Below are 72,089 nucleotides of genomic sequence, written 5' to 3' on the forward strand. Positions count from 1 at the left end.
AGATGCCTGAATATTTTTTTGTAGTATTTTTTTTGTTGCTTCCGCATAGCTGGATAGAATGTCATCGCCTGATCGGCACTATCGACTCCTCCCATGGTGTTGTTATAGTCGATCACAAGTTGTGGCTTTATGACATCTTTCCCACCTCTTGTGTGGACCGTGGTAGTGGAGGTGTTATGTACTGTACTCATTAGGCACACGTCTTTTTTGTCACGCCAACGCATTGCCATCATCTTTCCTTTCTGCCAGGCCACCATTTCTCCTGTTTTCAGTTTTTTCTTGGAAAACATACATGGCAGGCCACGTCGGTTGGCCCTAACGGTTCCATATCCGCCAGTCTTGTTTTTTAGTAGAAACTCGTACAGCTCAGGCGACGTGTAAAAGTTGTCTGTTGTAACACAATACCCCTGATTGAGCAATGGTTCAAGCAGTGAAAGGACTGATGACGTTGCCATCCCATAGTCGCTGTACCTGGGGTTGAATTGTGTTCCTTTGCCGGTGTATATGATGGAATTCCATATATAGCCAGTTGTAGACTCGCAGAGCAAATAAGATTTTATTCCAAACCGCGCTCTCTTGGATGCGATGTATTGAATCCAGCTGAGGCGTCCTTTGTAAGCCATCAGACTTTCATCAATGCTGATGTCTCTGTCTGGCACATAGGCCTGCTGGAAATTGGTTAGGATCATTTGGAATACTTCCCAGATCTTCTTCAGTTTTGGCGCTGGATGTGTGGCTTCGTCAAATTCCTCATTGTTGGTGAAGTGTAAATTCTTCATTATGAGGGAAAATCGGTACTCGGACATGATGGTGCCAAAAAATGGGGTTGCCAGCAATTTATTGGTAGTCCAGTACCATTTCTGCAGGGGTTTCCCCACCACCCCCTGAAGAAGTATTAGCCCCAGAAATTTCCATATGTCCTCCTTACTCACTGGTTCCCATTTTCTGGTTCTGGAAAACTTGCTGTGCAGAGTAGTGGATTGCTGCTCTTTGTAGCGGTTTGTCTCCGTGACAATCTTTTCAATGACGTCATCAGTCAGAAATAATTTTAGGTACGCCAAAGGATCATTGTGATCAACGTCTACCTTCATCCCAGGCGATCCTGTAAACGGGAATCTTGGCGGTGGTACTGCATCCATACCGCAATCAATAGGGCACCAAGAGCGCACCTCACTGAGCTCAAGTGCAGATTCGTCGCTGTCGCCACTTCTCTGGTCAGTGTCAGAGTCGGATGATGAATCTTTCCACGAATCGCTATTGCTGTCGCTCAATTCTGCGAGGGGCTCTGTGTCGCTGTCGCTGTCACTTATCTGATCCAAACCCGCTTTGGTGATGCTAAAGTGACGCTTTGATGCCATGGTAAAAAATATATTTTTTTTATATATTTTTTTTTTTGCTTAGAAAAAACAGCCAGGGCAGTCAGGGCAGTGTAGAATGATCAGATCAAATCTGAGGTGATATTGTAATCTGACAGGATTGTATCACCTAACTTTATGTGTGTGTGTTTGACTTTTATATACAATGTATTTTTTTTGAATCTCCCGCCCAGTTCCGCCTCTGTGACGTGCTGCGGCTCACAGAGGCGGAACCAGGAAGAGAGATGAGACATCCGCCGGGGCTCTCACCGGCGATCACAGCGGGGAACATCGCCGGATCGCCGGGATTACGTAAGGACACCCGCGGTTCCCTCTGCAATCTACCCCGAGCGTGACTCGGGGTTACCGCTTCTGGCAGCGAAAATTAACCCCGAGTCACGCTCGGGAATACCGTCAGGGAGGTTAAGACAAGGAGAACCGGAGCAGGAGAAAAAATATCAGGCTTAAAGGTTGCCAGAAACCGTAGAAGCAACTGAATTACAAGCCATTGCCTCACAGCTTTTCACAGACATACTTGGAGAAGTTAAAAAGCGCAAAATATTACAATTGAAAGGATCCAGAGATCCCTACGTCCAGGTCCCAAAGAAGGGCGAACCACCACGGGATGTAATATGCGTTTTACTCAGCTTCAGAAATACCGTGGCCCTACTATAATCGATGAGGGAGAAAAAAGAGCTACGCTTCGAAGGTACTAAAATACATATGTACCAAGATATTGCCCCGTCCATGCTGAATAAAAGAAGAATGCTAAAGCCCTTAACTGACTATCTAAGAGACTAAAGAATACTATACCGCTGGCTTTTCCCTTTCAGTCTCAATTTCTGCAAATATGGCAGACGCAGCACCATCCGAACCCCATCGGACTAACCAGAAGCCTGGAAGCATCTAGGGACTTATCCCATACCAGTGGACTCCTAGCTACCTTTGGACAGCTCCACTAAACAGCTACCACCACTACCACGACTGGAACCTTGGTCAGTGTCCACAAAGAGCAAGCCTTCAAGATCCAACAGAAGATGAGATCAAGGCCAGTTCCTGAAGGGAAATATCCAACTTTTAACACCAAAAAGAACTGCCAGCTACTTCAAATAATGTGAAGTTACTCTCTCTCATTTTATGCCTCTGATTTCCCCCCCCTCCCCTCCCCCTTATCTGTAACACTAAAAACTCACTTCTTATATTCCATCTTCTCGTCCTTGTCCCTCTCTTTCTCTTCTTTATCACTCCTCTATTTTCCAATCCACTTTCCTTCTAGCCAATACTACTGTCTTTGCTTTGTCATATAGTCTTTTCAAATAATTCCCTGATATGCCATATACTTGCTCCCTCCAACTTTGCCATTAACAAGACACAACCCTATAGCAATAAGCTAGGAGTTATAACTGCACCTCGTGGATACTGACTGGGATTTACCGACTGCAGACTCCACAAGTGTCTTTAACAGCAAACCTCCGGGTGTCCTTATATGTTCCAAGATATGTTAATCATGTCACGTTCTCATGCTATTATGTTTTTATACTATACTATGCATATTCTCATTAAGTATAAGCAACTGTCATGCAAAATAGTAAACCTCTGTCCTAATAAGAACCCCCCCCCCCCCCCCTTCGCATCCACCTCCCTCCCTTCTTTCCTCCACTAACGTCCCCATCAAGGAAACTGACTATTGCTTGCAGACAGGCCCTGAACCAATGCGGAAATACTCATGGCAGACATAACTGATAACATGTCTTATACGCTTGAAGCATAGGTCTGTGGTGCCAGATCAGGAATCACCTTTGATTCTCTGCCCCCGGATACTCACTCTGTATGGAGAAAAACAGCCAACATAGTGGCTGCTTTCAACAATACAGAGAAATATGGTCCCTCTTACAGTTGATCTCAAGATCCCATCTAATAGGACCTAATCTTGTTGATTTGTTAGACTGTTCTGACATTTTTCTTGTTCTTATGATCCATACCACTTCGCAGGTCATTCCCCGGATGTATGACTCTAGCAAACACACATCTCCAAATACCACAGTCATGGCAACTATAACCACCACTTCCTTCAACGTTAGAGGCTTCAACTCGCCTCAAAAGAGGTCTCAGGTAATTGCTCTCTTGAAGAAGTGCAAATCAGACATTTGCTTTCTACAAGAGACCCACTTGAAAACTAATAGAATACCTAACTTACCACGCACACACTATAATAATTGGTTTCATTCCACATATAAGAAAGCAGCTAGAGGAGTTAGCATAGATATAGCAAAACATATATCCTTCGAACCCATACTAACACTTACAGACACAGAAGGCAGTTACATATTTGTAAAAGGGAAGATAGGTCACACTATAGTTTCGCTAGCTAGCATCTATGCCCCGAATAATAATCAATAATAATGGATTAAGAATACACTAGATAGATTCCAGACTTTCGCTGAAGTTATCAAATTAATAGGAGGGGACCTACATGTATCCCTAAACCCAATTTTGGACACCTCTAAAGGCCTATCAGCTCTCTCACAAAAAGCAATAGGGAATATTCAAAAAATACTGACCAAGAATCACTTAGTGGACACTTGAATGCTTCCGCCAAGGATTATTCATACTTCTCACAAGTGCATCACTCTTTTCAGAGACTAGACTATATACTTATTTCAGACAACCATTTAAATACACTTAGGAAATCAGAAATAGGATCCATAACGATCTCAGATCATGCTCCAGTTTCAACATCTATATCTTTCCCCTCCCTACCAGCAAAGGACTTGGAGGCTGAACGAGACCTTTTTAGACTCAGACCAAACCCTGAAAAGTATATCTCATAAATTATCCCTATACTTTCAGGAAAATAACCCATCAGACACCTCCCAGACCATAGTCTGGGAGGCACATAAAGCCTTTATCAGAGGAAAGCTTGTGGCAATCTCGCTGCTATCTCAAATTGCAGCTCTGGAATCTATTGTCACAACCAGACAGCTGAGAAGCTCTGACAGAGGCCTTTCAGAACCTCCTCCTTGAGTTCTCTTTGTTGTGCTGTTCAGTTCCTCATCTCGTTAGCCTCTCTCAGCTGTCATTGAGTTGGACTAATTGATTCCCTTTAAATTCCTCCCCAGAATGCATTGCTGGGCGGCTTATACTTCCTCTTGGAGTGTGTGTGCATGCTGATCTTGTTTTCCTGTCTGCTACAAAGTTAAGTGCTGAACTTTTATCTGTTATTTTCTGTTTGCTGGATCCCAGGTGACCCTGACTCCCTCCGTGTCTGGAGTAGGGAGCCGGTGGTCGTGTCCCCTCACTATTGTAGGGTGTTCAGGGGTTATATAGTCGAGGTACGTGGATATGCAAACCTCCACCTTTCGGATCTTTGCATAGGCTGAGCAGCCAGGGATAGTCTCAGGTCTTGTGCAGGGGTCTCCCTTTTGGTTCCTTAGCTTTGGATCCACTCAGTCATATATGCATGTTGTTTTGTCTTGTTTCCTGTACACCGTCCGTGACATCTATCCAGAAGCAATCCAAGGCGAAAGTTATGCAGGATGACTTGGTTGCCCTCCATCACAAACTAAAGGAACTGCTTAACATCAAATGTGCCAAAGCATATCAATATGCAAAATGTAGGCACTACGCCGTCGCCAACGGATATAAGGGCAGCAAATTAATGACCCATTTAATTCAAAATAGGAAAGATGCCCAGTTTATTAAAAGTATTAAAACCCACACAGGAACTTTTACCAGTGAGACTAAAGCCATAGCAACCAAATTTAGCCACTTTTACAGCCAGCTGTACAATATTTCACCACACCCACCAAAGGAATCAGATCAACAAAAAAATGCCAATTTCCTCTCTAAACTTAAACTACCCACCCTCTCCAAGGAGGATAGTTCATCTTTGTTATCCCCTATTACCTCAGATGAACTCTCAGATATTATCAAATCCCTACCCAATGGTAAAGCCCCAGGCCCAGATGGGTTACCAGCTGGATACTACAAAAAATTACTACTACCTGTCCTGCTTCCCCACATTACAGCTTGGTGCCAAGCTTTGATGATAGGCACTCACCTCCCAAAACAAACTCTAGAGGCTACTATTAAAGCAAAAGAGGGTAAAGTTGAAACAGAATGTGACAGTTATGGACAAATTTCCCTTCTTAACATAGATGTTAAAATCTGGGCAAAATTTTTAGCAAATAGATTAAATAAAATAATCCCAAAAATAATTCACCCTGATCAAGCCGGGTTTGTGGCAGGTAGAGAAGGCAATTTCCACTCTTGTAGAGTATTGCATGCAATCAAGCTGGCAAAAGACAAAAAAACGCCCTCTTATTCTCCTCAGCACAGATGTCGAAAAGGCGTTCGATCTAGTCAACTGGCTATATATGATGCGTGCTCTGCAAAGGTTTGGAATACCTCCCCCCTTCATCACTGCAATTATGTCCCTCTACCATCACACCAGTGCAAGAGTGAGGGTCAATGGCACATTATCTACAGCTTTTAACATAAGCAACGGTACACGCCAAGGCTGCCCATTGTCTCCCACTCTTTTAATCATTACTATGGAAACTTTATTACAAGCGATTAGAGAAAATCCAATGATTAAAGGCCTAAAAACTAGTCATACGGAACATAAATTTGCCGCTTTCGCGGACGACCTTCTGCTCCTGATCACAAACCCCACCCAGGCATTCCACCCACTCATGGAACTATTTGAACAATTTGGATCACTATCTATTTTTAAAATTAATTACTCCAAGTTAGTGTTGATCACGAATATTCGAATTTCGAATTTTTATCGCGAATATAGGTACTTCAAAAATGCAAATTTTTTTTTTGTTAGATTATTATTTTTTTTTTTATCAGTACACATGATCCCTCCCTGCTTCTAGCTTGTGGGCCAATAAGAAGGCTGCAATATACTTGACTTTAGGAGTAGTAGTGTTTGCGAATTTTGCTATATATTCGTTTTTTTTTCGAATATTCGCTATATTGCTATATATTCTTGTTTTAGAATATTATGAATATTCGAAAAAACGAAGTTATAGCAATATAGCGAATATTCGGAAAAAATGAATATAAAGCAATTTAGCTAATATAGTATTATAATCTTCTTTGTCTAATAGTTGTAAGTTTTTTTTCTCATCAGAAGTTCAGATTGAAAAAAAATGACAACTATAAAAAAAAAGATTATAGCACTATATTAGCTAAATTGCTCTATATTCATTTTTTTTAATATTCGCTATATTGCTATATATACTTGTTTTAGAATATTCCGAAAATTCGAAAAAACTAAGTTATAGCAATATAGCGAATATTCGAAAAAAAATGGAATATAGAGAAATTTAGCTAATATAGTGCTATAATCTTCTTTGCCTAATAGTTGTAAGTTGAAAAATTCACAATACAAAATTAGAATCGGAAAATTTTAATTCCGAAAATTCGCATATTACACAATCATTACCTTGCCGATTTTTCGAGTAAAAAAATCGTAGAATATAATGAATATTCAAATTTGCGAATATTCGATGAATAGTCTACAAAATATTCGCAAAATATCACGAATTCGAATACGACCCCTGCCGCTCATCACTACTCCAAGTCAGAAGCACTTAATATTACTGTCCCACCACCCCAAACCCCAAAACTACGAGCTTTCTTTCCTTTCACATGGTAGCAGGAAAAAATCTAATATCTAGGAATTTTCCTAACCAACACTCCTTCAAATTTATACTCTTTAAACTACTTACCCTTGCGGAAATGAAATAGAGACCAGTTAAACTCCTTAGCTCTACCATTTGTCTCGTGGCTAGGCAGGAAAAACCTCTTACAAACTTATATTATGCCTAAGTTCCTCTATCTCCTCCAAATGGTTCCTATACACCTACCCCAATCCTTTTTTGCGTCCACTCGCTCTCTGTTCACAACCTTCTTATGGAAGGGTAAAAGACCATGATTAGCATATGACAAATTGACCCGAGACCGCTCACAAGGAGGTATGGGCCTCCCAGACAACAAGACCTACTTCCAGGCAATTCAACTCAAAAGATGGTTACAGTTATGCATTCCCCACTTCAGGATTCTAGGTTCAGATATAGAACTATCTAATTTAACTAATAGTCAGTTAGCAGGATTATGGGGTATTGAAGGACATAGGGTGTGACTGTGAACTAGATTTTGCGTATATGTTCGAAGAATATGTTTAACTGCCTGAATATACGCTTAAAAACAATTTTATTGGTAGTATATTAAAACTCGTGGCGAATCTGCCACATAAAGAATTCGTCAGGCTAAACCTGGACAGGTGGCTCACCCCACAATTGTATGGGTATAGCCACTCACTCCACGTTTTCAAAACGTGCAAGGCTGGAATTATCAGTATAATCTGCTTTGTATGCGTATCCTGATAATGAACCAGATGCACTAAACAATTACTCACTACGTGTGCTGGAATTATCAATGATTTGTCAAATATACCAGCTATAACATTAGTGGCAGCTAGAACAGTAGGCTGCAACAATGTTTCACACTTAGTGAGTAGAGGGCATAGTGAATGGGATAGAGATGTAGTGGGTGAGAGCTTTATATTTGAGCTCTACTTACAACCCTATTGTTTTTGATCTCTCTTCTCCCATCACTAGCTAAAGAAAGACCGTCTCTGCCTATTACAGCGTCTGCTCGACGCGTTTCTATGTCACTATGTAAGTAGTGACATGTCTTCAGGAGCAGATTTTCAGTGGCATTAGTGTAGTATTCTTATATCTTAGGTAACATACACTATGGCCACTGATAGAGAGAATGCTGCACGCGTCTGTTTGCGCGCGTGCAGCTCAGAAGAGATACAGCCTCCGGCACTCTTGTTTGCAGCCGTCTCGCGGCCGCTCAGCCGCCAAACTCATATCAAATTCGCCACTCCCACTGGGCGGAGCTTCATCGGCAGGCGGTGACGTCACCCTGAAGAGGTGAGACGTTCAGCTAGTCCGCTCTAACCAATCTCCTCTGCTAGTCGCTGTTGTGGGTATGTGTTATCATGGGCACACATTGCTTACTATCGATGGACAACACTGAATGTTGGTGACATATCAGGGGTGATGATTGGACAATAAAGAACAGCACCTGAATAAATATATATATATAAATATGTTACTATTAGTCCCATATATAAGATCCTAGGACAGTTAGTACATACAGAGATTTCATAGCCACCAGATCATATATATAAAATCCCATATACGATGATGCAATAAATATATGGGATGGTTTACTAGGTATCTCATATGTCCTGGTAACCATGTGATGTGGTGACTTCCACTGTCATATATTTCCCATAGCACTGATTGTGTACCTGGAAATTAGAAGGGGTGGCGGGGGGAATTGCATCAAATGAAACAGGTATATGATATATGGTCATTAAGACCAAATGGTTTCACTGTGCGTAATGTAAAGGTCCATTGAGCCTCTTTTCTCAGTAGCAAATTATCTATATCTCCACCTCTTGGAGATGCTCTGACATGTTCTATGCCCTGGAAGGAGATACACTGTTTCGCTCCTGGGTGGCATTCCGCCACATGCTGGGCAATAGGCGTATCATCTTCATTTGCGATGTACAGCAAATGCTCGCCAATACGTCTCCTGAACTCCCTCTTCGTTTTGCCTACATACTGTTTGAGGCAGATACATGTGGCCACATAGATCACTCCTACCGTCTTGCAATTTATGAAAGATCTGATTGTGAACTCTCGGCCTGTGGTAGTGCATTTAACCACGTTGCCCTTTTTAATGGCTTTACAGGCAATGCACTTGCCACATTTGAATGTGCCGGGTGGTCTATTTGGAAGCCACGTAGATTGTATTGAGGGACTGTACAGGCTGTGCACCAATTGATCTCGCAGGTTGCTTCCTCTTCTATAAGTGATCAGTGGAGAATCACTTATAAGATGCCCGACTATCGGGTCAGATTTGAGGATACTCCAGTTCTCCCTGATGATGTTTCTCACCTCTTTGTTGGCCTGATCATAGGTGCCTATAATTCTTATTTTATTATCTACAGTTATTTTTTTGGGGGCCAGGAGATCATCTCTGTTACTGGCTGAGGCATGCTGATATGCCTCAGCGAGACAGGGGCCGGGGTATCCTCTCTGACTAAACCATTTTTGTAGGTCAGAGGAAGCTCTCTTGAAGTCAATCCATTCTGAGCAATTTCGTCGGGCTCTCAGATATTGCCCCTTGGGTATTCCAGATTTTAGTTTGGTGGGGTGTGCACTCTCACATCTAAGTAGGGTGTTTGTGGACGTTGGTTTCCGAAACATTTTCGTTACAATTTTTCTGGATTTGTCAATACTGATACATAGGTCCAGGAACGTTAGTTGCATGTTATTAATCTCGCTCGTGAAGAATAGACCCAGATCATTTTGATTAAGTTCGCTCACGAAGTTATTAAAGGCCGTACTGGTACCGTTCCACAGAATAAACACGTCATCTATGAATCTTATCCATAGGATAATAGACGACGTCCATTGTTCCATTGCCTCACTGAAAACGCATTCCCTCTCCCACCAGCCCAGGTAGAGATTGGCATAAGTCGGAGCACACGGACTTCCCATGGCCACTCCCGTGAGCTGGTGGTAGAACTTGCGGTCGAAGGTGAATACGTTGTGTTTCAAAATGAAATCCAGTAGCTCAATCACAAAGCCATTGTGATTGGTCAAATGTGATCCTCCTTCTGTAAGGAAAGCGCTCACTGCCTGGCAACCCCTCTCATGGGGTATTGAACTATACAAAGCCTCAACATCGAGGCTTGCCAGTAGTGTGTCTGGATCACAGTAGATGTCATTCAGTCGTCTCAGGACATCCATAGACTCTCTGACGTATGATGGAAGGTTCAGGACAAAGGTTCTCAACACCTCATCCACATATAGACTGATTTTTTCCGTCAAGCCATTAATCCCAGACACAATGGGCCTGCCCTTCAGCGGGCACAGCCCCTTGTGAACCTTGGGCAGGCTATAGAATGCTGCTGTAACCGGGTATTCTGGTAGCAGAAAAACAAATTCATTCTTGTCTATGAGGTGTTTTTACATAGCTTTATTGAGAATGCCCCTTAGTTCATTTTTGAACACTTCCATCGGATTGTGCTCTAGTCGCCTGTAACAGGCCTTATCATCTAAGATCCGCATGCACATCTCTACATATTTACAGTCATCAAGGACCACCACATTGCCCCCTTTATCAGAGGGCTTGATGACTATGGTGGTGTCTTTTTTTAGGATGTCTAATGCAGTTTTTTCTTCTGCTGTCATATTAGATATGTGAGAATTGTGCATGTGAAGTGATCTAAATTTTTCTGTGGTAACAGTAAGGAATGCATCCAGTGGGGAGTATTCATTTACGGGTGGAGGCCTACGTGATGGTAGGCGAAGATTTGTGAACGGACCCTCACCAATTTCTCTCTCACCCTCCTCAATAAGGCCTGCTAGGAGTCTTACATCCTGTAGTTCATCTGGGTCAATGTCCAATTTCAAGCATTGCTCTTTGTCATTGGTGAGGAAAAATTTTCGCCATTTTAACCTCCGTATGAATAAATTTAGGTCCTTCACCCAGTTGAATGGGTTGTAGTGGCGGTCAGGGACGAAAGATAAACCTTTACACAGGACGTTCATTTCTGCGTCCGATAAGAGGCGTTTGGAGATGTTAATAACTTGTAGTTTATCGGGCTCTTTTTGTTCTAGTTGCCCCTTCTGTTCCTCAATGGGTATTCTGAGGCCATTGGCATAGGCCCTAAAAAACCACCTCTATTCCCCCTTTCACTGCCTCCACGACCACGGCCACGACTTCCTGTAGCCCCCTCTCTTTCTCCCTCTGTTTCCGAAGTTGTTTTTGGATTGACTGTCGGACTCAATGTCACAGTCCGAGGAGGACTGTTCAGCCTCACTTTCACTTATGGCTTTTCTGTCCGTTTTAATGAAGTCAAATATTTTACCTTCTTTGAAATCTTTTGTGTCCCTTATAAATTGAAAATGTTTCTTTTCTTTTAGGAACCGAGTGAATCTTTCGACAGATTGTTGAAGAACTAGTTCTCTTTTCTCAAAGTCTGTGACAGCAGCCAATTTCTTTGCTGACTCGATACATTCCTGTAGCTCAGATGTATTTTTAGTTAATAACTCCCTTTCTTCTTCTAAGAGTAGTTTCATAAGTCTGAGGGATGACTCAATGGACTCTTTCTCCCATTTCTTCATAAATGATTCTGATCTAATTCTCCCATTAGGTAGAATCGGGTTTCTCAACCCCCGTGGAACTATTTTATTTTTCAGATAGGTTTCTAAAGTTTGTACCTCCCACCACGAACGCACCTGATTTTTATAGACTCTAGTAAGGTTTTTAAACACAGAGTTTACACTCAGTGTTTTGGATTGTGCTGGTAATTCTTTGTCCGAGAACACCTCTTTAGGATTTCCCAACCATTTTTCAGTGTTGAAGTCCCCCGATAGGAAGCCTGCCATATTCTGTCAGAAACAACTTGTATAGGGTGTGACTGTGAACTAGATTTTGCGTATATGTACGAAGAATATGTTTAACTGCCTGAATATACGCTTAAAAACAATTTTATTGGTAGTATATTAAAACTCGTGGCGAATCTGCCACATAAAGAATTCGTCAGGCTAAACCTGGACAGGTGGCTCACCCCACAATTGTATGGGTATAGCCACTCACTCCACGTTTTCAAAATGTGCAAGGCTGGAATTATCAGTATAATCTGCTTTGTATGCGTATCCTGATAATGAACCAGATGCACTAAACAATTACTCACTACGTGTGCTGGAATTATTAATGATTTGTCAAATATACCAGCTATAACATTAGTGGCAGCTAAATCAGTAGGCTGCAACAATGTATCACAGTTAGTGAGTAGGGATGAGCGAACTCGAACTGTATAGTTCGGGTTCGTACCGAATTTTGGGGTGTCCGTGACACGGACCCGAACCCGGACATTTTCGTAAAAGTCCGGGTTCGGGTTCGGTGTTCGTCGCTTTCTTCGCGCTTTTGTGACGCTTTCTTGGCGCTTTTTGAAAGGCTGCAAAGCAGCCAATCAACAAGCGTCATACTACTTGCCCCAAGAGGCCATCACAGCCATGCCTACTATTGGCATGGCTGTGATTGGCCAGAGCACCATGTGACCCAGCCTCTATTTAAGCTGGAGTCACATAGCGCCGCCCGTCACTCTGCTCTGATTAGCGTAGGGAGAGGTTGCGGCTGCGACAGTAGGGCGAGATTAGGCAGATTAACTCCTCCAAAGGACTTGATTAACTGATCGATCTGCAGCTGTGGATCATTGAGCTGCTGATCCTCAATTGCTCACTGTTTTTAGGCTGCCCAGACCGTTTGTCAGTCACATTTTTCTGGGGTGATCGGCGGCCATTTTGTGTCTTGTGGTGCGCCAGCACAAGCTGCGACCAAGTGCATTTAACCCTCAATGGTGTGGTTGTTTTTTGGCTAAAGCCTACATCAGGGTGAAGCTGTCACACCAAGTGCATTTAACCAGCAATAGTCTGTTCATTTTTTGGCCATATACAAAATCAGGGGCAAGCTGCGCCTGTCACCAAGTGCATTTAACCCTCAATGGTGTGGTTGTTTTTTGGCTAAAGCCTACATCAGGGTGAAGCTGTCACACCAAGTGCATTTAACCAGCAATAGTCTGTTCATTTTTTGGCCATATACAAAATCAGGGGCAAGCTGCGCCTGTCACCAAGTGCATTTAACCCTCAATGGTGTGGTTGTTTTTTGGCTAAAGCCTACATCAGGGTGAAGCTGTCACACCAAGTGCATTTAACCAGCAATAGTCTGTTCATTTTTTGGCCATATACAAAATCAGGGGCAAGCTGCGCCTGTCACCAAGTGCATTTAACCCTCAATGGTGTGGTTGTTTTTTGGCTAAAGCCTACATCAGGGTGAAGCTGTCACACCAAGTGCATTTAACCAGCAATAGTCTGTTCATTTTTTGGCCATATACAAAATCAGGGGCAAGCTGCGCCTGTCACCAAGTGCATTTAACCCTCAATGGTGTGGTTGTTTTCTGGCTAAAGCCTACATCAGGGTGAAGCTGTCACACCAAGTGCATTTAACCAGCAATAGTCTGTTTATTTTTTGGCCATATACTACATCAGGGGCAAGCTGCGCCCGTCACCAAGTGCATTTAACCCTCAGTAGTGTGGTTGGTCAAGCTGTGACACCAAGTGCATTTAACCAGCAATAGTCTGTTCATTTTTTGGCCATATACTACATCAGGGGCAAGCTGCGCCCGTCACCAAGTGCATTTAACCAGCAATAGTGTGGTTATTTTTTGGCCATATCCCAGTCTAATTCTGTCACTAAATCCATACCGGTCACCCAGCGCCTAAATACTAGGCCTCAAATTTATATCCCGCTAAATCTCTCGTTACCGCTGTCCTGTTGTAGCTGGGAAAGTTATTTAGTGTCCGTCAAAGCACATTTTTTGTTCTGGGTTGAAGTACAATTCCCAATTTAGCAATTTCATAATTTAGTGGTTTCTGCTATATCAGAGCTATTTGAAATCTATCCCTAAAAGGGTATATAATATTCAAGGTGCACATTGGGTCATTCAGAATAACTTCACACACACGCTTCTGTGCATTTCCAAGTCTAATTCTGTCACTAAATCCATACCGGTGACCCAGCGCCTAAATACTAGGCCTCAAATTTATATCCTGCTAAATCTCTCGTTACCGCTGTCCTGTTGTAGCTGGGAAAGTTATTTAGTGTCCGTCAAAGCACATTTTTTGTTCTGGGTTGAAGTACAATTCCCAATTTAGCAATTTCATAATTTAGTGGTTTCTGCTATATCAGAGCTATTTGAAATCAATCCCTAAAAGGGTATATAATATTCAAGGTGCACATTGGGTCATTCAGAATAACTTCACACACACCCGCTACTGTGTATTTTCAAGTCTAATTCTGTCACTAAACCCATACCTGTCACCCAGCGCCTAAATACTAGGCCTCAAATTTATATCCTGCTAAATCTCTCGTTACCGCTGTCCTGTTGTAGCTGGGAAAGTTATTTAGTGTCCGTCAAAGCACATTTTTTGTTCTGGGTTGAAGTACAATTCCCAATTTAGCAATTTCATAATTTAGTGGTTTCTGCTATATCAGAGCTATTTGAAATCTATCCCTAAAAGGGTATATAATATTCAAGGTGCACATTGGGTCATTCAGAATAACTTCACACACACCCGCTACTGTGTATTTCCAAGTCTAATTCTGTCACTAAACCCATACCTGTCACCCAGCGCCTAAATACTAGGCCTCAAATTTATATCCTGCTAAATCTCTCGTTACCGCTGTACTGTTGTTGCTTGGAAAGATATTTAGTGTCCGTCAAAGCACATTTTTTGTTCTGGGTTGAAGTACAATTCCCAATTTAGCAATTTCATAATTTAGTGGTTTCTGCTATATCAGAGCTATTTGAAATCTATCCCTAAAAGGGTATATAATATTCAAGGTGCACATTGGGTCATTCAGAATAACTTCACACACACCCGCTACTGTGTATTTCAAGTCTAATTCTGTCACTAAACCCATACCTGTCACCCAGCGCCTAAATACTAGGCCTCAAATTTATATCCTGCTAAATCTCTCGTTACCGCTGTCCTGTTGTAGCTGGGAAAGTTATTTAGTGTCCGTCAAAGCACATTTTTTCTTCTGGGTTGAAATACAATTCCCAATTTAGCAATTTCATAATTTAGTGGTTTCTGCTATATCAGAGCTATTTGAAATCTATCCCTAAAAGGGTAGATCATATTGAAGGTGCACATAGGGTCATTCAGAATAACTTCACACACACCCGCTACTGTGTATTTCCAAGTCTAATTCTGTCACTAAACCCATACCTGTCACCCAGCGCCTAAATACTAGGCCTCAAATTTATATCCCGCTAAATCTCTCGTTACCGCTGTCCTGTTGTAGCTGGGAAAGTTATTTAGTGTCCGTCAAAGCACATTTTTTGTTCTGGGTTGAAATACAATTCCCAATTTAGCAATTTCATAATTTAGTGGTTTCTGCTATATCAGAGCTATTTGAAATCTATCCCTAAAAGGGTATATAATATTCAAGGTGCACATTGGGTCATTCAGAATAACTTCACACACACCCGCTACTGTGTATTTCCAAGTCTAATTCTGGCACTAAACCCATACCTGTCACCCAGCGCCTAAATACTAGGCCTCAAATTTATATCCCGCTAAATCTGTCCTTAGTGCTGTAGCTGGGCGAGTTATTTAGTGTCCGTTCAAGCACATTTCTTGTTCTGGGTTGAAATACAATTCCCAATTTAGCAATTTCATAATTTAGTGGTTTCTGCTATATCAGAGCTATTTGAAATCTATCCCTAAAAGGGTATATAATATTCAAGGTGCACATAGGGTCATTCAGAATAACTTCACACACACGCTTCTGTGAATTTCCAAGTCTAATTCTGTCACTAAATCCATACCGGTCACCCAGCGCCTAAATACTAGGCCTCAAATTTATATCCAGCTAAATCTGTCCCTAGTGCTGTAGCTGGGCGAGTTATTTAGTGTCCGTTCAAGCACATTTCTTGTTCTGGGTTGAAATACAATTCCCAATTTAGCAATTTCATAATTTAGTGGTTTCTGCTATATCAGAGCTATTTGAAATCTATCCCTAAAAGGGTATATAATATTCAAGGTGCACATAGGGTCATTCAGAATAACTTCACACACCCGCTACTGTGCATTTCCAAATCTAATTCTGTCACTAAACCCATACCTGTCACCCAGCGCCTAAATACTAGGCCTCAAATTTATATCCCGCTAAATCTCTCGTTACCGCTGTCCTGTTGTGGCTGGGAAAGTTATTTAGTGTCCGTCAAAGCACATTTTTTGTTCTGGGTTGAAATACAATTCCCAATTTAGCAATTTCATAATTTAGTGGTTTCTGCTGTATCAGAGCTATTTGAAATCTATCCCTAAAAGGGTAGATCATATTGAAGGTGCACATAGGGTCATTCAGAATAACTTCACACACACGCTTCTGTGCATTTCCAAGTCTAATTCTGTCACTAAATCCATACCGGTCACCCAGCGCCTAAATACTAGGCCTCAAATTTATATCCCGCTGAATTTGAATACAATACATTGGGCCAAATAATATATTTGTTGTTGTGGTGAACCATAACAATGAGAAAAACATCTAGTAAGGGACGCGGACGTGGACATGGTCGTGGTGGTGTTAGTGGACCCTCTGGTGCTGGGAGAGGACGTGGCCGTTCTGCCACATCCACACGTCCTAGTGTACCAACTACCTCAGGTCCCAGTAGCCGCCAGAATTTACAGCGATATATGGTGGGGCCCAATGCCGTTCTAAGGATGGTAAGGCCTGAGCAGGTACAGGCATTAGTCAATTGGGTGGCCGACAGTGGATCCAGCACGTTCACATTATCTCCCACCCAGTCTTCTGCAGAAAGCGCACAGATGGCGCCTGAAAACCAACCCCATCAGTCTGTCACATCACCCCCATGCATACCAGGGAAACTGTCTCAGCCTCAAGTTATGCAGCAGTCTCTTATGCTGTTTGAAGACTCCGCTGGCAGGGTTTCCCAAGGGCATCCACCTAGCCCTTCCCCAGCGGTGAAAGACATAGAATGCACTGACGCACAACCACTTATGTTTCCTGATGATGAGGACATGGGAATACCACCTCAGCATGTCTCTGATGATGACGAAACACAGGTGCCAACTGCTGCGTCTTTCTGCAGTGTGCAGACTGAACAGGAGGTCAGGGATCAAGACTGGGTGGAAGACGATGCAGGGGACGATGAGGTCCTAGACCCCACATGGAATGAAGGTCGTGCCACTGACTTTCACAGTTCGGAGGAAGAGGCAGTGGTGAGACCGAGCCAACAGCGTAGCAAAAGAGGGAGCAGTGGGCAAAAGCAGAACACCCGCCGCCAAGAGACTCCGCCTGCTACTGACCGCCGCCATCTGGGACCGAGCACCCCAAAGGCAGCTTCAAGGAGTTCCCTGGCATGGCACTTCTTCAAACAATGTGCTGACGACAAGACCCGAGTGGTTTGCACGCTGTGCCATCAGAGCCTGAAGCGAGGCATTAACGTTCTGAACCTGAGCACAACCTGCATGACCAGGCACCTGCATGCAAAGCATGAACTGCAGTGGAGTAAACACCTTAAAACCAAGGAAGTCACTCAGGCTCCCCCTGCTACCTCTTCTGCTGCTGCCGCCTCGGCCTATTCTGCTGCTGCCGCCTCGGCCTCTTCCTCCGCCTCTGGAGGAACGTTGGCACCTGCCGCCCAGCAAACAGGGGATGTACCACCAACACCACCACCACCACCTCCGTCACCAAGCGTCTCAACCATGTCACACGCCAGCGTTCAGCTCTCCATCTCACAAACATTTGATAGAAAGCGTAAATTCCCACCTAGCCACCCTCGATCCCTGGCCCTGAATGCCAGCATTTCTAAACTACTGGCCTATGAAATGCTGTCATTTAGGCTGGTGGACACAGACAGCTTCAAACAGCTCATGTCGCTTGCTGTCCCACAGTATGTTGTTCCCAGCCGGCACTACTTCTCCAAGAGAGCCGTGCCTTCCCTGCACAACCAAGTATCCGATAAAATCAAGTGTGCACTGCGCAACGCCATCTGTGGCAAGGTCCACCTAACCACAGATACGTGGACCAGTAAGCACGGCCAGGGACGCTATATCTCCCTAACTGCACACTGGGTAAATGTAGTGGCAGCTGGGCCCCAGGCGGAGAGCTGTTTGGCGCACGTCCTTCCGCCGCCAAGGATCGCAGGGCAACATTCTTTGCCTCCTGTTGCCACCTCCTCCTTCTCGGCTTCCTCCTCCTCTTCTTCCACCTGCTCATCCAGTCAGCCACACACCTTCACCACCAACTTCAGCACAGCCCGGGGTAAACGTCAGCAGGCCATTCTGAAACTCATATGTTTGGGGGACAGGCCCCACACCGCACAGGAGTTGTGGCGGGGTATAGAACAACAGACCGACGAGTGGTTGCTGCCGGTGAGCCTCAAGCCCGGCCTGGTGGTGTGTGATAATGGGCGAAATCTCGTTGCAGCTCTGGGACTAGCCAATTTGACGCACATCCCTTGCTTGGCGCATGTGCTGAATTTGGTGGTGCAGAAGTTCATTCACAACTACCCCGACATGTCAGAGCTGCTGCATAAAGTGCGGGCCGTCTGTTCGCGCTTCCGGCGTTCACATCCTGCTGCTGCTCGCCTGTCTGCGCTACAGCGTAACTTCGGCCTTCCCGCTCACCGCCTCATATGCGACGTGCCCACCAGGTGGAACTCCACCTTGCACATGCTGGACAGACTGTGCGAGCAGCAGCAGGCCATAGTGGAGTTTCAGCTGCAGCACGCACGGGTCAGTCGCACTACAGAACAGCACCACTTCACCACCAATGACTGGGCCTCCATGCGAGACCTGTGTGCCCTGTTGCGCTGTTTCGAGTACTCCACCAACATGGCCAGTGGCGATGACACCGTTATCAGCGTTACAATACCACTTCTATGTCTCCTTGAGAAAACACTTAGGGCGATGATGGAAGAGGAGGTGGCCCAGGAGGAGGAGGAGGAGGAGGAGGAAGAGGGGTCATTTTTAGCACTTTCAGGCCAGTCTCTTCGAAGTGACTCAGAGGGAGGTTTTTGGCAACAGCAGAGGCCAGGTACAAATGTGGCCAGCCAGGGCCCACTACTGGAGGACGAGGAGGACGAGGATGAGGAGGAGGTGGAGGAGGATGAGGATGAAGCATGGTCACAGCGGGGTGGCACCCAACGCAGCTCGGGTCCATCACTGGTGCGTGGCTGGGGGGAAAGGCAGGACGATGACGATACGCCTCCCACAGAGGACAGCTTGTCCTTATCCCTGGGCAGCCTGGCACACATGAGCGACTACATGCTGCAGTGCCTGCGCAACGACAGCAGAGTTGCCCACATTTTAACCTGTGCGGACTACTGGGTTGCCACCCTGCTGGATCCACGCTACAAAGACAATGTGCCCACCTTACTTCCTGCACTGGAGCGTGATAGGAAGATGCGCGAGTACAAGCGCACGTTGGTAGACGCGCTACTGAGAGCATTCCCAAATGTCACAGGGGAACAAGTGGAAGCCCAAGGCCAAGGCAGAGGAGGAGCAAGAGGTCGCCAAGGCAGCTGTGTCACGGCCAGCTCCTCTGAGGGCAGGGTTAGCATGGCAGAGATGTGGAAAACTTTTGTCAACACGCCACAGCTAACTGCACCACCACCTGATACGCAACGTGTTAGCAGGAGGCAACATTTCACTAACATGGTGGAACAGTACGTGTGCACACCCCTCCACGTACTGACTGATGGTTCGGCCCCATTCAACTTCTGGGTCTCTAAATTGTCCACGTGGCCAGAGCTAGCCTTTTATGCCTTGGAGGTGCTGGCCTGCCCGGCAGCCAGCGTTTTGTCTGAACGTGTATTCAGCACGGCAGGGGGCGTCATTACAGACAAACGCAGCCGCCTGTCTACAGCCAATGTGGACAAGCTGACGTTCATAAAAATGAACCAGGCATGGATCCCACAGGACCTGTCCGTCCCTTGTCCAGATTAGACATTAACTACCTCCCCATAACCATATATTATTGGACTCCAGGGCACTTCCTCATTCAATCCTATTTTTATTTTCATTTTACCATTATATTGCGATGCTACCCAAAGTTGAATGAACCTCTCCTCTGCCTGTGTGCTAGGCCTAAATATATGCCAATGGACTGTTGCAGTGGTGGCTGACATGAAGCCTGATTCTCTGCTATGACATGCAGACTAATTCTCTGCTGACATGAAGCCAGATTGTCTGTTACGGGACCTCTCTCCTCTGCCTGGGTGCTGGGCCTAAATTTATGACAATGGACTGTTGCAGTGGTGGCTGACGTGAAGCCTCATTCTCTGCTATGACATGCAGACTGATTCTCTGCTGACATGAAGCCAGATTGTCTGTTACGGGACCTCTCTCCTCTGCCTGTGTGCTAGGCCTAAATATATGCCAATGGACTGTTGCAGTGGTGGCTGACGTGAAGCCTGATTCTCTGCTATGACATGCAGACTGATTCTCTGCTGTCATGAAGCCAGATTGTCTGTTACGGGACCTCTCTGCTCTGCCTGTGTGCTAGGCCTAAATATATGCCAATGGACTGTTGCAGTGGTGGGTGACGTGAAGCCTCATTCTCTGCTATGACATGCAGACTGATTCTCTGCTGACATGAAGCCAGATCCTCTTTTACGGGACCTCTCTCCTCTGCCTGGGTGCTGGGCCTAAATTTATGACAATGGACTGTTGCAGTGGTGGCTGACGTGAAGCCTCATTCTCTGCTATGACATGCAGACTGATTCTCTGCTGACATGAAGCCAGATCCTCTGTTACGGGACCTCTCTCCTCTGCCTGGGTGCTGGGCCTAAATTTATGACAATGGACTGTTGCAGTGGTGGCTGACGTGAAGCCTGATTCTCTGCTATGACATGCAGACTGATTCTCTGCTGTCATGAAGCCAGATTGTCTGTTACGGGACCTCTCTGCTCTGCCTGTGTGCTAGGCCTAAATATATGCCAATGGACTGTTGCAGTGGTGGGTGACGTGAAGCCTGATTCTCTGCTATGATATGAAGACTGATTCTCTGCTGACATGAAGCCAGATTGTCTGTTACGGGACCTTTCTCCTCTGCCTGGGTTCTGGGCCTAAATTTATGAAAATTGACTCTTACAGTGGTGGGTGACGTGAAGCCTGATTCTCTGCTATGATATGAAGACTGATTCTCTGCTGACATGAAGCCAGATTGTCTGTTACGGGACCTTTCTCCTCTGCCTGGGTTCTGGGCCTAAATTTATGAAAATTGACTCTTACAGTGGTGGGTGACGTGAAGCCTGATTCTCTGCTATGATATGAAGATTGATTCTCTGCTGACATGAAGCCAGATTCTCTGTTACGGGACCTCTCTCCTCTGCCTGGGTGCTGGGCCTAAATTTATGACAATGGACTGTTGCAGTGGTGGCTGACGTGAAGCCTCATTCTCTGCTATGACATGCAGACTAATTCTCTGCTGACATGAAGACAGATTCTCTGTTACGGGACCTCTCTCCTCTGCCTGTGTGTGTGCTGGGCCTAAATATATGCCAATGGACTGTTGCAGTGGTGGCTGACGTGAAGCCTCATTCTCTGCTATGACATGCAGACTAATTCTCTGCTGACATGAAGACAGATTCTCTGTTACGGGACCTCCCTCCTCTGCCTGGGTGCTGGGCCTAAATATATGCCAATGGACTGTTGCAGTGGTGGGTGACGTGAAGCCTGATTCTCTGCTATGACATGCAGACTAATTCTCTGCTGACATGAAGACAGATTCTCTGTTACGGGACCTCTCTCCTCTGCCTGTGTGTGTGCTGGGCCTAAATATATGCCAATGGACTGTTGCAGTGGTGGCTGACGTGAAGCCTCATTCTCTGCTATGGCGTGCAGACTAATTCTCTGCTGACATGAAGCCAGATTGTCTGTTACGGGACCTCTCTCCTCTGCCTGTGTGTGTGCTGGGCCTAAATATATGCCAATGGACTGTTGCAGTGGTGGCTGACGTGAAGCCTCATTCTCTGCTATGACATGCAGACTAATTCTCTGCTGACATGAAGACAGATTCTCTGTTACGGGACCTCCCTCCTCTGCCTGGGTGCTGGGCCTAAATTTATGCCAATGGACTGTTGCAGTGGTGGCTGACGTGAAGCCTGATTCTCTGCTATGACATGCAGACTGATTCTCTGCTGACATGAAGCCAGATCGTCTGTTACGGGACCTCTCTGCTCTGCCTGTGTGCTAGGCCTAAATATATGCCAATGGACTGTTGCAGTGGTGGGTGACGTGAAGCCTCATTCTCTGCTATGACATGCAGACTGATTCTCTGCTGTCATGAAGCCAGATTGTCTGTTACGGGACCTCTCTGCTCTGCCTGTGTGCTAGGCCTAAATATATGCCAATGGACTGTTGCAGTGGTGGGTGACGTGAAGCCTCATTCTCTGCTATGACATGCAGACTGATTCTCTGCTGACATGAAGCCAGATTGTCTGTTACGGGACCTCTCTCCTCTGCCTGTGTGCTAGGCCTAAATATATGCCAATGGACTGTTGCAGTGGTGGCTGACGTGAAGCCTCATTCTCTGCTATGACATGCAGACTAATTCTCTGCTGACATGAAGCCAGATTGTCTGTTACGGGACCTCTCTCCTCTGCCTGGGTGCTGGGCCTAAATTTATGCCAATGGACTGTTGCAGTGGTGGCTGACGTGAAGCCTGATTCTCTGCTATGACATGCAGACTGATTCTCTGCTGACATGAAGCCAGATCGTCTGTTACGGGACCTCTCTGCTCTGCCTGTGTGCTAGGCCTAAATATATGCCAATGGACTGTTGCAGTGGTGGGTGACGTGAAGCCTCATTCTCTGCTATGACATGCAGACTGATTCTCTGCTGTCATGAAGCCAGATTGTCTGTTACGGGACCTCTCTGCTCTGCCTGTGTGCTAGGCCTAAATATATGCCAATGGACTGTTGCAGTGGTGGGTGACGTGAAGCCTCATTCTCTGCTATGACATGCAGACTGATTCTCTGCTGACATGAAGCCAGATTGTCTGTTACGGGACCTCTCTCCTCTGCCTGTGTGCTAGGCCTAAATATATGCCAATGGACTGTTGCAGTGGTGGCTGACGTGAAGCCTCATTCTCTGCTATGACATGCAGACTAATTCTCTGCTGACATGAAGCCAGATTGTCTGTTACGGGACCTCTCTCCTCTGCCTGGGTGCTGGGCCTAAATTTATGACAATGGACTGTTGCAGTGGTGGCTGACGTGAAGCCTGATTCTCTGCTATGACATGCAGACTGATTCTCTGCTGACATGAAGCCAGATCCTCTGTTACGGGACCTCTCTCCTCTGCCTGTGTGTGTGCTGGGCCTAAATATATGCCAATGGACTGTTGCAGTGGTGGCTGACGTGAAGCCTCATTCTCTGCTATGACATGCAGACTGATTCTCTGCTGACATGAAGCCAGATTCTCTGTTACGGGACCTCTCTCCTCTGCCTGTGTGTGTGCTGGGCCTAAATATATGCCAATGGACTGTTGCAGTGGTGGCTGACGTGAAGCCTCATTCTCTGCTATGACATGCAGACTAATTCTCTGCTGACATGAAGACAGATTCTCTGTTACGGGACCTCCCTCCTCTGCCTGGGTGCTGGGCCTAAATATATGCCAATGGACTGTTGCAGTGGTGGCTGACGTGAAGCCTCATTCTCTGCTATGACATGCAGACTAATTCTCTGCTGACATGAAGACAGATTCTCTGTTACGGGACCTCTCTCCTCTGCCTGGGTGCCGGGGCCTAAATATCTGAGAATGGACTGTTCCAGTGGTGGGTGACGGGAAGCCAGATTCTCTGCTATGGAACCTCTCTCCAATTGATTTTGGTTAATTTTTATTTATTTAATTTTTATTTTAATTCATTTCCCTATCCACATTTGTTTGCAGGGGATTTACCTACATGTTGCTGCCTTTTGCAGCCCTCTAGCTCTTTCCTGGGCTGTTTTACAGCCTTTTTAGTGCCGAAAAGTTCGGGTCCCCATTGACTTCAATGGGGTTCGGGTTCGGGACGAAGTTCGGATCGGGTTCGGATCCCGAACCCGAACATTTCCGGGATGTTCGGCCGAACTTCTCGAACCCGAACATCCAGGTGTTCGCTCAACTCTATTAGTGAGTAGAGAGCATAGTGAATGGGATAGAGAAGTTGCGGGGGAGAGCTTTATATTTGAGCTCTACTTACAACCCTACTGCTTTTAATCTCTATTATCCCATCACTAGCTTATAGAAAGACCGTCTCTGCCTAGTACAGCGTCTGCTCGACGCGTTTCTATGTCACTATATAGATAGTGACATGTCCTCAGGAGCAGAGTTTCAGTGGCATTAGTGCAGTTTTATTTAATCTCTGATAACATGCGCTATGTCCACTGGTAGAGAGAACGCTGCATGCGTCTGTTTGCGCGCGTGCAGCTCAGAAGAGATACAGCCTCCGGCACTCTGTTTGCAGCCGTCTCGCGGCCGCTCAGCCTCCAATCTCATATCAAAAACGCCACTCCCACTGGGCGGAGCTTCATCGGCAGGCGGTGACGTCACCACATCACATGGTTACCAGGACATATGAGATACCTAGTAAACCATCCCATATATTTATTGCATCATCGTATATGGGATTTTATATATATGATCTGGTGGCTATGAAATCTCTGTATGTACTAACTGTCCTAGGATCTTATATATGGGACTAATAGTAACATATTTATATATATATATTTATTCAGGTGCTGTTCTTTATTGTCCAATCATCACCCCTGATATGTCACCAACATTCAGTGTTGTCCATCGATAGTAAGCAATGTGTGCCCATGATAACACATACCCACAACAGCGACTAGCAGAGGAGATCGGTCAGAGCGGATCAGCAGAACGTTTCACCTCTTCAGGGTGACGTCACCGCCTGCCAATGAAGCTCCGCCCAGTGGGAGTGGCGTTTTTGATATGAGATTGGAGGCTGAGCGGCCGCGAGACGGCTGCAAACAGAGTGCCGGAGGCTGTATCTCTTCTGAGCTGCACGCGCGCAAACAGACGCGTGCAACGTTCTCTCTACCAGTGGACATAGCGCATGTTATCAGAGATTAAATAAAACTGCACTAATGCCACTGAAACTCTGCTCCTGAGGACATGTCACTATCTATATAGTGACATAGAAACGCGTCGAGCAGACGCTGTACTAGGCAGAGACGGTCTTTCTATAAGCTAGTGATGGGATAATAGAGATTAAAAGCAGTAGGGTTGTAAGTAGAGCTCAAATATAAAGCTCTCACCCGCAACTTCTCTATCCCATTCACTATACTCTCTACTCACTAACTGTGATACATTGTTGCAGCCTACTGATTTAGCTGCCACTAATGTTATAGCTGGTATATTTGACAAATCATTAATAATTCCAGCACACGTAGTGAGTAATTGTTTAGTGCATCTGGTTCATTATCAGGATACGCATACAAAGCAGATTATACTGATAATTCCAGCCTTGCACGTTTTGAAAACGTGGAGTGAGTGGCTAAACCCATACAATTGTGGGGTGAGCCACCTGTCCAGGTTTAGCCTGACGAATTCTTTATGTGGCAGATTCACCACGAGTTTTAATATACTACCAATAAAATTGTTTTTAAGCGTATATTCAGGCAGTTAAACATATTCTTCGTACATATACGCAAAATCTAGTTCACAGTCACACCCTATACAAGTTGTTTCCGACAGAATATGGCAGGCTTCCTATCGGGGGACTTCAACACTGAAAAATGGTTGGGAAATCCTAAAGAGGTGTTCTCGGACAAAGAATTACCAGCACAATCCAAAACACTGAGTGTAAACTCTGTGTTTAAAAACCTTACTAGAGTCTATAAAAATCAGGTGCGTTCGTGGTGGGAGGTACAAACTTTAGAAACCTATCTGAAAAATAAATAAAAATAGTTCCACGGGGGTTGAGAAACCCGATTCTACCTAATGGGAGAATTAGATCAGAATCATTTATGAAGAAATGGGAGAAAGAGTCCTTGAGTCATCCCTCAGACTTATGAAACTACTCTTAGAAGAAGAAAGGGAGTTATTAACTAAAAATACATCTGAGCTACAGGAATGTATCGAGTCAGCAAAGAAATTGGCTGCTGTCACAGACTTTGAGAAAAGAGAACTAGTTCTTCAACAATCTGTCGAAAGATTCACTCGGTTCCTAAAAGAAAAGAAACATTTTCAATTTATAAGGGACACAAAAGATTTCAAAGAAGGTAAAATATTTGACTTCATTAAAACGGACAGAAAAGCCATAAGTGAAAGTGAGGCTGAACAGTCCTCCTCGGACTGTGACATTGAGTCCGACAGTCAATCCAAAAACAACTTCGGAAACAGAGGGAGAAAGAGAGGGGGCTACAGGAGTCGTGGCCGTGGTCGTGGAGGCAGTGAAAGGGGGAATAGAGGTGGTTTTTTAGGGCCTATGCCAATGGCCTCAGAATACCCATTGAGGAACAGAAGGGGCAACTAGAACAAAAAGAGCCCGATAAACTACAAGTTATTAACATCTCCAAACGCCTCTTATCGGACGCAGAAATGAAAGTCCTGTGTAAAGGTTTATCTTTCGTCCCTGACTGCCACTACAACCCATTCAACTGGGTGAAGGACCTAAATTTATTCATACGGAGGTTAAAATGGCGAAAATTTTTCCTCACCAATGACAAAGAGCAATGCTTGAAATTGGACATTGACCCAGATGAACTACAGGATGTAAGACTCCTAGCGGGCCTTATTGAGGAGGGTGAGAGAGAAATTGGTGAGGGTCCGTTCACAAATCTTCGCCTACCATCACGTAGGCCTCCACCCGTAAATGAATACTCCCCACTGGATGCATTCCTTACTGTTACCACAGAAAAATTGAGATCACTTCACATGCACAATTCTCACATATCTAATATGACAGCAGAAGAAAAAACTGCATTAGACATCCTAAAAAAAGACACCACCATAGTCCTCAAGCCCTCTGATAAAGGGGGCAATGTGGTGGTCCTTGATGACTGTAAATATGTAGAGATGTGCATGCGGATTTTAGATGATAAGGCCTGTTACAGGCGACTAGAGCACAATCCGATGGAAGTGTTCAAAAATGAACTAAGGGGCATTCTCAATAAAGCTATGCAAAAACACCTCATAGACAAGAATGAATTTGTTTTTCTGCTACCAGAATACCCGGTTACAGCAGCATTCTATAGCCTGCCCAAGGTTCACAAGGGGCTGTGCCCGCTGAAGGGCAGGCCCATTGTGTCTGGGATTAATGGCTTGACGGAAAAAATCCGTCTATATGTGGATGAGGTGTTGAGAACCTTTGTCCTGAACCTTCCATCATACGTCAGAGATTCTATGGATGTCCTGAGACGACTGAATGACATCTACTGTGATCCAGACACACTACTGGCAAGCCTCGATGTTGAGGCTTTGTATAGTTCAATACCCCATGAGAGGGGTTGCCAGGCAGTGAGCGCTTTCCTTACAGAAAGAGGATCACATTTGACCAATCACAATGGCTTTGTGATTGAGCTACTGGATTTCATTTTGAAACACAACGTATTCACCTTTGACCGCAAGTTCTACCACCAGCTCAGGGGAGTGGCCATGGGAAGTCCGTGTGCTCCGACTTATGCCAATCTCTACCTGGGCTGGTGGGAGAGGGAATGCGTTTTCAGTGAGGCAATGGAACAATGGACGTCGTCTATTATCCTATGGATAAGATTCATAGATGACGTGTTCATTCTGTGGAACGGTACCAGTACGGCCTTTAATAACTTCGTGAGCGAACTTAATCAAAATGATCTGGGTCTATTCTTCACGAGCGAGATTAATAACATGCAACTAACGTTCCTGGACCTATGTATCAGTATTGACAAATCCAGAAAAATTGTAACGAAAATGTTTCGGAAACCAACGTCCACAAACACCCTACTTAGATGGGAGAGTGCACACCCCACCAAACTAAAATCTGGAATACCCAAGGGGCAATATCTGAGAGCCCGACGAAATTGCTCAGAATGGATTGACTTCAAGAGAGCTTCCTCTGACCTACAAAAACGGTTTAGTCAGAGAGGATACCCCGGCCCTTGTCTCGCTGAGGCATATCAGCATGCCTCAGCCAGTAACAGAGATGATCTCCTGGCCCCCAAAAAAAGAACTGTAGATAATAAAATAAGACTGCTGGTACCAAAATGAGGATGGGGCAAGGGAAAACTAGGAAAAGGAAGCCACCGGCCCCCTATTAACTTTGAACAAATAAAACTCGGACAACTTAGTTTATAAACCAAACTTTTACTGGGTGATGATCGGCCACAGCAAATTGTTTCCTTATTACAAAAACGGTATCAAAAACCCCACTTCCTCCACGAATCACTTCTCCGATGCGGTATACCACCCTGGGTCCCCAGGGCGTACGTTCGCCAATAACTGTTTACCACGATCTTCCTTTCCAAATTCCGCCACGGAGGAGGACCGTGTCTCACACGGGATTCCGACCACCACCCAGCAAACTAAAAGCTTGTTCAATGCCATCCTGCAAACCCGACAAAAAGATATCCAGACCTATATCTGTGAGATGTACCCCATCCGGCCTCATCAGAGGTCTATTATCGCCCTCTAACTGCCAATGCCGGACCACTATTCCTCCCTTTGAACGCACAAATCGGGACATTCGGGCATTCAATGTCCTCCTGCATTTCTCCATAGCCTCCCCGTCCCTGGCGCCGTGCCAAACTATTCTCGGCACAACTCGGCTTACCCTGTCAAGAGGAAGTGACAACCACTGTCCTCCTCTATATAAACCTGCCTTACTCCTCCTACCACCGTCTCCTCCTCCATACCCTCTCCACCTACATTTTCCTTAACCCCTTATCTCCCTCTTCACTACTATAACCTAGGGGCCTATTCCTCAACCCCAAGCCAGGGAAACTAAGGGAGGGGGAGGGGGGACCAACAGTCCCTCATCACCCTCCATACCCAGTCGGGTGCTCTCCAGAATTATAGGCACCTATGATCAGGCCAACAAAGAGGTGAGAAACATCATCAGGGAGAACTGGAGTATCCTCAAATCTGACCCGATAGTCGGGCATCTTATAAGTGATTTTCCACTGATCACTTATAGAAGAGGAAGCAACCTGCGAGATCAATTGGTGCACAGCCTGTACAGTCCCTCAATACAATCTACGTGGCTTCCAAATAGACCACCCGGCACATTCAAATGTGGCAAGTGCATTGCCTGTAAAGCCATTAAAAAGGGCAACGTGGTTAAATGCACTACCACAGGCCGAGAGTTCACAATCAGATCTTTCAGAAACTGCAAGATGGTAGGAGTGATCTATGTGGCCACATGTATCTGCCTCAAACAGTATGTAGGCAAAACGAAGAGGAAGTTCAGGAGACGTATTGGCGAGCATTTGCTGAACATCGCAAATGAAGATGATACGCCTATTGCCCAGCATGTGGCGGAATGCCACCCAGGAGCGAAACAGTGTATCTCCTTCCAGGGCATAGAACATGTCAGAGCATCTCCAAGAGGTGGAGATATAGATAATTTGCTACTGAGAAAAGAGGCTCAATGGACCTTTACATTACGCACAGTGAAACCATTTGGTCTTAATGACCATATATCATATACCTGTTTCATTTGATGCAATTCCCCCCGCCACCCCTTCTAATTTCCAGGTACACAATCAGTGCTATGGGAAATATATGACAGTGGAAGTCACCACATCACATGGTTACCAGGACATATGAGATACCTAGTAAACCATCCCATATATTTATTGCATCATCGTATATGGGATTTTATATATATGATCTGGTGGCTATGAAATCTCTGTATGTACTAACTGTCCTAGGATCTTATATATGGGACTAATAGTAACATATTTATATATATATATTTATTCAGGTGCTGTTCTTTATTCTCCAATCATCACCCCTGATATGTCACCAACATTCAGTGTTGTCCATCGATAGTAAGCAATGTGTGCCCATGATAACACATACCCACAACAGCGACTAGCAGAGGAGATCGGTCAGAGCGGATCAGCAGAACGTTTCACCTCTTCAGGGTGACGTCACCGCCTGCCGATGAAGCTCCGCCCAGTGGGAGTGGCGTTTTTGATATGAGATTGGAGGCTGAGCGGCCGCGAGACGGCTGCAAACAGAGTGCCGGAGGCTGTATCTCTTCTGAGCTGCACGCGCGCAAACAGACGCGTGCAGCGTTCTCTCTACCAGTGGACATAGCGCATGTTATCAGAGATTAAATAAAACTGCACTAATGCCACTGAAACTCTGCTCCTGAGGACATGTCAAACAGTATGTAGGCAAAACGAAGAGGGAGTTCAGGAGACGTATTGGCGAGCATTTGCTGAACATCGCAAATGAAGATGATACGCCTATTGCCCAGCATGTGGCGGAATGCCACCCAGGAGCGAAACAGTGTATCTCCTTCCAGTGACATAGAAACGCGTCGAGCAGACGCTGTACTAGGCAGAGACGGTCTTTCTATAAGCGAGTGATGGGATAATAGAGATTAAAAGCAGTAGGGTTGTAAGTAGAGCTCAAATATAAAGCTCTCACCCGCAACTTCTCCATCCCATTCACTATGCTCTCTACTCACTAACTGTGATACATTGTTGCAGCCTACTGATTTAGCTGCCACTAATGTTATAGCTGGTATATTTGACAAATCATTAATAATTCCAGCACACGTAGTGAGTAATTGTTTAGTGCATCTGGTTCATTATCAGGATACGCATACAAAGCAGATTATACTGATAATTCCAGCCTTGCACGTTTTGAAAACGTGGAGTGAGTGGCTATACCCATACAATTGTCGGGTGAGCCACCTGTCCAGGTTTAGCCTGACGAATTCTTTATGTGGCAGATTCGCCACGAGTTTTAATATACTACCAATAAAATAGTTTTTAAGCGTATATTCAGGCAGTTAAACATATTCTTCGTACATATACGCAAAATCTAGTTCACAGTCACACCCTATGTCCTTCAATACCCCATAATCCTGCTAACTGACTATTAGTTAAATTAGATAGTTCTATATCTGAACCTAGAATCCTGAAGTGGGGAATGCATAACTGTAACCATCTTTTGAGTTGAATTGCCTGGAAGTAGGTCTTGTTGTCTGGGAGGCCCATACCTCCTTGTGAGCGGTCTCGGGTCAATTTGTCATATGCTAATCATGGTCTTTTACCCTTCCATAAGAAGGTTGTGAACAGAGAGCGAGTGGACGCAAAAAAGGATTGGGGTAGGTGTATAGGAACCATTTGGAGGAGATAGAGGAACTTAGGCATAATATAAGTTTGTAAGAGGTTTTTCCTGCCTAGCCACGAGACAAATGGTAGAGCTAAGGAGTTTAACTGGTCTCTATTTCATTTCCGCAAGGGTAAGTAGTTTAAAGAGTATAAATTTGAAGGAGTGTTGGTTAGGAAAATTCCTAGATATTTGATTTTTTCCTGCTGCCATGTGAAAGGAAAGAAAGCTCGTAGTTTTGGGGTTTGGGGTGGTGGGACAGTAATATTAAGTGCTTCTGACTTGGAGTAGTGATGAGCGGCAGGGGTCGTATTCGAATTCGTGATATTTTGCGAATATTTTGTAGACTATTCATCGAATATTCGCAAATTTGAATATTCATTATATTCTACGATTTTTTTACTCGAAAAATCGGCAAGGTAATGATTGTGTAATATGCGAATTTTCGGAATTAAAATTTTCCGATTCTAATTTTGTATTGTGAATTTTTCAACTTACAACTATTAGACAAAGAAGATTATAGCACTATATTAGCTAAATTTCTCTATATTCCATTTTTTTTCGAATATTCGCTATATTGCTATAACTTAGTTTTTTTCGGATTTTCGGAATATTCTAAAACAACTATATATATAGCAATATAGCAAATATTTAAAAAAATGAATATAGAGCAATTTAGCTAATATAGTGCTATAATCTTTTTTTTTATAGTTGTCATTTTTTTTCAATCTGAACTTCTGATGAGAAAAAAAACTTACAACTATTAGACAAAGAAGATTATAATACTATATTAGCTAAATTGCTTTATATTAATTTTTTCCGAATATTCGCTATATTGCTATAACTTTGTTTTTTCGAATATTCATAATATTCTAAAACAAGAATATATAGCAATATAGCGAATATTCGAAAAAAAACGAATATATAGCAAAATTCGCAAACACTACTACTCCTAAAGTCAAGTATATTGCAGCCTTCTTATTGGCCCACAAGCTAGAAGCAGAGAGGGATCATGTGTAGGGATGAGCGAACTCGAACTGTATAGTTCGGGTTCGTACCGAATTTTGGGGTGTCCGTGACACGGACCCGAACCCGGACATTTTCGTAAAAGTCCGGGTTCGGGTTCGGTGTTCGTCGCTTTCTTGGCGCTTTTGTGACGCTTTCTTGGCGCTTTTTGAAAGGCTGCAAAGCAGCCAATCAACAAGCGTCATACTACTTGCCCCAAGAGGCTGTCACAGCCATGCCTACTATTGGCATGGCTGTGATTGGCCAGAGCACCATGTGACCCAGCCTCTATTTAAGCTGGAGTCACATAGCGCCGCCCGTCACTCTGCTCTGATTAGCGTAGGGAGAGGTTGCGGATGCGACAGTAGGGCGAGATTAGGCAGATTAACTCCTCCAAAGGACTTCACTTGATTAATCGATCGATCTGCAGCTGTGCATCATTGAGCTGCTGAAATTCAAATGCTCACTCACTGTTTTTAGGCTGCCCAGACCGTTTGTCAGTCACTTTTTTCTGGGGTGATCGGCGGCCATTTTGTGTCTTGTGCGGTGCTGCGACCAAGTGCATCCAAGCTGCGACCAAGTGCATTTAACCCTCAATGGTGTGGTTGTTTTTTGGCTAAAGCCTACATCAGGGTGAAGCTGTCACACCAAGTGCATTTAACCAGCAATAGTCTGTTCATTTTTTGGCCATATACTAAATCAGGGGCAAGCTGCGCCTGTCACCAAGTGCATTTAACCCTCAATGGTGTGGTTGTTTTTTGGCTAAAGCCTACATCAGGGTGAAGCTGTCACACCAAGTGCATTTAACCAGCAATAGTCTGTTCATTTTTTGGCCATATACTACATCAGGGGCAAGCTGCGCCCGTCACCAAGTGCATTTAACCAGCAATGGTCTGTTTATTTTTTGGCCATATACTACATCAGGGGCAAGCTGCGCCCGTCACCAAGTGCATTTAACCAGCAATGGTGTGGTTATTTTTTGGCCATATCCCAGTCTAATTCTGTCACTAAATCCATACCGGTCACCCAGCGCCTAAATACTAGGCCTCAAATTTATATCCCGCTAAATCTCTCGTTACCGCTGTCCTGTTGTGGCTGGGAAAGTTATTTAGTGTCCGTCAAAGCACATTTTTTGTTCTGGGTTGAAGTACAATTCCCAATTTAGCAATTTCATAATTTAGTGGTTCCTGCTATATCAGAGCTATTTGAAATCTATCCCTAAAAGGGTATATAATATTCAAGGTGCACATTGGGTCATTCAGAATAACTTCACACACACCCGCTACTGTGTATTTCCAAGTCTAATTCTGTCACTAAACCCATACCTGTCACCCAGCGCCTAAATACTAGGCCTCAAATTTATATCCTGCTAAATCTCTCGTTACCGCTGTCCTGTTGTGGCTGGGAAAGTTATTTAGTGTCCGTCAAAGCACATTTTTTGTTCTGGGTTGAAGTACAATTCCCAATTTAGCAATTTCATAATTTAGTGGTTCCTGCTATATCAGAGCTTTTTTTAAATCTATCCCTAAAAGGGTATATAATATTCAAGGTGCACATTGGGTCATTCAGAATAACTTCACACACACGCTACTGTGCATTTCCAAGTCTAATTCTGTTAGTAAATCCATACCGGTCACCCAGCGCCTAAATACTAGGCCTCAAATTTATATCCCGCTGAATTTGAATACAATACATTGGGCCAAATAATATTTTTGTTGTTGTGGTGAACCATAACAATGAGAAAAACATCTAGTAAGGGACGCGGACGTGGACATGGTCGTGGTGGTGTTAGTGGACCCTCTGGTGCTGGGAGAGGACGTGGCCGTTCTGCCACATCCACACGTCCTAGTGTACCAACTACCTCAGGTCCCAGTAGCCGCCAGAATTTACAGCGATATATGGTGGGGCCCAATGCCGTTCTAAGGATGGTAAGGCCTGACCAGGTACAGGCATTAGTCAATTGGGTGGCCGACAGTGGATCCAGCACGTTCACATTATCTCCCACCCAGTCTTCTGCAGAAAGCGCACAGATGGCGCCTGAAAACCAACCCCATCAGTCTGTCACATCACCCCCATGCATACCAGGGAAACTGTCTCAGCCTCAAGTTATGCAGCAGTCTCTTATGCTGTTTGAAGACTCCGCTGGCAGGGTTTCCCAAGGGCATCCACCTAGCCCTTCCCCAGCGGTGAAAGATATAGAATGCACTGACGCACAACCACTTATGTTTCCTGATGATGAGGACATGGGAATACCACCTCAGCATGTCTCTGATGATGACGAAACACAGGTGCCAACTGCTGCGTCTTTCTGCAGTGTGCATACTGAACAGGAGGTCAGGGATCAAGACTGGGTGGAAGACGATGCAGGGGATGATGAGGTCCTAGACCCCACATGGAATGAAGGTCGTGCCACTGACTTTCACAGTTCGGAGGAAGAGGCAGTGGTGAGACCGAGCCAACAGCGTAGCAAAAGAGGGAGCAGTGGGCAAAAGCAGAACACCCGCCGCCAAGAGACTCCGCCTGCTACTGCCCGCCGCCATCTGGGACCGAGCACCCCAAAGGCAGCTTCAAGGAGTTCCCTGGCATGGCACTTCTTCAAACAATGTGCTGACGACAAGACCCGAGTGGTTTGCACGCTGTGCCATCAGAGCCTTAAGCGAGGCATTAACGTTCTGAACCTGAGCACAACCTGCATGACCAGGCACCTGCATGCAAAGCATGAACTGCAGTGGAGTAAACACCTTAAAACCAAGGAAGTCACTCAGGCTCCCCCTGCTACCTCTTCTGCTGCTGCCGCCTCGGCCTCTTCTGCTGCTGCCGCCTCGGCCTCTTCCTCCGCCTCTGGAGGAACGTTGGCACCTGCCGCCCAGCAAACAGGGGATGTACCACCAACACCACCACCACCACCTCCGTCACCAAGCGTCTCAACCATGTCACACGCCAGCGTTCAGCTCTCCATCTCACAAACATTTGAGAGAAAGCGTAAATTCCCACCTAGCCACCCTCGATCCCTGGCCCTGAATGCCAGCATTTCTAAACTACTGGCCTATGAAATGCTGTCATTTAGGCTGGTGGACACAGACAGCTTCAAACAGCTCATGTCGCTTGCTGTCCCACAGTATGTTGTTCCCAGCCGCCACTACTTCTCCAAGAGAGCCGTGCCTTCCCTGCACAACCAAGTATCCGATAAAATCAAGTGTGCACTGCGCAACGCCATCTGTGGCAAGGTCCACCTAACCACAGATACGTGGACCAGTAAGCACGGCCAGGGACGCTATATCTCCCTAACTGCACACTGGGTAAATGTAGTGGCAGCTGGGCCCCAGGCGGAGAGCTGTTTGGCGCACGTCCTTCCGCCGCCAAGGATCGCAGGGCAACATTCTTTGCCTCCTGTTGCCACCTCCTCCTTCTCGGCTTCCTCCTCCTCTTCTTCCACCTGCTCATCCAGTCAGCCACACACCTTCACCACCAACTTCAGCACAGCCCGGGGTAAACGTCAGCAGGCCATTCTGAAACTCATATGTTTGGGGGACAGGCCCCACACCGCACAGGAGTTGTGGCGGGGTATAGAACAACAGACCGACGAGTGGTTGCTGCCGGTGAGCCTCAAGCCCGGCCTGGTGGTGTGCGATAATGGGCGAAATCTCGTTGCAGCTCTGGGACTAGCCAATTTGACGCACATCCCTTGCTTGGCGCATGTGCTGAATTTGGTGGTGCAGAAGTTCATTCACAACTACCCCGACATGTCAGAGCTGCTGCATAAAGTGCGGGCCGTCTGTTCGCGCTTCCGGCGTTCACATCCTGCTGCTGCTCGCCTGTCTGCGCTACAGCGTAACTTCGGCCTTCCCGCTCACCGCCTCATATGCGACGTGCCCACCAGGTGGAACTCCACCTTGCACATGCTGGACAGACTGTGCGAGCAGCAGCAGGCCATAGTGGAGTTTCAGCTGCAGCACGCACGGGTCAGTCGCACTACAGAACAGCACCACTTCACCACCAATGACTGGGCCTCCATGCGAGACCTGTGTGCCCTGTTGCGCTGTTTCGAGTACTCCACCAACATGGCCAGTGGCGATGACGCCGTTATCAGCGTTACAATACCACTTCTATGTCTCCTTGAGAAAACACTTAGGGCGATGATGCAAGAGGAGGTGGCCCAGGAGGAGGAGGAGGAAGAGGGGTCATTTTTAGCACTTTCAGGCCAGTCTCTTCGAAGTGACTCAGAGGGAGGTTTTTGGCAACAGCAGAGGCCAGGTACAAATGTGGCCAGACAGGGCCCACTACTGGAGGACGAAGAGGACGAGGATGAGGAGGAGGTGGAGGAGGATGAGGATGAAGCATGGTCACAGCGGGGTGGCACCCAACGCAGCTCGGGTCCATCACTGGTGCGTGGCTGGGGGGAAAGGCAGGACGATGACGATACGCCTCCCACAGAGGACAGCTTGTCCTTACCCCTGGGCAGCCTGGCACACATGAGCGACTACATGCTGCAGTGCCTGCGCAACGACAGCAGAGTTGCCCACATTTTAACCTGTGCGGACTACTGGGTTGCCACCCTGCTGGATCCACGCTACAAAGACAATGTGCCCACCTTACTTCCTGCACTGGAGCGTGATAGGAAGATGCGCGAGTACAAGCGCACGTTGGTAGACGCGCTACTGAGAGCATTCCCAAATGTCACAGGGGAACAAGTGGAAGCCCAAGGCCAAGGCAGAGGAGGAGCAAGAGGTCGCCAAGGCAGCTGTGTCAATGCCAGCTCCTTTGAGGGCAGGGTTAGCATGGCAGAGATGTGGAAAACTTTTGTCAACACGCCACAGCTAACTGCACCACCACCTGATATGCAACGTGTTAGCAGGAGGCAACATTTCACTAACATGGTGGAACAGTACGTGTGCACACCCCTCCACGTACTGACTGATGGTTCGGCCCCATTCAACTTCTGGGTCTCTAAATTGTCCACGTGGCCAGAGCTAGCCTTTTATGCCTTGGAGGTGCTGGCCTGCCCGGCGGCCAGCGTTTTGTCTGAACGTGTATTCAGCACGGCAGGGGGCGTCATTACAGACAAACGCAGCCGCCTGTCTACAGCCAATGTGGACAAGCTGACGTTCATAAAAATGAACCAGGCATGGATCCCACAGGATCTGTCCGTCCCTTGTCCAGATTAGACATTAACTACCTCCCCTTAACCATATATTATTGGACTCCAGGGCACTTCCTCATTCAATCCTATTTTTATTTTCATTTTACCATTATATTGCGAGGCTACCCAAAGTTGAATGAACCTCTCCTGTGTCTGGGTGCCGGGGCCTAAATATATGCCAATGGACTGTTCCAATGTTGGGTGACGTGAAGCCTGATTCTCTGCTATGACATGCAGACTAATTCTCTGCTGACATGAAGACAGATTCTCTGTTACGCGACCTCTCTCCTCTGCCTGGGTGCTGGGCCTAAATATATGACAATGGACTGTTGCAGTGGTGGCTGACGTGAAGCCTCATTCTCTGCTATGACATGCAGACTGATTCTCTGCTGACTTGAAGCCAGATTCTCTGTTACGAGACCTCCCTCCTCTGCCTGGGTGCTGGGCCTAAATATATGCCAATGGACTGTTGCAGTGGTGGCTGACGTGAAGCCTCATTCTCTGCTATGACATGCAGACTGATTCTCTGCTGACATGAAGCCAGATTCTCTGTTACGGGACCTCTCTCCTCTGCCTGTGTGCTGGGCCTAAATATATGCCAATGGACTGTTGCAGTGGTGGCTGACGTGAAGCCTCATTCTCTGCTATGACATGCAGACTGATTCTCTGCTGACATGAAGACAGATTCTCTGTTACGGGACCTCCCTCCTCTGCCTGTGTGTGTGCTGGGCCTAAATATATGCCAATGGACTGTTGCAGTGGTGGCTGACGTGAAGCCTCATTCTCTGCTATGACATGCAGACTGATTCTCTGCTGACATGAAGCCAGATTGTCTGTAACGGGACCTCTCTCCTCTGCCTGGGTGCTGGGCCTAAATATATGCCAATGGACTGTTGCAGTGGTGGCTGACGTGAAGCCTCATTCTCTGCTATGACATGCAGACTGATTCTCTGCTGACATGAAGACAGATTCTCTGTTACGGGACCTCTCTCCTCTGCCTGTGTGTGTGCTGGGCCTAAATATATGCCAATGGACTGTTGCAGTGGTGGCTGACGTGAAGCCTCATTCTCTGCTATGACATGCAGACTGATTCTCTGCTGACATGAAGACAGATTCTCTGTTACGGGACCTCCCTCCTCTGCCTGGGTGCTGGGCCTAAATATATGCCAATGGACTGTTGCAGTTGTGGCTGACGTGAAGCCTCATTCTCTGCTATGACATGCAGACTGATTCTCTGCTGACATGAAGCCAGATTCTCTGTTACGGGACCTCTCTCCTCTGCCTGTGTGCTGGGCCTAAATATATGCCAATGGACTGTTGCAGTGGTGGCTGACGTGAAGCCTCATTCTCTGCTATGACATGCAGACTGATTCTCTGCTGACATGAAGACAGATTCTCTGTTGCGGGACCTCCCTCCTCTGCCTGTGTGTGTGCTGGGCCTAAATATATGCCAATGGACTGTTGCAGTGGTGGCTGACGTGAAGCCTCATTCTCTGCTATGACATGCAGACTGATTCTCTGCTGACATGAAGCCAGATTCTCTGTTACGGGACCTCTCTCCTCTGCCTGGGTGCTGGGCCTAAATTTATGAAAATGGACTCTTACAGTGGTGGGTGACGTGAAGCCAGATTCTCTGCTATGGGACCTCTCTCCAATTGATTTTGGTTAATTTTTATTTATTTAATTTTTATTTTAATTCATTTCCCTATCCACATTTTTTTGCAGGGGATTTACCTACATGTTGCTGCCTTTTGCAGCCCTCTAGCTTTTTCCTGGGCTGTTTTACAGCCTTTTTAGTGCCGAAAAGTTCGGGTCCCCATTGACTTCAATGGGGTTCGGGTTCGGGACGAAGTTCGGATCGGGTTCGGATCCCGAACCCGAACATTTCCGGGATGTTCGGCCGAACTTCTCGAACCCGAACATCCAGGTGTTCGCTCAACTCTAGTAGTGAGTAATTGTTTAGTGCATCTGGTTCATTATCAGGATACGCATACAAAGCAGATTATACTGATAATTCCAGCCTTGCACGTTTTGAAAACGTGGAGTGAGTGGCTATACCCATACAATTGTGGGGTGAGCCACCTGTCCAGGTTTAGCCTGACGAATTCTTTATGTGGCAGATTCGCCACAAGTTTTAATATACTACCAATAAAATTGTTTTTAAGCGTATATTCAGGCAGTTAAACATATTCTTCGTACATATACGCAAAATCTAGTTCACAGTCACACCCTATACAAGTTGTTTCCGACAGAATATGGCAGGCTTCCTATCGGGGGACTTCAACACTGAAAAATGGTTGGGAAATCCTAAAGAGGTGTTCTCGGACAAAGAATTACCAGCACAATCCAAAACACTGAGTGTAAACTCTGTGTTTAAAAACCTTACTAGAGTCTATAAAAATCAGGTGCGTTCGTGGTGGGAGGTACAAACTTTAGAAACTTATCTGAAAAATAAAAAAAAATAGTTCCACGGGGGTTGAGAAACCCGATTCTACCTAATGGGAGAATTAGATCAGAATCATTTATGAAGAAATGGGAGAAAGAGTCCATTGAGTCATCCCTCAGACCTATGAAACTACTCTTAGAAGAAGAAAGGGAGTTATTAACTAAAAATACATCTGAGCTACAGGAATGTATCGAGTCAGCAAAGAAATTGGCTGCTGTCACAGACTTTGAGAAAAGAGAACTAGTTCTTCAACAATCTGTCGAAAGATTCACTCGGTTCCTAAAAGAAAAGAAACATTTTCAATTTATAAGGGACACAAAAGATTTCAAAGAAGGTAAAATATTTGACTTCATTAAAACGGACAGAAAAGCCATAAGTGAAAGTGAGGCTGAACAGTCCTCCTCGGACTGTGACATTGAGTCCGACAGTCAATCCAAAAACAACTTCGGAAACAGAGGGAGAAAGAGAGGGGGCTACAGGAATCGTGGCCGTGGTCGTGGAGGCAGTGAAAGGGGGAATAGAGGTGGTTTTTTAGGGCCTATGCCAATGGCCTCAGAATACCCATTGAGGAACAGAAGGGGCAACTAGAACAAAAAGAGCCCGATAAACTACAAGTTATTAACATCTCCAAACGCCTCTTATCGGACGCAGAAATGAACGTCCTGTGTAAAGGTTTATCTTTCGTCCCTGACTGCCACTACAACCCATTCAACTGGGTGAAGGACCTAAATTTATTCATACGGAGGTTAAAATGGCGAAAATTTTTCCTCACCAATGACAAAGAGCAATGCTTGAAATTGGACATTGACCCAGATGAACTACAGGATGTAAGACTCCTAGCGGGCCTTATTGAGGAGGGTGAGAGAGAAATTGGTGAGGGTCCGTTCACAAATCTTCGCCTACCATCACGTAGGCCTCCACCCGTAAATGAATACTCCCCACTGGATGCATTCCTTACTGTTACCACAGAAAAATTGAGATCACTTCACATGCACAATTCTCACATATCTAATATGACAGCAGAAGAAAAAACTGCATTAGACATCCTAAAAAAAGACACCACCATAGTCATCAAGCCCTCTGATAAAGGGGGCAATGTGGTGGTCCTTGATGACTGTAAATATGTAGAGATGTGCATGCGGATCTTAGATGATAAGGCCTGTTACAGGCGACTAGAGCACAATCCGATGGAAGTGTTCAAAAATGAACTAAGGGGCATTCTCAATAAAGCTATGCAAAAACACCTCATAGACAAGAATGAATTAGTTTTTCTGCTACCAGAATACCCGGTTACAGCAGCATTCTATAGCCTGCCCAAGGTTCACAAGGGGCTGTGCCCGCTGAAGGGCAGGCCCATTGTGTCTGGGATTAATGGCTTGACGGAAAAAATCAGTCTATATGTGGATGAGGTGTTGAGAACCTTTGTCCTGAACCTTCCATCATACGTCAGAGATTCTATGGATGTCCTGAGACGACTGAATGACATCTACTGTGATCCAGACACACTTCTGGCAAGCCTCGATGTTGACGCTTTGTATAGTTCAATACCCCATGAGAGGGGTTGCCAGGCAGTGAGCGCTTTCCTTACAGAAAGAGGATCACATTTGACCAATCACAATGGCTTTGTGATTGAGCTACTGGATTTCATTTTGAAACACAACGTATTCACCTTTGACCGCAAGTTCTACCACCAGCTCAGGGGAGTGGCCATGGGAAGTCCGTGTGCTCCGACTTATGCCAATCTCTACCTGGGCTGGTGGGAGAGGGAATGCGTTTTCAGTGAGGCAATGGAACAATGGACGTCGTCTATTATCCTATGGATAAGATTCATAGATGACGTGTTTATTCTGTGGAGCGGTACCAGTGCGGCCTTTAATAACTTCGTGAGCGAACTTAATCAAAATGATCTGGGTCTATTCTTCACGAGCGAGATTAATAACATGCAACTAACGTTCCTGGACCTACAGACGTGGACAAAATTGTTGGTACCCTTTGGTCAATGAAAGAAAAAGTCACAATGGTCACAGAAATAACTTTAATCTGACAAAAGTAATAATAAATTAAAATTCTATAAATGTTAACCAATGAAAGTCAGACATTGTTTTTCAACCATGCTTCAACAGAATTATGTAAAAAAATAAACTCATGAAACAGGCATGGACAAAAATGATGGTACCCCTAGAAAACACAGAACATAATGTGACCAAAGGGACATGTTAATTCAAGGTGTGTCCACTAATTAGCATCACAGGTGTCTACAACCTTGTAATCAGCCATTGGGCCTATATATATGGCTCCAGGTAATCACTGTGTTGTTTGGTGATATGGTGTGTACCACACTCGACATGGACCAGAGGAAGCAAAGGAAAGAGCTGTCTCAAGAGATCAGAAAGAAAATTATAGACAAGCATGTTAAAGGTAAAGGCTATAAGACCATCTCCAAGCAACTAGATGTTCCTGTGAGTACAGTTGCACATATTATTCATAAGTTTAAGATCCATGGGACTGTAGCCAACCTCCCTGGACGTGGCCGCAGGAGGAAAATTGATGACAAATCTAAGAGACGGATAATCCGAATGGTAACAAAAGAGCCTAGAAAGACTTCTAAAGAGATTCAAGGTGAACTTCATGCTCAAGGAACATCAGTGTCAGATCGCACCATCCGTCGTTGTTTGAGCCAAAGTGGACTACATGGGAGACGACCAAGGAGGACACCATTGTTGAAAACGAATCATAAAAAAGCAAGACTGGAATATGCCAAACTACATGTTGACAAGCCACAAAGCTTCTGGGAGAATGTCCTGTGGACAGATGAGACAAAAATCGAAGTTTTTGCCAAGGCACATCAGCTGTATGTTCACAGACGAAAAAATGAAGCATATCAAGAAAAGAACACTGTCCCTACTGTGAAACATGGAGGAGGCTCTGTTATGTTCTGGGGCTGCTTTGCTGCGTCTGGCACAGGGTGTCTTGAATCTGTGCAGGGTACAATGAAATCTCAAGACTATCAAGGAATTCTAGAGAGAAATGTACTAGCCAGTGTCAGAAAGCTTGGTCTCAGTCGCAGGTCATGGGTCTTGCAACAGGACAATGACCCAAAACACACCGCTAAAAACACCCAAGAATGGCTAAGAGGAAAAAATTGGACTATTCTAAAGTGGCCTTCTATGAGCCCTGACCTCAATCCTATTGAGCATCTTTGGAAGGAGCTGAAACATGCAGTCTGGAAAAGGCACCCTTCAAACCGGACACAACTGGAGCAGTTTGCTCATGAGGAGTGGGCCAAAATACCTGCTGAGAGGTGCAGATGTCTCATTGACAGTTACAGGAAGCGTTTGATTGCAGTGATTGCCTCAAAATGTTGCGCAACAAAATATTAAGTTAGGGGTACCATCATTTTTGTCCATGCCTGTTTCATGAGTTTATTTTTTTACATAATTCTGTTGAAGCATGGTTGAAAAACAATGTCTGACTTTCATTGGTTAACATTTATAGAATTTTAATTTATTATTACTTTTGTCAGATTAAAGTTATTTCTGTGACCATTGTGACTTTTTCTTTCATTGACCAAAGGGTACCAACAATTTTGTCCACGTCTGTATGTATCAGTATTGACAAATCCAGAAAAATTGTAACGAAAATATTTCGGAAACCAATGTCCACAAACACCCTACTTAGATGGGAGAGTGCACACCCCACCAAACTAAACTCTGGAATACCCAAGGGGCAATATCTGAGAGCCCGACGAAATTGCTCAGAATGGATTGACTTCAAGAGAGCTTCCTCTGACCTACAAAAATGGTTTAGTCAGAGAGGATACCCCGGCCCCTGTCTCGCTGAGGCATATCAGCATGCCTCAGCCAGTAACAGAGATGATCTCCTGGCCCCCAAAAAAAGAACTGTAGATAATAAAATAAGAATTATAGGCACCTATGATCAGGCCAACAAAGAGGTGAGAAACATCATCAGGGAGAACTGGAGTATCCTCAAATCTGACCCGATAGTCGGGCATCTTATAAGTGATTCTCCACTGATCACTTATAGAAGAGGAAGCAACCTGCGAGATCAATTGGTGCACAGCCTGTACAGTCCCTCAATACAATCTACGTGGCTTCCAAATAGACCACCCGGCACATTCAAATGTGGCAAGTGCATTGCCTGTAAAGCCATTAAAAAGGGCAACGTGGTTAAATGCACTACCACAGGCCGAGAGTTCACAATCAGATCTTGCATAAACTGCAAGACGGTAGGAGTGATCTATGTGGCCACATGTATCTGCCTCAAACAGTATGTAGGCAAAACGAAGAGGGAGTTCAGGAGACGTATTGGCGAGCATTTGCTGAACATCGCAAATGAAGATGATACGCCTATTGCCCAGCATGTGGCGGAATGCCACCCAGGAGCGAAACAGTGTATCTCCTTCCAGGGCATAGAACATGTCAGAGCATCTCCAAGAGGTGGAGATATAGATAATTTGCTACTGAGAAAAGAGGCTCAATGGACCTTTACATTACGCACAGTGAAACCATTTGGTCTTAATGACCATATATCATATACCTGTTTCATTTGATGCAATTCCCCCCGCCACCCCTTCTAATTTCCAGGTACACAATCAGTGCTATGGGAAATATATGACAGTGGAAGTCACCACATCACATGGTTACCAGGACATATGAGATACCTAGTAAATAGAGTTGAGCGAACACCTGGATGTTCGGGTTCGAGAAGTTCGGCCGAACATCCCGGAAATGTTCGGGTTCGGGATCCGAACCCGATCCGAACTTCGTCCCGAACCCGAACCCCATTGAAGTCAATGGGGACCCGAACTTTTCGGCACTAAAAAGGCTGTAAAACAGCCCAGGAAAGAGCTAGAGGGCTGCAAAAGGCAGCAACATGTAGGTAAATCCCCTGCAAACAAATGTGGATAGGGAAATGAATTAAAATAAAAATTAAATAAATAAAAATTAACCAAAATCAATTGGAGAGAGGTTCCATAGCAGAGAATCTGGCTTCCCGTCACCCACCACTGGAACAGTCCATTCTCAGATATTTAGGCCCCGGCACCCAGGCAGAGGAGAGAGGTCCCGTAACAGAGAATCTGTCTTCATGTCAGCAGAGAATTAGTCTGCATGTCATAGCAGAGAATGAGGCTTCACGTCAGCCACCACTGCAACAGTCCATTGGCATATATTTAGGCCCAGCACACACACAGGCAGAGGAGAGAGGTCCCGTAACAGACAATCTGGCTTCATGTCAGCAGAGAATCAGTCTGCATGTCATAGCAGAGAATGAGGCTTCACGTCAGCCACCACTGCAACAGTCCATTGGCATATATTTAGGCCCAGCACACACACAGGCAGAGGAGAGAGGTCCAGTAACAGAGAATCTGGCTTCATGTCAGCAGAGAATCAGTCTGCATGTCATAGTAGAGAATGAGGCTTCACGTCACCCACCACTGCAACAGTCCATTGGCATATATTTAGGCCTAGCACACAGGCAGAGCAGAGAGGTCCCGTAACAGACAATCTGGCTTCATGTCAGCAGAGAATCAGTCTGCATGTCATAGCAGAGAATGAGGCTTCACGTCACCCACCACTGCAACAGTCCATTGGCATATATTTAGGCCTAGCACACAGGCAGAGCAGAGAGGTCCCGTAACAGACAATCTGGCTTCATGTCAGCAGAGAATCAGTCTGCATGTCATAGCAGAGAATGAGGCTTCACGTCAGCCACCACTGCAACAGTCCATTGGCATATATTTAGGCCCAGCACACACACAGGCAGAGGAGAGAGGTCCAGTAACAGAGAATCTGGCTTCATGTCAGCAGAGAATCAGTCTGCATGTCATAGCAGAGAATGAGGCTTCACGTCACCCACCACTGCAACAGTCCATTGGCATATATTTAGGCCTAGCACACAGGCAGAGCAGAGAGGTCCCGTAACAGACAATCTGGCTTCATGTCAGCAGAGAATCAGTCTGCATGTCATAGCAGAGAATCAGGCTTCACGTCAGCCACCACTGCAACAGTCCATTGTCATAAATTTAGGCCCAGCACCCAGGCAGAGGAGAGAGGTCCCGTAACAGACAATCTGGCTTCATGTCAGCAGAGAATTAGTCTGCATGTCATAGCAGAGAATCAGGCTTCATGTCAGCCACCACTGCAACAGTCCATTGGCATATATTTAGGCCCAGCACCCAGGCAGAGGAGGGAGGTCCCGTAACAGAGAATCTGTCTTCATGTCAGCAGAGAATCAGTCTGCATGTCATAGCAGAGAATCAGGCTTCACGTCAGCCACCACTGCAACAGTCCATTGGCATATATTTAGGCCTAGCACACAGGCAGAGCAGAGAGGTCCCGTAACAGACAATCTGGCTTCATGTCAGCAGAGAATCAGTCTGCATGTCATAGCAGAGAATGAGGCTTCACGTCAGCCACCACTGCAACAGTCCATTGGCATATATTTAGGCCTAGCACACAGGCAGAGCAGAGAGGTCCCGTAACAGACAATCTGGCTTCATGTCAGCAGAGAATCAGTCTGCATGTCATAGCAGAGAATCAGGCTTCACGTCAGCCACCACTGCCACAGTCCATTGTCATAAATTTAGGCCCAGCACCCAGGCAGAGGAGAGAGGTCCCGTAACAGACAATCTGGCTTCATGTCAGCAGAGAATTAGTCTGCATGTCATAGCAGAGAATCAGGCTTCATGTCAGCCACCACTGCAACAGTCCATTGGCATATATTTAGGCCCAGCACCCAGGCAGAGGAGGGAGGTCCCGTAACAGAGAATCTGTCTTCATGTCAGCAGAGAATCAGTCTGCATGTCATAGCAGAGAATGAGGCTTCACGTCACCCACCACTGCAACAGTCCATTGGCATATATTTAGGCCTAGCACACAGGCAGAGCAGAGAGGTCCCGTAACAGACAATCTGGCTTCATGTCAGCAGAGAATCAGTCTGCATGTCATAGCAGAGAATCAGGCTTCACGTCAGCCACCACTGCAACAGTCCATTGGCATATATTTAGGCCTAGCACACAGGCAGAGCAGAGAGGTCCCGTAACAGACAATCTGGCTTCATGTCAGCAGAGAATCAGTCTGCATGTCATAGCAGAGAATGAGGCTTCACGTCAGCCACCACTGCAACAGTCCATTGGCATATATTTAGGCCTAGCACACAGGCAGAGCAGAGAGGTCCCGTAACAGACAATCTGGCTTCATGTCAGCAGAGAATCAGTCTGCATGTCATAGCAGAGAATCAGGCTTCACGTCAGCCACCACTGCAACAGTCCATTGTCATAAATTTAGGCCCAGCACCCAGGCAGAGGAGAGAGGTCCCGTAACAGACAATCTGGCTTCATGTCAGCAGAGAATTAGTCTGCATGTCATAGCAGAGAATCAGGCTTCATGTCAGCCACCACTGCAACAGTCCATTGGCATATATTTAGGCCCAGCACCCAGGCAGAGGAGGGAGGTCCCGTAACAGAGAATCTGTCTTCATGTCAGCAGAGAATCAGTCTGCATGTCATAGCAGAGAATGAGGCTTCACGTCACCCACCACTGCAACAGTCCATTGGCATATATTTAGGCCTAGCACCCAGGCAGAGGAGAGAGGTCCCGTAACAGACAATCTGGCTTCATGTCAGCAGAGAATCAGTCTGCATGTCATAGCAGAGAATGAGGCTTCACGTCACCCACCACTGCAACAGTCCATTGGCATATATTTAGGCCTAGCACACAGGCAGAGCAGAGAGGTCCCGTAACAGACAATCTGGCTTCATGTCAGCAGAGAATCAGTCTGCATGTCATAGCAGAGAATCAGGCTTCACGTCAGCCACCACTGCAACAGTCCATTGGCATATATTTAGGCCTAGCACACAGGCAGAGGAGAGGTTCATTCAACTTTGGGTAGCATCGCAATATAATGGTAAAATGAAAATAAAAATAGGATTGAATGAGGAAGTGCCCTGGAGTCCAATAATATATGGTTATGGGGAGGTAGTTAATGTCTAATCTGGACAAGGGACGGACAGGTCCTGTGGGATCCATGCCTGGTTCATTTTTATGAACGTCAGCTTGTCCACATTGGCTGTAGACAGGCGGCTGCGTTTGTCTGTAATGACGCCCCCTGCCGTGCTGAATACACGTTCAGACAAAACGCTGGCTGCCGGGCAGGCCAGCACCTCCAAGGCATAAAAGGCTAGCTCTGGCCACGTGGACAATTTAGAGACCCAGAAGTTGAATGGGGCCAAACCATCAGTCAGTACGTGGAGGGGTGTGCACACGTACTGTTCCACCATGTTAGTGAAATGTTGCCTCCTGCTAACACGTTGCGTATCAGGTGGTGGTGCAGTTAGCTGTGGCGTGTTGACAAAAGTTTTCCACATCTCTGCCATGCTAACCCTGCCCTCAGAGGAGCTGGCCGTGACACAGCTGCCTTGGCGACCTCTTGCTCCTCCTCTGCCTTGGCCTTGGGCTTCCACTTGTTCCCCTGTGACATTTGGGAATGCTCTCAGTAGCGCGTCTACCAACGTGCGCTTGTACTCGCGCATCTTCCTATCACGCTCCAGTGCAGGAAGTAAGGTGGGCACATTGTCTTTGTAGCGTGGATCCAGCAGGGTGGCAACCCAGTAGTCCGCACAGGTTAAAATGTGGGCAACTCTGCTGTCGTTGCGCAGGCACTGCAGCATGTAGTCGCTCATGTGTGCCAGGCTGCCCAGGGGTAAGGACAAGCTGTCCTCTGTGGGAGGCGTATCGTCATCGTCCTGCCTTTCCCCCCAGCCACGCACCAGTGATGGACCCGAGCTGCGTTGGGTGCCACCCCGCTGTGACCATGCTTCATCCTCATCCTCCTCCACCTCCTCCTCATCCTCGTCCTCCTCGTCCTCCAGTAGTGGGCCCTGGCTGGCCACATTTGTACCTGGCCTCTGCTGTTGCCAAAAACCTCCCTCTGAGTCACTTCGAAGAGACTGGCCTGAAAGTGCTAAAAATGACCCCTCTTCCTCCTCCTCCTCCTCCTCCTCCTGGGCCACCTCCTCTTCCATCATCGCCCTAAGTGTTTTCTCAAGGAGACATAGAAGTGGTATTGTAACGCTGATAACGGTGTCATCGCCACTGGCCATGTTGGTGGAGTACTCGAAACAGCGCAACAGGGCACACAGGTCTCGCATGGAGGCCCAGTCATTGGTGGTGAAGTGGTGCTGTTCTGTAGTGCGACTGACCCGTGCGTGCTGCAGCTGAAACTCCACTATGGCCTGCTGCTGCTCGCACAGTCTGTCCAGCATGTGCAAGGTGGAGTTCCACCTGGTGGGCACGTCGCATATGAGGCGGTGAGCGGGAAGGCCGAAGTTACGCTGTAGCGCAGACAGGCGAGCAGCAGCAGGATGTGAACGCCGGAAGCGCGAACAGACGGCCCGCACTTTATGCAGCAGCTCTGACATGTCGGGGTAGTTGTGAATGAACTTCTGCACCACCAAATTCAGCACATGCGCCAAGCAAGGGATGTGCGTCAAATTGGCTAGTCCCAGAGCTGCAACGAGATTTCGCCCATTATCACACACCACCAGGCCGGGCTTGAGGCTCACCGGCAGCAACCACTCGTCGGTCTGTTGTTCTATACCCCGCCACAACTCCTGTGCGGTGTGGGGCCTGTCCCCCAAACATATGAGTTTCAGAATGGCCTGCTGACGTTTACCCCGGGCTGTGCTGAAGTTGGTGGTGAAGGTGTGTGGCTGACTGGATGAGCAGGTGGAAGAAGAGGAGGAGGAAGCCGAGAAGGAGGAGGTGGCAACAGGAGGCAAAGAATGTTGCCCTGCGATCCTTGGCGGCGGAAGGACGTGCGCCAAACAGCTCTCCGCCTGGGGCCCAGCTGCCACTACATTTACCCAGTGTGCAGTTAGGGAGATATAGCGTCCCTGGCCGTGCTTACTGGTCCACGTATCTGTGGTTAGGTGGACCTTGCCACAGATGGCGTTGCGCAGTGCACACTTGATTTTATCGGATACTTGGTTGTGCAGGGAAGGCACGGCTCTCTTGGAGAAGTAGTGCCGGCTGGGAACAACATACTGTGGGACAGCAAGCGACATGAGCTGTTTGAAGCTGTCTGTGTCCACCAGCCTAAATGACAGCATTTCATAGGCCAGTAGTTTAGAAATGCTGGCATTCAGGGCCAGGGATCGAGGGTGGCTAGGTGGGAATTTACGCTTTCTATCAAATGTTTGTGAGATGGAGAGCTGAACGCTGGCGTGTGACATGGTTGAGACGCTTGGTGACGGAGGTGGTGGTGGTGGTGTTGGTGGTACATCCCCTGTTTGCTGGGCGGCAGGTGCCAACGTTCCTCCAGAGGCGGAGTTAGAGGCCGAGGCGGCAGCAGCAGAATAGGCCGAGGCGGCAGCAGCAGAAGAGGTAGCAGGGGGAGCCTGAGTGACTTCCTTGGTTTTAAGGTGTTTACTCCACTGCAGTTCATGCTTTGCATGCAGGTGCCTGGTCATGCAGGTTGTGCTCAGGTTCAGAACGTTAATGCCTCGCTTCAGGCTCTGATGGCACAGCGTGCAAACCACTCGGGTCTTGTCGTCAGCACATTGTTTGAAGAAGTGCCATGCCAGGGAACTCCTTGAAGCTGCCTTTGGGGTGCTCGGTCCCAGATGGCGGCGGTCAGTAGCAGGCGGAGTCTCTTGGCGGCGGGTGTTCTGCTTTTGCCCACTGCTCCCTCTTTTGCTACGCTGTTGGCTCGGTCTCACCACTGCCTCTTCCTCCGAACTGTGAAAGTCAGTGGCACGACCTTCATTCCATGTGGGGTCTAGGACCTCATCGTCCCCTGCATCGTCTTCCACCCAGTCTTGATCCCTGACTTCCTGTTCAGTCTGCACACTGCAGAAAGACGCAGCAGTTGGCACCTGTGTTTCGTCATCATCAGAGACATGCTGAGGTGGTATTCCCATGTCCTCATCATCAGGAAACATAAGTGGTTGTGCGTCAGTGCATTCTATGTCTTTCACCGCTGGGGAAGGGCTAGGTGGATGCCCTTGGGAAACCCTGCCAGCGGAGTCTTCAAACAGCATAAGAGACTGCTGCATAACTTGAGGCTGAGACAGTTTCCCTGGTATGCATGGGTGTGATGTGACAGACTGATGGGGTTGGTTTTCAGGCGCCATCTGTGCGCTTTCTGCAGAAGACTGGGTGGGAGATAATGTGAACGTGCTGGATCCACTGTCGGCCACCCAATTGACTAATGCCTGTACCTGCTCAGGCCTTACCATCCTTAGAACGGCATTGGGCCCCACCATATATCGCTGTAAATTCTGGCGGCTACTGGGACCTGAGGTAGTTGGTACACTAGGACGTGTGGATGTGGCAGAACGGCCACGTCCTCTCCCAGCACCAGAGGGTCCACTAACACCACCACGACCATGTCCACGTCCGCGTCCCTTACTAGATGTTTTTCTCATTGTTATGGTTCACCACAACAACAAATATATTATTTGGCCCAATGTATTGTATTCAAATTCAGCGGGATATAAATTTGAGGCCTAGTATTTAGGCGCTGGGTGACCGGTATGGATTTAGTGACAGAATTAGACTTGGAAATGCACAGAAGCGTGTGTGTGAAGTTATTCTGAATGACCCTATGTGCACCTTGAATATTATATACCCTTTTTGGGATAGATTTCAAATAGCTCTGATATAGCAGGAACCACTAAATTATGAAATTGCTAAATTGGGAATTGTATTTCAACCCAGAACAAAAAATGTGCTTTGACGGACACTAAATAACTTTCCCAGCCACAACAGGACAGCGGTAACGACAGATTTAGCGGGATATAAATTTGAGGCCTAGTATTTAGGCGCTGGGTGACAGGTATGGGTTTAGTGACAGAATTAGATTTGGAAATGCACAGTAGCGGGTGTGTGAAGTTATTCTGAATGACCCTATGTGCACCTTGAATATTATATACCCTTTTAGGGATAGATTTCAAATAGCTCTGATATAGCAGAAACCACTAAATTATGAAATTGCTAAATTGGGAATTGTATTTCAACCCAGAACAAGAAATGTGCTTGAACGGACACTAAATAACTCGCCCAGCTACAGCACTAGGGACAGATTTAGCGGGATATAAATTTGAGGCCTAGTATTTAGGCGCTGGGTGACAGGTATGGGTTTAGTGACAGAATTAGACTTGGAAATGCACAGTAGCGGGTGTGTGTGAAGTTATTCTGAATGACCCTATGTGCACCTTGAATATTATATACCCTTTTAGGGATAGATTTCAAATAGCTCTGATATAGCAGAAACCACTAAATTATGAAATTGCTAAATTGGGAATTGTATTTCAACCCAGAACAAGAAATGTGCTTGAACGGACACTAAATAACTCGCCCAGCTACAGCACTAGGGACAGATTTAGCTGGATATAAATTTGAGGCCTAGTATTTAGGCGCTGGGTGACAGGTATGGGTTTAGTGCCAGAATTAGACTTGGAAATACACAGTAGCGGGTGTGTGTGAAGTTATTCTGAATGACCCAATGTGCACCTTGAATATTATATACCCTTTTAGGGATAGATTTCAAATAGCTCTGATATAGCAGAAACCACTAAATTATGAAATTGCTAAATTGGGAATTGTATTTCAACCCAGAACAAGAAATGTGCTTGAACGGACACTAAATAACTCGCCCAGCTACAGCACTAAGGACAGATTTAGCGGGATATAAATTTGAGGCCTAGTATTTAGGCGCTGGGTGACAGGTATGGGTTTAGTGACAGAATTAGACTTGGAAATACACAGTAGCGGGTGTGTGTGAAGTTATTCTGAATGACCCAATGTGCACCTTGAATATTATATACCCTTTTAGGGATAGATTTCAAATAGCTCTGATATAGCAGAAACGACTAAATTATGAAATTGCTAAATTGGGAATTGTATTTCAACCCAGAACAAAAAATGTGCTTTGACGGACACTAAATAACTTTCCCAGCCACAACAGGACAGCGGTAACGAGAGATTTAGCGGGATATAAATTTGAGGCCTAGTATTTAGGCGCTGGGTGACAGGTATGGGTTTAGTGACAGAATTAGATTTGGAAATGCACAGTAGCGGGTGTGTGAAGTTATTCTGAATGACCCTATGTGCACCTTGAATATTATATACCCTTTTAGGGATAGATTTCAAATAGCTCTGATATAGCAGAAACCACTAAATTATGAAATTGCTAAATTGGGAATTGTATTTCAACCCAGAACAAGAAATGTGCTTGAACGGACACTAAATAACTCGCCCAGCTACAGCACTAGGGACAGATTTAGCGGGATATAAATTTGAGGCCTAGTATTTAGGCGCTGGGTGACAGGTATGGGTTTAGTGACAGAATTAGACTTGGAAATACACAGTAGCGGGTGTGTGTGAAGTTATTCTGAATGACCCAATGTGCACCTTGAATATTATATACCCTTTTAGGGATAGATTTCAAATAGCTCTGATATAGCAGAAACCACTAAATTATGAAATTGCTAAATTGGGAATTGTATTTCAACCCAGAACAAGAAATGTGCTTGAACGGACACTAAATAACTCGACCAGCTACAGCACTAGGGACAGATTTAGCTGGATATAAATTTGAGGCCTAGTATTTAGGCGCTGGGTGACAGGTATGGGTTTAGTGCCAGAATTAGACTTGGAAATACACAGTAGCGGGTGTGTGTGAAGTTATTCTGAATGACCCAATGTGCACCTTGAATATTATATACCCTTTTAGGGATAGATTTCAAATAGCTCTGATATAGCAGAAACCACTAAATTATGAAATTGCTAAATTGGGAATTGTATTTCAACCCAGAACAAGAAATGTGCTTGAACGGACACTAAATAACTCGCCCAGCTACAGCACTAGGGACAGATTTAGCTGGATATAAATTTGAGGCCTAGTATTTAGGCGCTGGGTGACAGGTATGGGTTTAGTGCCAGAATTAGACTTGGAAATACACAGTAGCGGGTGTGTGTGAAGTTATTCTGAATGACCCAATGTGCACCTTGAATATTATATACCCTTTTAGGGATAGATTTCAAATAGCTCTGATATAGCAGAAACCACTAAATTATGAAATTGCTAAATTGGGAATTGTATTTCAACCCAGAACAAGAAATGTGCTTGAACGGACACTAAATAACTCGCCCAGCTACAGCACTAAGGACAGATTTAGCGGGATATAAATTTGAGGCCTAGTATTTAGGCGCTGGGTGACAGGTATGGGTTTAGTGCCAGAATTAGACTTGGAAATACACAGTAGCGGGTGTGTGTGAAGTTATTCTGAATGACCCAATGTGCACCTTGAATATTATATACCCTTTTAGGGATAGATTTCAAATAGCTCTGATATAGCAGAAACCACTAAATTATGAAATTGCTAAATTGGGAATTGTATTTCAACCCAGAACAAGAAATGTGCTTGAACGGACACTAAATAACTCGCCCAGCTACAGCACTAGGGACAGATTTAGCTGGATATAAATTTGAGGCCTAGTATTTAGGCGCTGGGTGACAGGTATGGGTTTAGTGCCAGAATTAGACTTGGAAATACACAGTAGCGGGTGTGTGTGAAGTTATTCTGAATGACCCAATGTGCACCTTGAATATTATATACCCTTTTAGGGATACATTTCAAATAGCTCTGATATAGCAGAAACCACTAAATTATGAAATTGCTAAATTGGGAATTGTATTTCAACCCAGAACAAGAAATGTGCTTGAACGGACACTAAATAACTCGCCCAGCTACAGCACTAGGGACAGATTTAGCGGGATATAAATTTGAGGCCTAGTATTTAGGCGCTGGGTGACAGGTATGGGTTTAGTGACAGAATTAGACTTGGAAATACACAGTAGCGGGTGTGTGTGAAGTTATTCTGAATGACCCAATGTGCACCTTGAATATTATATACCCTTTTAGGGATAGATTTCAAATAGCTCTGATATAGCAGAAACCACTAAATTATGAAATTGCTAAATTGGGAATTGTATTTCAACCCAGAACAAGAAATGTGCTTGAACGGACACTAAATAACTCGCCCAGCTACAGCACTAGGGACAGATTTAGCGGGATATAAATTTGAGGCCTAGTATTTAGGCGCTGGGTGACAGGTATGGGTTTAGTGACAGAATTAGACTTGGAAATACACAGTAGCGGGTGTGTGTGAAGTTATTCTGAATGACCCAATGTGCACCTTGAATATTATATACCCTTTTAGGGATAGATTTCAAATAGCTCTGATATAGCAGAAACCACTAAATTATGAAATTGCTAAATTGGGAATTGTATTTCAACCCAGAACAAGAAATGTGCTTGAACGGACACTAAATAACTCGCCCAGCTACAGCACTAAGGACAGATTTAGCGGGATATAAATTTGAGGCCTAGTATTTAGGCGCTGGGTGACAGGTATGGGTTTAGTGCCAGAATTAGACTTGGAAATACACAGTAGCGGGTGTGTGTGAAGTTATTCTGAATGACCCAATGTGCACCTTGAATATTATATACCCTTTTAGGGATAGATTTCAAATAGCTCTGATATAGCAGAAACCACTAAATTATGAAATTGCTAAATTGGGAATTGTATTTCAACCCAGAACAAGAAATGTGCTTGAACGGACACTAAATAACTCGCCCAGCTACAGCACTAGGGACAGATTTAGCTGGATATAAATTTGAGGCCTAGTATTTAGGCGCTGGGTGACAGGTATGGGTTTAGTGCCAGAATTAGACTTGGAAATACACAGTAGCGGGTGTGTGTGAAGTTATTCTGAATGACCCAATGTGCACCTTGAATATTATATACCCTTTTAGGGATAGATTTCAAATAGCTCTGATATAGCAGAAACCACTAAATTATGAAATTGCTAAATTGGGAATTGTATTTCAACCCAGAACAAGAAATGTGCTTGAACGGACACTAAATAACTCGCCCAGCTACAGCACTAAGGACAGATTTAGCGGGATATAAATTTGAGGCCTAGTATTTAGGCGCTGGGTGACAGGTATGGGTTTAGTGCCAGAATTAGACTTGGAAATACACAGTAGCGGGTGTGTGTGAAGTTATTCTGAATGACCCAATGTGCACCTTGAATATTATATACCCTTTTAGGGATAGATTTCAAATAGCTCTGATATAGCAGAAACCACTAAATTATGAAATTGCTAAATTGGGAATTGTATTTCAACCCAGAACAAGAAATGTGCTTGAACGGACACTAAATAACTCGCCCAGCTACAGCACTAAGGACAGATTTAGCGGGATATAAATTTGAGGCCTAGTATTTAGGCGCTGGGTGACAGGTATGGGTTTAGTGCCAGAATTAGACTTGGAAATACACAGTAGCGGGTGTGTGTGAAGTTATTCTGAATGACCCAATGTGCACCTTGAATATTATATACCCTTTTAGGGATAGATTTCAAATAGCTCTGATATAGCAGAAACCACTAAATTATGAAATTGCTAAATTGGGAATTGTATTTCAACCCAGAACAAGAAATGTGCTTGAACGGACACTAAATAACTCGCCCAGCTACAGCACTAAGGACAGATTTAGCGGGATATAAATTTGAGGCCTAGTATTTAGGCGCTGGGTGACCGGTATGGATTTAGTGACAGAATTAGACTGGGATATGGCCAAAAAATAAACAGACTATTGCTGGTTAAATGCACTTGGTGTGACAGCTTCACCCTGATGTAGGCTTTAGCCAAAAAACAACCACACCATTGAGGGTTAAATGCACTTGGTGACAGGCGCAGCTTGCCCCTGATTTAGTATATGGCCAAAAAATGAACAGACTATTGCTGGTTAAATGCACTTGGTGTGACAGCTTCACCCTGATGTAGGCTTTAGCCAAAAAACAACCACACCATTGAGGGTTAAATGCACTTGGTGACAGGCGCAGCTTGCCCCTGATTTTGTATATGGCCAAAAAATGAACAGACTATTGCTGGTTAAATGCACTTGGTGTGACAGCTTCACCCTGATGTAGGCTTTAGCCAAAAAACAACCACACCATTGAGGGTTAAATGCACTTGGTCGCAGCTTGTGCTGGCGCACCACAAGACACAAAATGGCCGCCGATCACCCCAGAAAAATGTGACTGACAAACGGTCTGGGCAGCCTAAAAACAGTGAGCAATTGAGGATCAGCAGCTCAATGATCCACAGCTGCAGATCGATCAGTTAATCAAGTCCTTTGGAGGAGTTAATCTGCCTAATCTCGCCCTACTGTCGCAGCCGCAACCTCTCCCTACGCTAATCAGAGCAGAGTGACGGGCGGCGCTATGTGACTCCAGCTTAAATAGAGGCTGGGTCACATGGTGCTCTGGCCAATCACAGCCATGCCAATAGTAGGCATGGCTGTGATGGCCTCTTGGGGCAAGTAGTATGACGCTTGTTGATTGGCTGCTTTGCAGCCTTTCAAAAAGCGCCAAGAAAGCGTCACAAAAGCGCGAAGAAAGCGACGAACACCGAACCCGAACCCGGACTTTTACGAAAATGTCCGGGTTCGGGTCCGTGTCACGGACACCCCAAAATTCGGTACGAACCCGAACTATACAGTTCGAGTTCGCTCATCCCTACTAGTAAACCATCCCATATATTTATTGCATCATCATATATGGGATTTTATATATATGATCTAGTGGCTATGAAATCTCTGTATGTACTAACTGTCCTAGGATCTTATATATGGGACTAATAGTAACATATTTATATATATATATATTTATTCAGGTGCTGTTCTTTATTCTCCAATCATCACCCCTGATATGTCACCAACATTCAGTGTTGTCCATCGATAGTAAGCAATGTGTGCCCATGATAACACATACCCACAACAGCGACTAGCAGAAGAGATCGGTCAGAGCGGATCAGCAGAACGTTTCACCTCTTCAGGGTGACGTCACCGCCTGCCGATGAAGCTCCGCCCAGTGGGAGTGGCGTTTTTGATATAAGATTGGAGGCTGAGCGGCCGCGAGACGGCTGCAAACAGAGTGCCGGAGGCTGTATCTCTTCTGAGCTGCACGCGCGCAAACAGACGCGTGCAGCGTTCTCTCTACCAGTGGACATAGCGCATGTTATCAGAGATTAAATAAAACTGCACTAATGCCACTGAAACTCTGCTCCTGAGGACATGTCACTATCTATATAGTGACATAGAAACGCGTCGAGCAGACGCTGTACTAGGCAGAGACGGTCTTTCTATAAGCTAGTGATGGGATAATAGAGATTAAAAGCAGTAGGGTTGTAAGTAGAGCTCAAATATAAAGCTCTCACCCGCAACTTCTCCATCCCATTCACTATGCTCTCTACTCACTAACTGTGATACATTGTTGCAGCCTACTGATTTAGCTGCCACTAATGTTATAGCTGGTATATTTGACAAATCATTAATAATTCCAGCACACGTAGTGAGTAATTGTTTAGTGCATCTGGTTCATTATCAGGATACGCATACAAAGCAGATTATACTGATAATTCCAGCCTTGCACGTTTTGAAAACGTGGAGTGAGTGGCTATACCCATACAATTGTGGGGTGAGCCACCTGTCCAGGTTTAGCCTGACAAATTCTTTATGTGGCAGATTTGCCACGAGTTTTAATATACTACCAATAAAATTGTTTTTAAGCGTATATTAAAGGACATACCCTCAAATAGAGGGACTATCAAAGGGGTTTACTCAGTTGTTAATACCTTATACAACCACATGCAACTCTATCTATCTATTATCTATATATCTATCTATCATCTATCTATCATCTATCTACAGTACAGACCAAAAGTTTGGACACACCTTCTCATTCAAAGAGTTTTCTTTATTTTCATGACTATGACAATTGTAGATTCACACTGAAGGCATCAAAACTATGAATTAACACATGTGGAATTATATACATAACAAACAAGTGTGAAACAACTGAAAATATGTCATATTCTAGGTTCTTCAAAGTAGCCACCTTTTGCTTTGATTACTGCTTTGCACACTCTTGGCATTCTCTTGATGAGCTTCAAGAGGTAGTCACCGGAAATGGTTTTCACTTCACAGGTGTGCCCTGTCAGGTTTAATAAGTGGGATTTCTTGCCTTATAAATGGGGTTGGGACCATCAGTTGCGTTGTGGAGAAGTCAGGTCGATACACAGCTGATAGTCCTACTGAATAGACTGTTAGAATTTGTATTATGGCAAGAAAAAAGCAGCTAAGTAAAGAAAAACGAGTGGCCATCATTACTTTAAGAAATGAAGGTCAGTCAGTCCGAAAAATTGGGAAAACTTTGAAAGTGTCCCCAAGTGCAGTCACAAAAACCATCAAGCACTACAAAGAAACTGGCTCACATGCGGACCGCCCCAGGAAAGGAAGACCAAGGGTCACCTCTGCTGCGGAGGATAAGTTCATCTGAGTCACCAGCCTCAGAAATCGCAGGTTAACAGCAGCTCAGATTAGAGACCAGGTCAATGCCACACAGAGTTCTAGCAGCAGACACATCTCTAGAACAACTGTTAAGAGGAGACTGTGTGAATCAGGCCTTCATGGTAGAATATGTGCTAGGAAACCACTGCTAAGGACAGGCAACAAGCAGAAGAGACTTGTTTGGGCTAAAGAACACAAGGAATGGACATTAGACCAGTGGAAATCTGTGCTTTGGTCTGATGAGTCCAAATTTGAGATCTTTGGTTCCAACCACTGTGTCTTTGTGCGACGCAGAAAAGGTGAACGGACGGACTCTACATGCCTGGTTCCCACTGTGAAGCATGGAGGAGGAGGTGTGATGGTGTGGGGGTGCTTTGCTGGTGACACTGTTGGGGATTTATTCAAAATTGAAGGCATACTGAACCAGCATGGCTACCACAGCATCTTGCAGCGGCATGCTATTCCATCCGGTTTGCATTTAGTTGGACCATCATTTATTTTTCAACAGGACAATGACCCCAAACACACCTCCAGGCTGTGTAAGCGCTATTTGACCATGAAGGAGAGTGATGGGGTGCTGCGCCAGATGACCTGGCCTCCACAGTCACCGGACCTGAACCCAATCGAGATGGTTTGGGGTGAGCTGGACCGCAGAGTGAAGGCAAAAGGGCCAACAAGTGCTAAGCATCTCTGGGAACTCCCTCAAGACTGTTGGAAGACCATTTCAGGTGACTACCTCTTGAAGCTCATCAAGAGAATGCCAAGAGTGTGCAAAGCAGTAATCAAAGCAAAAGGTGGCCACTTTGAAGAACCTAGAATATGACATATTTTCAGTTGTTTCACACTTTTTTGTTATGTATATAATTCCACGTCTATTATCTATCTCATATCTATCTATCTATCTCATATCTATCTACCTATCTATCCATATATCTATCTATCTAAACAAAGAAAAATATTAATAGCAGCACTCCTTGGGTGCCAGGTGCAAGTCCTTTTCCAGTTTTTGGACAACAAAAACCGATGACTGTAGAGAAGGTAACAAGGCAGCACTCTGGTCTTCACTGAAACAAAGTGGATCTTTATTACACCCTGTAAAGGACTCTGCGGTTTTGGTTCCCTTGCGGGCAGATACGGTGGGGCGTCCGCATGGGCGCCGGAGGGGAGGGCCGCGGGGATCTCTGAGGCAGAATTGCCGGGCTGATGACAATACGTCGCGGCCGGTCCTGCCTCTGGTGTCTCCTGCGGGTTACGTTCCGGCGTCCATGCGTGCACACCCAAGGGGTTCTTCGCAAAGGAATGCGCGGCCGAGGTGCGTGCACCTTATGCGCTACGTCGGCCACTGGCAGGTAAAGCATCTGTGCACAAATTCAAAGTTGATTAGGGATTTGCTGCACAGGTGCTAATGAGTAGAATCATCATGACCTATGAGGTTCTGACAAGCAGCACTCTATGATTGGCCAGCAGATGTTTAAAAGGTGATCTCCCTGGCTGACCAGTGCTGGTTCAGAGTCACTAAGTTTGATCCATGCATGAACTTTGAGTGTTTCCATTTAGTGAATGCCTCTGGAAACCTCATCTCTGCTCTACAGTTGCACCGTGTGTGGCCTCGGAACGGATCTTGGATACTTCACCGTCTCATCCTTAGGTATTTGGTTTAATGGACTCTTCTGTATGAACTTTAGCCTGGTCTAGCTTTTCTCTGACGTTTTCCCACAGAGGTTATTATTTGGACTATGTTATTTCTGCATGATTTCTGGCTTGGACTTTACTGCTGTGTTTTCAATAAATCAACGTTTGTTCAGATCTTTGCCTGGTTGCTTGGGGTTCTCCAGCATTACACACCCAATGCAAAATGCAACGTTTCAGCTCATCTTAATAGAGCCTTTGTCAAGCAGTCATTTTCATTTGTGGCCGCTGCTTGTTTTGTAAGATCGTGGTCAGACCTTTAGGTCTATGGCTAAGGTAATAGTAAATATCATAAGCAGTCAGGAAAGCTGTCATTCCAATAATGTTCAGCAGAAGGACATGCAATAACACAATGAAATGCCTTGTGGTGAACTGCAGACCATAATCTACTGTTACTACAAATGAAGTGTAACATTCACACCAATAGATAGTTGTAAGGTTTGTGTCCACTATGCTTGTGCAATGAGCAGGACACTGAGTCAGTGGGGTTGCTATGCAGTGGGTCAGTATATATGTATAATAGTTTGTGACGCCAATTGCAGCTTGCGCAGGTACTATAGCAGGGCCCTTTAAGATGTAATAACTCACGTACCAGGTGAGGAATGCCAGAGGGGGATAATGTCTCTGTATACCAGATATGGTAGTGTCAACGGTGTCTCCTACCATGGTACGGCTGGACGCCTGGATCCTGGCTCACTTGCAGTAAATTGAGTGTAGTCAATAGGAGTTATGGTGGAATGATTGAGAACCAGTCAGGAGATATGATCCAACTTGTCTTTACTGAATGGCAGCTTTAAATCCATACAAGTTACAGCAATAGTCTTGGGTCCCAGCAGGTCTAGGCAATGTATGGCAGGGTTCAATATCTCTTCTGCTTCTATACTATGTGCCTGGAGAATCTGGCAGGTATCTATCTTCTGCTCTGTCTGTCTTCTGCTTAGTGTGGGCCTGACTAGCTGAGGAGGAATTTGGCTTCTCCTGGTCTCTGGATATGTACTCATGTAGTGTCCCACTAGGTAAAGGTGGGCACTACACAAGGGTTAATATGTCTATTGCATTAATGTGATGTTTAATGTGCATTTCCCTTTATTATATGAGTGTCAGGCCTGTCAGGGTGCAGTTTAGCCTCCCAGACGTTAGAGGGAGCTAGAGAGCCCTAGGTATATATAGGTAGGCCCAGACACGGGAGAGGTAGTTTTATGCCAGGGGACTAGAAGTGCAACCTAGTCAGCCTGAAGCTCCTGAGGCTAAGCTTAGCTCAGTAGAGTCACCCCAGAAGAAGAATCTACCTCCTGGGAGAAACCTGCAGCAACCCAGCCGAGACAGGACACCCAGCTCAGAGAAGTAAGCTGAGGGGCAGAGGTATTTAAATATAAAGCAAGGGTCAATACTGGAGGAAGATTTATACACCAAGGATTCAAGCCAGCATTTAGGCATTCGGGCCTTGGGATCCAGCCAGCTAGAATAGCTGAGGGGATAGTGCAGCATAGTCCTGCGAAGCATTAAAGGGCTTCTGTCACCCCACTAAACCTTTTTATTTTTTTTGCTTACTTATAATCTGGCACCTGCGCCGCGGCCGTACATGTCTTCAATCGGCGCAGGCGCACTGAGAGGCGGCCGCTCCATCCTCAATGCGCCTGCGCCGGGTGTAGATGTGACGTCATCGGCGCAGGCGCATTGAGGATGGAGCAGCCGAGCGAGCGCCAGATTTTGAATGCAAACAGGCAGGGTCAGCAGAGAACGATTCCGTTCCCTGGCCCTGTCAATCACAATGCGGAGGGGGCGTCATTAGGATCGGAGGATGCGGCTGCTACCAGCAAGTAGCCGCCCTACTTGCTGGTAGCAAGGTAATTTACATTTTTTAAAAGCTTGTTTTTAACAAAATCTACAGGACCAAAGTGATTAATTAGATCATGTAGCCATAAATCGCAGTGTAGGGATTATAAGTAAGCAAAAAAAAAAAAAAAAAGGTTTAGTGGGGTGACAGAAGCCCTTTAACTGTTTGCCCTCCAAGTATCTTGCACGATTTATACCTGCCGTATTGTGAAGTGAACCGGCTGTGCATTTGTGCTATAAGGGACTGCATCATTATCAACTGTAACTGTTTGTACAAAGTTGGACTGCTCTTCCAAAGTAAAGCAACGTTTGGTTTACCATCTGTGTACTCTATTAATACTCCTACAAATCGGTGTGCCACCGTTACAGGCACTGGCGTCACGATCCTTAAAGGGACCTTGCCTCAGGCACTCAAAATACCTGCAACATCCAGGGCACCTCAGATACCATCAGGCCTGGTCCCTCCATACAGAGTGTGCCCCAGAGGAACTTGTGTCTACCTCTCCTTCACTGCCGCATGCCTGCCCAGGGTTCTCCTCCAAAAAGTGAGTAACCCTGGGATGTTACACTTGGTTATGTTGATTATCATGTTTCCTGAAACTAAGGTCAAGAACCCAGGACTCTACCAAGCACCCGAGTATAATAGAAGTCAATGGGAGAACCTGAGCATTAAACCAGGCACCCCCTGCTCTGAAGAGGGGACGGTGTATGGTTCATGTAAAAGGTCAGAAATTGATGGAAACACCGCTGAAATGGTTCGGGAACAGCTTGTGGAGGATGTCTGGATGCATCTTGGACTCCCAGTTCGCTGCTGGGAGCAATGTTGTCCGAGTAGTACGCCACTTTTACAGACTGACAATAATACGCACAAAACCGAAGATAAAATTGATTTTAGAGCAAAAATTGTTAGGAAACATTCTTTCCTGTATATTGTATATAAAGTGCAAGTTCTGCCAAAAATTACAAGGAAGAGGCATCCGATACAACCTGTATATCACATAAAGGAGGGCCTCATTCACATCGTGGTACAATTGTTCAGGTAGTGGGACTCCTACACTCATAAAGCCTATGCACTAAGTGAAAGGGCTGCCAAAAATTACAAGGAACTGACACTCCAATACACCCTTTTACACATGAATTGTCACATGAAGTGTCACTGATATTTTTAGGATGCGCAAACGTTATACAGGAGATGTAGCGCAAGTAAAATCGCTTCTGTCACCAGCGGCTAATAAAAAAATCACGGGAATGTCACAGCTATTTGGGATGTGGAAACGTTATACAGGAGATGTAGTGCAGGTAATGTCGCTGTCTGCAGCGGCCAAACAATTGCAAACTATTTAGCGCAGGTTGCTGCCAGACACATCAATAGTTCTTAAAAGGACTTTTAGGTCTCTAACACCAACCCTGCCTATCCAAAAAATGAAATTCAATTCCCTACACTATCTTTCCCTTCCTATGCTCGGCTCTCCCTGATTAAGACTGAGCCAAACACGTGTCATCGGGTGCTATACGCGTTCTTGCCAGCCAACCACTGTAATGCCAGTAACCAACATGGCTACGACATTACAGTGAGGGCAGGACTTACTTGCATGTTTATTGGCTGCGTAGCAGCCAACAAACGTGCAGGGAGGAGACTCGAGCATGGCTCTTGAGCACACCCGGTATTCAGCCGAGCATCGCGATGGTCGAGCCGAACTGGTGTTCGGCCAAGCATGCTCGCTCAACACTACCCACGACCTTGTTATCAAACACGGCCATACTAATCAATGTGTAAAACATACTATAACTATAACGTATTGCTGGACACCAGGTAGATGTATATATGTCATGTGTGGAATCAGGAGGGACGTCAATGTCTGATGTCTTTATATTATTTCCACCCAACGATTGTATTAAACTCCGAATTATGACAACAGTAATGCAAAGCACAGAGGGAATAATCCATTCCTGAGCCTTGATGTTGGCCTGTTACTGTGACTGTCAGCGAATCCCCAATTATAACAGTTGTCGTTCATTTAGTAGTTAAGACTGACCACAATCTTATAAAACAAGCAAATGAAAATTATATTTCCTAAAATATGATCATTCATACTGTGATAAATATCCTTCCCCTCTTTTGCCCCCCTGGATTTTCTTCTGCGATAGTGAACTACCGTATATACTCAAGTATAAGACGAGTTTTTTGGCACATATTTTCGGTCTAGGTCTTGATTGCGAAAATTCGCAAAAAAAAAAAAAATCGCATTCGAATTTTCGCATAAAAATTCTCATGAACTGCTATTTTCCCAAAAATCTAATATTCGCTTTAGTTGGTTTTTATACTGTTAAAGTTATTGTTGATACCATATTGTTTTTCTTTGAAATAAATATTCAAAAACCTTTAACCTACTGATGCCTCAATTAATGTAATTTTATTGGTACGGTATCTATTTTTATTTTTGAAATTTACCAGTAGCTGCTGCATTTCCCACCCTAGTCTTATACTCGAGTCAATAATTTTTCCCATTTTTTGGGGGTAAAATTAGGGGCCTCGGCTTATATTCGGGTCGGCTTATACTCGAGTATATACGGTAAGCACTAAAATGTATTGACTAAATGAGCAATATAATGGTAACATTGTTAATACATTTTTAAAAAAAAAGACGTAAGTCCATCAAGTTCAACCCAGGGATGCTTCAGTTGAAATAGCTAATTGAATGATTATCGTTAATGGTCCAGATTATTATGGATTATTATTTAGTCTATGAATGCTGTAGTATTTTATCAAAATTATTTCATGGCATATTAACTCATCTGTAGATACTTGAGGCTAGAACTGGTGTAAGCCCGAAAACGTTTAAGTGATGCTCATAGCGAGTATGGCAATCTGATCATTTCTTTATTAGTTATCACAATAATCAATCATCTGTAAAACGTTCAATAGATGCAGTGATTTTTATTACTAGGATTTGAATGGGTCCACCAGTCCAAACCCCACATAGAAAAGAATGACAAAGTGGTAAATTACGTGTCATGAGGGGTGGGGGCATCAGAGTGGAAAAAGCCAATGGTTGGAAACCTTGAGTGACCCTAGGGAACAGGCCCTAACCCCAAACAAGGATGATACAAACCCTATCCACAGACCCTCAGAGCAGAGAATTTAGAAAGAGACCAAGGAGAATGGTCTGAGGACCAACAGTGTGAGATGAACCAACTTGTACCACGAGATCAGGTTCTCAGTGGGTATGTCCTACCATGGACGTCATGATATACTTTTAAAGTATAAACTGATGAATAAAAAAGAGTACAGCACCTACATTTTACATTTGAAAGAACTATTTTGCTTTGGGGAGATAATCCCCTGAATTATTATCTGTGACCATTCCATGGAAACATTAGTTTTTTATTTAGTTTTACAGGCAGGACAGGAAAAATAAATCTCTGGGCGGGTGCACTTTAATTTTGGCTATACCAAAGTATTTTTTGATGTGCCCAAAAAGATCATAAATAATTTCTGGGTGGCCTGTGGGATACGTCTTGATTTTATTAACAAAAGGGTACAGACTCGTGAAATCGTAATAATGCACTGTTTCACCGGGTTGAACCTTGTGATAAAGTTTAATGGCGTTAGTTCTTGAATACGCTGTATTTTCCATACACGTAATCCCGTTTACAGGCCTTAGAGTGTTACCAGTGTGTGCGCCTATAATAAACATGTAATAAATGTAACAAACGATAATATAACAGCGCTTTATAATAAAACATCAATAACATTATTACACTTAGCGTCCAGTCGAGATGTCGCAACGCTGTAGCCCGATTTATCTGAAATGGCCTGCTGAGATGTTGGCGGACCACCTGACTTGTCACCTGAAATAATCTGCGGGCTGTGGCCACCGACGAACGATTCATAAAAATCTTCAGCAGCAATCAGCATTTGCGAATCGGGAATGATGTCTTCGGCCCATAAATTATCTTGGTAAGAAGCCATCTAAGACATTTTAAGCAATGTAAATGACATTTGTTGTGCAAATTAGTTTATATAAATAGACGCGCAAATATATTATCTGGTTAAACTATATATAATCATTATAGCATGTACAAGCGATATAATCAACATGTGTCGTTAGTAAAAACGTTGTATAACATTATATTTAATAAATCACCACAATTACATATGTATGAAATAATACAACATGCCGAAAATATATGAAACATAATAACACAAAACAAGTTAAAACATAATAAGACACAGGTCTTAGGCTAGTTTCACACTAGCGGCAAGGAACTCCGGCAGAGGCGACATGTCGCAGAATTATTCCGGCTGCCGTGCTGCCACCGGAACTCTGCCCCGCCCCCATTATAGCCAATGGGGCCAGAGCGGTAGACCGGGGGCACGCGTGCACTAGGGGCAGCATGGATCCGACAGGCTATTCTCTCACCGAAACAGTCTGCCGCTATTGTGAAACTAGCCGTACATCGATATTAAAAATGTTTGGTCTTCTGTTGAAATGGGGCGGTCTTCTGTATTTGAACCTGCTATGTGTCGTTGTATACCCCATGTTCGTTTATATAGGATTTTGTCTGTGCTATGCCCCCCTATTATCGACCAATTAGCGCATTCATTAGTTAGATGCATTGTAGCTATATCTGCCCATTCAGTAGTCTGTCTATTGTGAAAACAGTTTAAAGGAAAAAGGTCTGTTTGTGCTTTTGCCACATCCTGACGTGTTCACACGTTGCGGGGGTGGTCTGGCTATACTATGACTAGGCTTTTTCACATCCTGAATGATCTTATGTCTTCGGATTTTTTTTTTTTTTTCTGGCTACGCATATATGCAAAGAATCAATGCTTTCATTCTACATTTGGTAAGTGATTTTACAAAGTTTTATAAATACTGTTTTATGACACAAATAGTTACACACAATGATGCTCTATAGAGACAGATAGATAGATAGATACATAGATAGATATATGATAGATAGATAGATAGATAGATATGAGAGAGATAGATAGATAGATAATAGATGATAGATAGATAGATAGATAGATAGATAATAGATGATAGATAGATAGATAGATAGATAGATAGATAGATACATAGATAGATATGAGAGAGAGAGATAGATAGATAGATACATAGATAGATAGATACATAGATAGATATGAGAAATAGATGGCTAGACAGATAGATAGATAGCTATGATAGATAGATAGATATTAGATAGATAGAAAATAGTGTTGAGCGAGCATGTTTGGCCAATACCCCGTGTGCTTGAGCCCGATGCTCGATTCTCCTCCCCTACTAGATATCTTAGTTAGTCAACTGTCCGTCCAAGCAGCAAAGCATGAGGTGAAACACATTATTTGTATCTGAATAACATTCTGAAGAAAAGGTACATCTCAGTCTTTTTACATAATATCTATTTTTATGGACCATGCTGGTATAACCTGGGTATCTCCTGTATATAATTATATATGTACAGCTGGTATAACCTGGGCATCTCCTGTATATAATTATATATGTACAGCTGGTATAAGTTATACATCTTCTTGTATATAGTGATATGAAGCATGCTGGTATAACCTGGGCATCTCCTGTATATAATTATATATGTACAGCTGGTATAAGTTATACATCTTCTTGTATATAGTGATATGGAGCATGCTGGTATAACCTGGGCATCTCCTGTATATAATTATATATGTACAGCTGGTATAAGTTATACATCTTCTTGTATATAGTGATATGAAGCATGCTGGTATAACCTGGGCATCTCCTGTATATAATTATATATGTACAGCTGGTATAAGTTATACATCTTCTTGTATATAGTGATATGGACCATGCTGGTATAACCTGGGTATCTCCTGTATATAATTATATATGTACAGCTGGTATAAGTTATACATCTTCTTGTATATAGTGATATGGAGCATGCTGGTATAACCTGGGCATCTCCTGTATATAATTATATATGTACAGCTGGTATAAGTTATACATCTTCTTGTATATAGTGATATGGAGCATGCTGATATAACCTGGGCATCTCCTGTATATAATTATATATGTACAGCTGGTATAAGTTATACATCTTCTGTATATAGTGATATGGAGCATGCTGGTATAACCTGGGCATCTCCTGTATATAATTATATATGTACAGCTGGTATAAGTTATACATCTTCTGTATATAGTGATATGGACCATGCTGGTATAACCTGGGTATCTCCTGTATATAATTATATATGTACAGCTGGTATAAGTTATACATCTTCTGTATATAGTGATATGGACCATGCTGGTATAACCTGGGTATATCCTGTAAATAATTATAGATGTACAGCTGGTATAAGTTATATATCTCCTTGTATACGACCTGGGAGTCCAAGATTCATCCAGACATCCTCCCCATGCTGTTCCGAACCATTTCAGTGGTGTTTCCATCACTTTCTGACCTTTTAGTGCGAACCCACCCATAGGCAATCCCATTCGCACAGTGCCATTTTAGGGCATGTTGCACTTGTTTTAACCCATCCCACATTCCATTGGTTTTCAATAAAATATATACAGTACAGACCAAAAGTTTGGACACACCTTCTCATTCAAAGAGTTTTCTTTATTTTCAAGACTATGAAAATTGTAGATTCACACTGAAGGCATCAAAACTATGAATTAACACATGTGGAATTATATACATAACAAAAAAGTGTGAAACTTTCACCTTTTCTGCGTAGCACAAAGACACGGTGGTTGGAACCAAAGATCTCAAATTTGGACTCATCAGACCAAAGCACAGATTTCCACTGGTCTAATGTCCATTCCTTGTGTTCTTTAGCCCAAACAAGTCTCTTCTGCTTGTTGCCTGTCCTTAGCAGTGGTTTCCTAGCAGATTTTCTACCATGAAGGCCTGATTCACACAGTCTCCTCTTAACAGATGTTCTAGAGATGTGTCTGCTGCTAGAACTCTGTGTGGCATTGACCTGGTCTCTAATCTGAGCTGCTGTTAACCTGCGATTTCTGAGGCTGGTGACTCGGATGAACTTCTCCTCCGCAGCAGAGGTGACTCTTGGTCTTCCTTTCCTGGGGCGGTCCGCATGTGAGCCAGTTTCTTTGTAGCGCTTGATGGTTTTTGTGACTGCACTTGGGGACACTTTCAAAGTTTTCTAAATTTTTCGGACTGACTGACCTTCATTTCTTAAAGCAATGATGGCCACTCGATTTTCTTTACTTAGCTGCTTTTTTCTTGCCATAATACAAATTCTAACAGTCTATTCAGTAGGACTATCAGCTGTGTATCCACCTGACTTCTCCACAACGCAACTGATGGTCCCAACCCCATTTATAAGACAAGAAATCCCACTTATTAAACCTGACAGGGCACACCTGTGAAGTGAAAACCATTTCAGGGGACTACCTCTTGAAGCTCATCAAGAGAATGCCAAGAGTGTGCAAAGCAGTAATCAAAGCAAAAGGTGGCTACTTTGGAGAACCTAGAATATGACATATTTTCAGTTGTTTCACACTTTTTTGTTATGTATATAGATCCACATGTGTTAATTCATAGTTTTGATGCCTTCCGTGTGAATCTACAATTTTCATAGTCATGAAAATAAAGAAAACTCTTTGAATGAGAAGGTGTGTCCAAACTTTTGGTCTGTACTGTATATGTATATCATTTATATATTTCCAGTTTGCGCGCTCTCATGCACAGAATGTAGAAGTTTTCAATCCACCACTTCATGCTCTGGCAATAAAGTAACTTGTGAAAATGGCTTTTTATGTGGAACCACCTTCATAGAAGCTGTACAGGGTGAGTCAAGGAATAATAACATACAATCTGCTGTTGCCTTTCAATTTCTTTTGGTCTCCATCCTGTTCTATTGTTATTGGATTTTTTTCTTTCTTTATTTTTGTTATTTATTTTCTTTTGCAGAATACGGCTACTTTCACTTCAGCGTTTTCCTTTCCGGTATTGAAATCTGTCATAGGATCTCAATGCCGGAGGAAAACGCTTCCGTTTTGTCTCTATTTATTGTCAATGGGGACAAAACTGACCTGAATGGTACAGAATGTGCCACAATGCATTCCATTCCATTTTGTTGCATTCCCATGCTGGACAGCGCTTCTGAATGCGTCATGGGACGCCCAGCAAGATGGATCCCGCATGAAACACAATAGAAGGTCAATGGTGTAGGATCCGTTTTCTCGGATCCAAAGGAAAACACATCCGGTGCCCATTGACTTATAATGGTTTTAGTGGTGGATCTGTCATGGCTATGTAAGACTACTTTCACACTAGCGTTATCATTGTCCAGCATGCTGTTCCGGCAGGGGAACAGCCTGCCGTATCTGTGCTAACACTTGCACACAAGTGCCGCCGGGAGTCCGCTCTGGCCCCGTTCACTTTAATGGGGACAGGTCGGAGATGCAGCCGCAGCACGGCAAACATGCAGAGGGGCAGCCGGACAAAAACCACAGCTGGCTGCATTTTTTTTCTGGCTGCCTTTCGCCATGTTTGCCGTGCTATGGCCGCATCTCTGACCCGTCCCCATTAGAGTGTTACAGTGCAGGGGGGGAAAGAGGGGCTGGAGGCAACTCACAGCGGGGCCCGGCGCAGTCACTGTATTACACCGGGCCCCGCACACAGAAGTCTCTTTGTATGTAAAGACTTTCTTTAATGCTGATTCAATCGCTCTCCTATTGATAAACTAACCTAATCGCCTGCATCAGTACTCACTATGAATGCAGCGTGCGGTCCGGCCGGCGCAAGACTTCATCCTGCTCCTGCTTCATTACTGAAGTGGGAGGAGCGTGACTGACTGAGTGACGTCAGTCATGCGCCGGCCGGACCGCACGCTGCATTCATAGTGAGTACTGATGCAGGCGATTAGGTTAGTTTATCAATAGGAAAATGATTGATTCAGGATTAAAGAAAGACTTTACATACAAAGAATAAAGTACTGTAATGCTGTGAAACATAGGGCCATGAGGGGGACCAGCATAAGATGCTATATGTGTGTCATCCACAGATCCCCCATAACAGTGTCATCCACAGATCCCCATAACAGTGCATCATCCACAGATGCCCCCATAACAGTGCATCATCCACAGATCCCCCATAACAGTGTGTCATCCACAGATTCCCCATAACAGTGCATCATCCACAGATCCCCCATAACAGTGTGTCATCCACAGATCCCCATAACAGTGCATCATCCACAG

The sequence above is a fragment of the Bufo gargarizans genome, chromosome 2 (assembly GCF_014858855.1).
Source record: "Bufo gargarizans isolate SCDJY-AF-19 chromosome 2, ASM1485885v1, whole genome shotgun sequence".
Taxonomy (NCBI): Eukaryota; Metazoa; Chordata; class Amphibia; order Anura; family Bufonidae; genus Bufo; species Bufo gargarizans.